At 43.0% G+C, this 72089-nt stretch overlaps 1 protein-coding gene across 1 annotated transcript; it reads left to right on the forward strand.

The window, feature by feature from the left end:
* The first annotated feature begins 992 nt into the window (after positions 1–992).
* On the forward strand, positions 993–52786 carry BARX2 (BARX homeobox 2). The gene is made up of 4 exons (XM_034754683.1): positions 993–1413; positions 44058–44355; positions 50142–50226; positions 51576–52786. The coding sequence occupies exons 1-4, from the start codon at positions 1227–1229 to the stop codon at positions 51825–51827; spliced, it is 822 nt and encodes a 273-aa protein (XP_034610574.1). The 5' UTR covers positions 993–1226; the 3' UTR covers positions 51828–52786.
* The last annotated feature ends 19303 nt before the right edge of the window (positions 52787–72089 follow it).

Raw genomic sequence — 72089 nt, forward strand, 5'->3', positions numbered from 1 at the left:
AGTTAAACAACAAAGAAAAATTAATAATCTTTAGAAGTAAACGAATTGACACATGATTGCTTAAAAGGAGACGAGAAAATGAGGAGCAGCACTTAAGAACAATTATGGAACATTAAGAAATAATAATTTCTGCAAAACACTTGCAAGCAATGAAAGTGACACTATTTGCCAAGAATCTCTTTCCATTTTTAATCTGAGTTTTATTACTCTGGAGCGAGGTGTTCAGTACTACTCGGTAGGGGGAAAAACCGCATTTCCAAACACCACCAAGTTATCTAATAAACAGCTGAGAGAAAATGGCCAGGCAGAAACTCATCTGAAAACAACCCAATAGCGACTAATGCTGCATTAGTGAAGAAAGTGGTTACAATACAGTACACCTATAGTGCTCTCTGTATAATACTCCAAGCCCTTGGCCGCAAACACAGCAAATTCCTTAATTGTTTAGCCATTATAAAAGCTCCATTAGCTTCCGAACACGTAATTACCTCCTATTTTTTCCTCCCTTTACACGAACTGTCGGTAAAGAAATACTCATTTGTGGGTTGGTGTGTGCACAAGTACATACCCACAAACGAGTGTTTCTTACAGACAGTTCGTGCAAAGGGAGGAAAATAGGTAATTAATTGTCCTGAAGCTAAGAAAGCTTCTCTCTGCAACACATTTCAGAGCGCTGGTGTGTATTTGCTCTCTCTGTACAATTGTTCCAAAGTGCTTAATAACTTCCTGATGGGCCACATTGCTACTTGAATTTTCAAGCCTTAAACTAATTACAGGGGGGTGGGGGGAGAGAGAGAGAAAAAGTCACCCTGGAAGCTTTCCAGCATTGGAAGGCAAAGCCGAATTAAAAACACACCCCGGTCGCTTAAAATAGAGCGCGCGCGCCCGTGCGCCCGGGATCCTCCCAGCAGCTAGCTGGGGGAAGCAGGGAGCGCAGGGGATGAGCACAAGAGAAGCCGGAGGCTGCCCTGATTGACAGCTGAAGTGTCCTAAAAAGGGCTCGGCGAGATGCTTATCGGGAGGTTTATATAGCAGCCGAGCGAGCGCACGCTGGAGAGCGCTCATTCACCCCGGCAAGCCGCAGAGACCACGCCTGGGGTGGGGGGCCACCCTTTGGCAGCCCCGCTCCGCTCCCTGGGACCCTCCCCACGCCCCTTAGAAAGAGAGAGTTCCTTTCTCCGGCGTCCCAAAGCCCGGGCCGCTCTTCGGGGAAGGGGGCTTCCACCATGCACTGCTATGGCGAGCTGAGGCTCGCCTCCCCCGGGCAGCTCAAGGCAGCCAGGAGGCGCTACAAGACTTTCATGATCGATGAGATCCTATCCAAGGAGACCTGCGATTACTTTGAGAAACTTTCCCTTTACTCTGTCTGCCCTTCTCTCATCGTCAGACCCAAACCTCTGCACTCCTGTACTGGTAAGAGCTTGAATTTTCTCATCTTCCCTCCCCACCCATTCCCCTTCTGCATCTACCTCCCAGGAAGGCTGGATCTGGGTGTGTGTGTGTGTGTGTGTCTGACCCTGGCACCAAGCTCCCTGAGATTTTGCAGTGCCCAGCCACCACAAGGGAAGGGATTTTTTGTCTCTGCAAAAACCCTGGGTGCTAGGGTTTTGCCTGGGATTGGAACAAGCAAGTGTGTGGTGGGGAGCAGAGAGTGCACAGAAAAGATTTGCAAGCAAAGCCCTTTTTAATGGGTGGTGGCTGTCAGAGGCAATAAAGTAGCTTGATTTCCCAGTGTGGACTCTGCAGGCGCGACAACATATTTGTAGCGGTGAACTAAGGAAAACCCTTTCCCCTAAACGCTCTCCTCTCTGGCCAAAACATTCACAAACTCCTCAGCCAGTCGATGCATCTTTCCTCTACGCTCTGCATTTTTCTGTGGTTTGCTAAATATCCAGTGACACCCTATTTACCTCCCTCTGCAACAGACCCATCTTCTGCTCTCTCTGGAACATCCACAAATAAATGGTTGGGGGGAAAATATCCAGAACATATATACCCCCTACTAGATGGATTAAAGCCTTGATCAAGACTCAGAGAAGTCACTTATAAATTTGTCAGTGACATCAGTGGGAACACGAATAAATAATAAATAATAATAATAATAGCCCTAGTAATAATAGTTCCACTGTTGTTCAGTGGCCTGATCTTGCATTATTTGGATACCCAAATCTCCCATTAGCTTTGGAAGAAGTTAGGACATACCAAATGGGAAAACGGAAAACATTCTGTTCATGTTACAAACACAGGGCTAGATCCTACGTACAGATTTGCACCAGTAGACCCCCGCACAGCTGTGGAGCCCACTCACTTCAACTGACGGATGCCTTCAGTGGAAGTGATTTGCAGAATCAGAGCCATATGTGCTTTTGCAAACAAATTAGTCTGATGCAGTTTGTTAGGCGTGCACCCAAAATAAATGTCACTCTTCTGATACATTACAGGCAGAAAAGTTTTCTCCTCGCTAAGACACTATGAACTTTGCAAGACCGCTAAGCAGTTAGAGGGCTCTGCAGACTTTTATTCTCCCCAAAACTCTGTGTCCTCCCCACACACTTTTAGTAGAAACATTTATAACTTTGGAGAACCTAATGATAAAACTGATAATTAAAAAAAAATCCAAGTTATTTCAAAAAATGTTTCTAAAGGACCAATTCCTGGTAATGCTGGTGCTAAAAATTCATGGAATGTTCTGAACCTGAAAATACAAGAAGTCTCTGCTGAAATCAGTGGGGAGTGCTGCCTACAGATTGATCCCCCACAGTTTGGCCCCCCGATTCCTCTGGGAGTAAATGAAGAGGAACCTCACTGATCTTAATGAAATTATACCGGTGTAAAACTTGATTTAAGTGACATCAATCTGACCCATAGATTTTTAATTTTTTTTTTAAAAATAGGGACTTATTTAGTTCTTGCAAGATCTACAGCTCCCCCTGCCTCAATACCCGAATTTGCGAATATTACTAATTAAATAGCAAGATGCTGGAGGCCAATACTGTAGCAATTTGCAAATATTACTAATTAAATAGCAAGATGCTGGAGGCCAATACGGTAGCAAACTTCAATTTTACCTGCTTTTGGAAAGAGGGTGGTTATAGTGCAGTTCTTATTCATAATAAATTTCCTCATATTGATTCCTGCTTGGTTTTTAACCAACCACTGACATACTTCTGGTGGAAGGGATAGTTATTAATCAAGATCCCACCGGCAAGGGATTTTTTGCAGCTAATCCTCTGCTACAGTTTAGCCAGTGAAACTCTGTCCATAGCGAAAGTGGAATGAAAGTCCCCAATGGCTCCAATGCACAGCAGAGTGCAGGTTGCAAATCCTTATGGAGGGCCAGTCCTGCTCACGTTGGAGTCAATGGCAAAACACCCGTTAACTCCAGTCATGCAGGAATCGGACCAGACTAACCTTCCGCTCCAGAGTAAAGATTTTTCTCTTTTCACTGTAGGACAATTCTATTTTACATAGAGGGGAAGTACCATAAAAGAAAACAGGCTACCAAAAATCCCCCAAGACTTTCAGAGGAGCAATAACCCAAACATCCAGTAATTTACAGGGCTGTAAAAATAGTTCAGCATTATAAAACAATTCTTAGCTGCTTATCTGGGGTAAGCGCTTCTGATTTAGTTTTGATGAGTGAATAAACTGTCATTAGCTGTTTCATTATCATCAAGCCTGTGGGAAGGTTGAGTGTATTTTTATGGGTGATTCCATGCCAGCTATGGAAAACGCTGGTTTTGCAAGGCTGAGATAATAATTCATAGTCAAATGAACTGACACAGCAGTCGTGGATGATGCTATCATGACACATATGTTCTAATTATTTAAACCCTGTTACTTTCTGCGTTTAGTAGTTCATTAAATTTCCCTTAGGGATTCTGCTAATAGCCCCAAATCCATCTGACCTATGCCATGACTGGGTTGATTGAAGATTCTGGTTTCTACTGGAATATGCTTCATAAAGTTGCATTGGTTGAGAAGCACTGGGAGGGATTTGCTGGTGGGATTAAACCCATAAGAGAAGTGGCTACAATAGTCCACACTTTCAAACTGTAAGCCACCGGTGGATTTATTGCTACAGTTAAAAATGTAGGTCATGTGAATCCTTTCATTATAAGTGAGGAAATTCTGTCATTGGCCAAGAAATGGAGTTAAACACATAAATATAAATAAAGATGAAAGATAAAAAAAACACATAAAGCAAATCAAATAATCACCTACTGTCCAGATCAAACATTTCAAAAGAAAAGGTAGCACTGTGGCATTTACCCTACTGCTTGGCTGTCTTTTTACGTTTTGATGCATTTACTCTCCAAGCTGGCTAAGGGAGATAGGCCTTTAACATTTGTTTGAGGGCCCCTCTTGGGTTGATAATAAAAAAATGTCATGTCTAAAGCAGCGCAGGTATCCAACATTGCCCCTTTCTGATCGGAAGAGAGATCTTAGAAGCACTGGAAACCAAAGAAAAAACATTTTTCTTTTGCCTACGGTCAAGAGTTAAATATTTAACATGTGCAGTGGAATCAGCACAGAATGAACTTACCCTGCAGAGTGTGCCAGAGAAACAGAATGAAAGTTCTGAATCGTTTCAACGTATCCGAAGTTCTGGTTGAGGGGGATGTTCACACCTCTGAACCTAAGCCCGTTGAAGTCAATGGAAAGACTCCTGTTGGGCTTGGATCATACCCAGAGTAAAATTGGGAGGGAGAGGGGGGAATAACTTCACTATAAAAGAGACCCATTATGGTATACTTACATTTACTGTAGAAGTGTAAACGCCTGACATTTGTTGACAAAAAGCAACAAGAAGGCCCTGCAAGTATATAACTTAGCACAAAATAGTTAGCCAGGTTCAACTATATGTGGTGGTTAAGATCCACCATAATCAAATGCCAAAAATTATATATTCTTAATAAAGAGGAATATTTTTCAGATGGTTGTTAATAGCTCTCTGATGCTAGCTTCTTGGACTCTGATATCTTGGACAGTAAGAATATCTCTGTTCGTTCATTTAATGGCCTTTGCATGTTATGTAGCAACTAACTAACTAACCTGACTTATTAATTGTTGTAGTTCTATTATTTAAAGTTTTCTATTTTGGGGGTTTTGTTATTGTATGATTTGAAGGTCAGAGAAGCCTTCAGATATTATTTCCAACTGAGTAGGAATCTATTATCAAAATGCCTAATATTTAAAAATGTAAGTAAACAAAAATATGCTTGAATGAGCCTGTATTAATTCTATCCTGTTTATTGGCTTTTTTTTTTTTTAATCTTGACTTCAATCATTAAACCTGACACCTGGTTAGCTCTTGGGGTAATGTATACTGTAAGTGTTTGGAAATCAAAGATGTTTCAGTTTCTAGGGCCAAACTGTAACTGCATCGTCTTTTCCTGGAATTGGTCCCTTCAAAATAAGTTGGATCCTTTGAAAAATAAAAGCCAGGGCACTGGATACTTAAAAACAAAATGTTATCCCTGGAGTCCCTGATGTTAAATAGTAATAAAAACAAATAGTATTTGCTCTACGCAGCCTCTAAACTATTTATATTCACAGGGTTGTTGGATAGAAAAGAACCCAAGAGCTTTGGGTCGGGGCTCTGTTTCAGTTCATCAAAGCTGACATTCTTTGGGCATTCATTGTGTTTGCCTATTCTGCGTATTCCATCTCCCACAACATCTGTACTGTTGCTCATCAGAACTTGAGTAAAATGCCCCAGTGACTTAGAAGCTTGGTTTACCCACAGTTTTTGTATCAGGATAACTATTTCAGTTAGGGGTATGCTTTTATTTTATTTTTTTAATTGAAGTAGTTACACTAATACCACCCCTGGCGTGGACGCAGTTATATTGGTAACAAAGTGCCTTTCACTGGTATAGATTATTTGCCTTCCCGTATGGGAATGCTATACTAGTATAAGCACTTTTATAACCGCATCCATGGAAGTTGTACCATTTTAGCTATATCAGAATAGTTAAAGTGCTACAACTTTTGTGTATAGACAAGGCCCTAAATCCACTTCGGCCCTTTTGAAAATGTTAATCCTCTTCTAGTTATCCTCCTTGATAGATACCAATGGGACAGCATGCCTCCAAAGGTGACTTTCCTAGCTTTATTCTGCTCCCACTGAAATGATACTTTCCATTGATTTCAGTAGAGACATGACTCAGTTCTATATATATATTTTTTTTTACCTGAGACTTGAGAAATATGATTCTCTAATGTAAAATCTATTGAAGACTGGAATAGTTGTTTGACATCTTTCCCCAAAGGAGAGAGGGAGAGGCCCAGGTTAAAGCTTTTTGGACTACTGTTTTCTTTTCTCTCTTTTTTTTGCTATGTGGATTAAACTACAGGGCATCTATAAATGTTGGATCCTATGGGAAGTTGTGGGCTTATGCAGCAAAGCGTGAACTTTGATATACCTGAACTTCTGTCAGGCTTGTCAACTTTTAGGAAAACACATGGAGAAAGTAGATTTCTTATGTCTTAAAGCAGCTCATCTTTAGACCAATGACTGCAGAGCAATATGAAATTCCATGTGGTCTGGGTTGAAAAAGCCTAGGAATGGACAAGCTAACTCCACTTTGAATTTGATCTGGGACACTATTTAAAATCCGGGTGGAAATCATTTGTGTCGGGCTAATGTTTAGCCAGACCTTTTCCTTTTAATTGAAGGGATACTGTTACGGAGTTCCTGGGGGAGAGCAGGGAACTGTGGGAAAGGAAAATGGATACAGCATGTGTATCAAAGTGTGGAGAAAAATGAGATCCCCTTCCACCCAAAGCCTATTATCTGAAACATAACAGCTGTATTAATCCTGTTAAATAAAACAAATGTAACGTTGTGGGTAATACCTCCTACCAGACTAATTTACACCTGAGTACACCAAAGCTCCTGTCAGTCATGCATCTTCAGCTGGGATTGAATTGCCATCACCGGAGTATAACACAACTCTATCTGCCCAGAACTAAAAACCAGAGAGAGAGGCCAAAATCATCCTTTTTGTTAATACAGCCCCAAAGCAACAGCAAGCGCAGACATCATCAGATTCTATCAAGTTCAACATCTATAAAAGATTCTGCGAATAGAAACTGATATTGCAGTCACCTTTGCCTACATATTTGTACAGTGACGCAAACAAGAAAACAAGTCTCTCTTTTTAAAAAACACGGCATCTGTCAGTTTCAGTTACAAAGACCAATAAAATCCTATTGATTGATGTCAAACAGTAAAGACAGAATGCAAAAGACATCAGTAACCCTGGAAAAAATATGCATAATTATTTCTCAAGTATAAATTTCCAGATCACTCTGGATCCTTTATTAAGGTGTTCCTAAATATTCCTAATAATAGTAAGGTACTTGAAGAAATACTTTACAATGTAGGGAGACTGTATGATACATGCATGTTAATATGCAGTGAAATACATGGGCATATCCAGACCTTAAACTAGACTTTGCCATAAGATTCTCCTCCAAACCATCCATGCACACATTGTTTTGCCTTTCAGTCATGAAGTTTGAGCTTTGTCAGAATCTCAAAAGACAAACTTCTTCCTGTTTAGCATAAATCAAAGCTTGGCAGGAAAAATTATCAATGCAATTATTATGCCAAAGAAAAGTCAGATCCTGTAATGTAAATTGGCATAACTCTGTTGACTTCAGTGGAGTTGTGTCAATCTGTAATGACTGAGGATTAGTCCCTACCAATAATTTGAAAGAGCTTGGCGTGCTTCAGGATGCCTAGACTTTGTCCTGGATGTTCTGTATATCTGCAGCAGAAAAAATAATTTATAAAGTGGCAAATGCTAAAATATGACGCATGAAAGAAAATTATGAGTTGGCTAATGATAACAATAATTAAATATTTAGAGAAGGGCCTGAGCCAATGTCTTGGACCTGAATACACTCAGGCCTTTGACAGTATCTGAGATTCAAAGCTGGATTGGGGGTCCGAATATTACAAATGACCCTTCTCTTTCTACTGAAACCGAACAGAAAATCCCAGATCTGAAAAACTCCAGCATTACAAAGGAGCCCTGTACTACATCACTTTTGTGCCACTGTGTGAAAAATAAGCACAGATATAAGTAAGCCAAGATTTTCACTTGGACAACACCTTTGCTTAAAAACTTGACTGAGTACTGCCTGAGCTCACCCAAGGTTATTTTTAGTGCATTACCTAAGAGTCATATACGAGTAGGGTGACCAGATGTCCTGATATTAGGGGATTTGTTTTATATATGCAACTATACCTTCCCCTTCCCACCCCCCCAAAAGTGCTCCACATGTTTCACACTTGCTATCTGGTCACCCTGTGTACCAGAGATTTTTAAATAGAACATCCCACTGGAGTCAATGGAGCACTCTGTTTGAAAACTGATGTGGCACATAGTATTTTATTAATTATTATTGGTGGTGGTGGTGTTTTGTGGGCTTCTGTAAAATGCAGGCACCACAGAATGAACATTTCGAAAGTTTTGAGTTCAGAAAGGACACGGCCTTGGGCCATGGTGGGGGTTAATTTAGGGGGCTTGGCCGGTAGAGAAGGGTTCTGGACTCTGTGATGACTTTCAAATGCCTTTGTGTCTTTTGTCTTCATTGAAAAATGTAGAAGTGAGGTATGGTTTATGCTATTGCATGCAATATACAGTAAAAATCTGAGGTGTGGAATGGGCCCTTGACAATTAGCAGCTAGACACTGCAGAGAGATTACTAGATGTATTCATGTTTATTAACCAGTGCTGATGCGTGTCGAGAGCGGGGCCACACTCTGCTCATGGTTACTACTGTGCAGCCTCCTTGATTTCTATACATTTGGATACAAGCATTGGGTTCTACTCAGAGGGGCTGCATGGGTGTGATTGACAGCAGAATCTGTCCCACAAAGGGAGTGGACCCTGATTTCCTTGCACATCCCCAATCATTCCCTGATTTCCATGAGAGTCTGGGGTGCACTCAGGGTCAGGCCACGGGTCTTCAGAGTGTATAAAAAACAACCTTCCCATCAAAGTGAAAACATGAAGAGTCCCTCCAGCTGGGTTGTGTGGAGGCTGGTAGCATATACAAGTGTAGGGAGGTACTGGTTTCACTAAGGGCTGTCGATCCTTACCTGTTCTATCCTGAATTAGCTAGAAAACAGGTCGTAGGGCCTGATTCTCCTAACATGTACACCAGAGGAAAGCAGGTGTAAACTGATGGACTACACTACAATAAAGTGGTGTAAGGGAGAGCAGGATTAGGTCCCATGGAAATGACCTCAACCAATATCTGTTCAACATCGATACAGATGACTGTTCCTCGTTTGCTTTGCTTTTAGTTTCCAGGCCTGATAGGAATGTTTTCATAGAACCACGTGCTTCATCGTTCACACATATTGTCTGAGTGTGAAGAATGTGTTTCAGAGCAGGCTTAAATATAGCACATTATCCCGAGGTCTTGTAAGTGTTTGCATCCAGGAAAACACCGGAGGTGGATTCCTGTTGTGTATTTCTCCCTCCGGACAGCTTTTATTCTGAGTGTGGTTCAGTTCCTAGCAACCGAGCAGGGTCTAGCTGAGAAGTTTCTTGTGGGTCAATGTGAAATTGACTAAAAAGTTTCATTTTAGTGGAATCTTTGAAAAATTCGAGCATTACAATCTGGGCTCACACAGTAAATATTTAATATTTAATATTTCTTCTTCCTTTAATTTTACTGTCCATTTTTATTTATTAGCTGAATCCTTTCCACTATCCCTCATGCACAGAATGTAGCTCTAAGGAACACTGGGTAATCAATAACACCCTATGGCGGGGAGGGCCATTTAAGTACTTAGACGGATATTGAGTTTAATATGGTATAGACCAGGGGGCTCACAAAGGGTTTGACTCTGCTCTCAGTTTCCCTTGTGTAAATCAGGAGCAACTCCAATGAAGTCGGTGAAGTTATACCAGTGTAAGTTGTAGCAGCAGGAGGGCCAAGCTGTTTATTTTTGAAGAAATATAGTTGCTTCCTTGTGAAGATTCCCCTCTCCCTCCAACATGAGAGGACAATTCTGAATCTTGCTAAGTTATCTACCCCAAATGATTTTCTTTTAGACCATGACAACATTTATTCTATATGTATCTCCGCATAGCTGTATGGTGTATGTACACCTCTACCCCGATATAACGTGACACAATATAACACAAATTCGGATATAAAGCAGCGTTCCGGGGGGGGGGGGGGGAGGGGGGGGGGGGGCGGGGCTGCGCACTCCAGCAGATCAAAGGAAGTTCGATATAACACGATTTCACCTATAACATGGTAAGATTTTTTGGCTCCCGAGGATAGCGTTATATCGAGGTAGAGGTGTATATATATTGCAATAAGGGAATTTTCTCTCAGTGACGTCAATGGCAGTCAATGACACCAGGATCGTGTCCATTATTAGAGATGGCTGGGAATGATTTGTTTTTTCTCCTATGGAAAAATATTGATTGAAAAAAATGTTTTTGTCAACTTTTCTTTGAAATGTTATGGGTCTAAAAACCACAATCCGCAAACAAACAAAAAGGCTTATTTTGGGGTTTCAAGGTGGTTTTTTTTTTTTATGAAAGCCCATTTTGGGGGGACAAAAATGGACATTTTCCGCAAAACTTTTGTTTAGTTGAAAAAGAAACACTTTTTCACAAAAAAAGTTTTGATGGAAAAATTTCAAATGTTTTTATCTCTGAGGCTTGTAAAACACCCTAACAATAACTTTGTGTGTGTGCGTGTGTGTGTGAATGTGGGTGTGTGGATTCTAGTTTGCAGACCCTTACCGCATTAGTATTCTTTACTCATGTAATTAGTTGACTGATTTTAATGGTACTGCTCACCCAAGTAAAAACTTGAACTATCAGCTCCTACATTTGTAGGGTATTTCATGTAGTGTTGTTACACTATTTACTGATTTATTTCAAAATAAGGGATGCTTTCAATATAAACCTAGTCCAAGTACAGTACTTCACTCCCACTGCTGTTTTGGAGGAGAAGCCCTGCATTTTAGGGATCCATATATTAATAGAACATTTATATTCCAGATTACGCATGGCAAAAACAATACGTTACTCAGGGCCATATCCTCAGATGATGCAAATCCTGTGATTTCAGTGGATTCATCCAAAAAATCCTGATCAGCTTTAATTCTCACTATTAAAGCAGATGAGGGAACAGGATTCTATTTTTTTAGGCATACAGGAGCCTATTCCCTATATACACATATATAATAAAACCTCTTGTAAGTAAACACACAAGGATGGGGTGGCTTAAGAGAGGTGTTCTGCAAAGCAAAGAAATGTACATATGTTTGTGGTTACTTAGGAGATCTTTTAAGACTAATAAGGTTGTTCCCTGGATAGGATTCACTGTACTAACGTACATATATGGAAGAGCTTAAAATGTAGACACAAAGCTATATTGAAATATATTAGGAAGATTGTATGTTGGGGTTTGCCCTTATTCACAAGCAATAAAAGATGTGAAAAATCTCATTGAAACCTATAATAATAATAATAATAATGAATAATCTAGGACATATTCTCCTGTTTTATTGCCGAGCGTTTCCATGAATATTTTACAAACACACCTGCCTTTATCCTTCCATTTGTTTTTGTTCAAAACTCCCATTTCATCTCAACACTTGCAATACTTTTTATTTTCTGAGGACTGAAGGCTGGAATAGTTGATATTTGAAATATTCTATAAAGCAGGAGGGTGATAGAAGGGACTGTAGATCATTGCAGACTGATGTCCATTTTAGTTGCTTTTCACTAGCAGATTTGTTTTAGATCACTTGATAACAGTGAAGCTTGCAGTGTTGATGTAGCTGCCTTGGTCCCAGCATATTAGAGAGAGAAGGTGGGTGAGGTAATAATATCTTTTATTGGACCAACTTCTGTTGGTGAGAGACACAAGTTTTGGAGTTTACACAGACCTGAAGAAGAGCTCTGTGCAAGCTCAACAGCTTGCCTGACGCACCAAAAAGAAGCTGGTCCAGTAAAAGATATTGTCTCGCCCACCTGCTCTCTCTAATAGCGAATCTGGCTGTTGACTAGTAGGGGACGCTGTTAGTATTGGAATAGTTGTTTTTGCTTTGTGGGAATACATTATAGAACAATAATAAATGATGGAACAGGGTTTGGGGATGAGGGTGAAGCACAATTGATGGATTGTTTTATTTAGAATGACTTAGAGCTCAATTTCACTCCTACTGAAGTCAATTAAATAGGAGTTGGATCAGTGCCTCAATGAGTCAATTTGAATCATGCTTTTATTGTAAGCACTTAAGTCACATTATAAGGTAGTTTAATACCTATATTTAAATCATGTTACAACAAAAGTTTTTATGAAGACTCAGACTGATAGATTTATTTTTTTAAATTTTCATGGACCCATTTTGTTGTTGTTTGGATTTAGACATCTCTTACAGTGCTTGAAACCCAAATGTTGCAGCATTTGGCTGTTGTTAAACAATGCTATAACAAGTAACATTATAACTATGTTTCTATCTATCAAAGCCTATATAGTTGAAAATCACATGAGAAGAAGCAAGTGAAATTGATTAGAGAGTAACTTAGAAAGGGCCCAACCCTGCACACCTACTCGCATGTGACTTTACTCATGTAAGGCCATTGAGTTAAAGGGACTACTCATGTGAGCAAAGATATGTTTAAGCATTTGCAGATCAGGTTTCAGCATGATAAGGATTATATTTTGTTTCCGTTGTCTGAGCTGAGTCAAGCACAAAGTACAAAAGGTACACAACATACATGATAAAAAATGAGGTAGGCTTGTAAATTCTTTCAGGTTTAATAATATAGGTTTAATTGGTTCTACCTTGGGATGGGGGAATAGACTAGATAACCTTTCAAGGTTCCTTCAAACCCTACATTTCTACGATTCTTGTAAGGAGTTATCAGCAACAAAGGTCAGGGCATTTGCGTTTGTAAATTATGACTTTTAACCCTGACTTTGTCTCTATTTCATGTTATGTGCCTTTAAGTAGGAGAGAGAGTTCTTGATTTTTTTTAAAAAATCCCAAATATTGATCCTTTTTATATTCAGCGCTGCCCAAAATTTCTCCTAATACAATTATTTTCTGCAGAATTCAAAGGTATGTTCCCAAATGTGTCTATTTATAGCATTTGAATGCTGACAAGTCTAGTGTCTCCATGCTTGTGTTTGTTCTGAGGGACAGGCTGTGCTCACGGGGTTGTGGTTCCTAGTGCTGTCTCCGTCGATCTGTCAAAAACTTTGGATGTTGTGGATCGTGACTGTATAAGTGGGAACGAGTAGGGCTCATTCTTATCTATCTGAGTGGACTAGCATTGGCCTGCTAAACCCAGGGTTGTGAGTTCAATCCTTGAGGGGGCCACTTAGCGATCTGGGGCAAAAACAGTACTTGGTCCTGCTAGTGAAGGCAGGGGGCTGGATTCGATGACCTTTCAAGGTCCCTTCCAGTTCTAGGAGATAGGATATCTCCATATATTTTATATTTGTCCCCATAGACAGGAGACCTTTTACTCTATGCCAAACATTGAAAGGAATTCTGCAGGGTTTGGTGTTGGGGCCTGTTTTATTGTCACGCTTTGTAAACAGCTGTGTCAAAATGAAAGATGAAAGGCCTGATTCCCATTCCCTCTAAGGTCGCTTTACATTGCTCCAGCTGTGTAAAAGGGTCTTAAAGTGGATGGAAATTCCAGACCAGTGCAAAGGAGCCTTAGTATAAACTAGACTCTGGTCCAGAACGTTTCTAATGGCTGTGTTCACTGTCAGGGCCGGCTCCAGGGTTTTGGCCGCCCCAAGCAGCCAAACAAACAAAGAAAAAGCCACGATTGCGATGGCGATCTGCGGCGGCAATCCGGCGGGAGGTCCTTTGCTCCGAGCAGGAGTGAGGGACCGTTCGCCGAATTGCCGCCGAACAGCTGGATGTGCCGCCCCTCTCCAGAGTGGCCGCCCCAAGCACCTGCTTGGTAAGCTGGTGCCTGGAGCCGGCCCTGTTCACCGTGTACTACTGCCCCTTAGGAGCAGGTGCGAATGACAAGCAGCAACTAGATTTTGATAATATTTTGCAAACATTCCCGGATATTCCCCTTTTCCTTTCATAAAAAGGAACAAACCCAATGGCTAAAGGGATTAATTACGGCCTGATTTTCAGAAACACTGAGCCACCAACAACTCCTAGCACATTTAGCGGGAGCTCAGCATCTCTGAAGATCAGACCATCTAACTCTGTAGTCATTGTGGCCTTTCACTCATTTTAAAATACAACAAAGGATATGAGTGGAAAATGCTGACGAAGTTCTTTTAGGACCATCTCAGGTCTTTTCTTTTCTTTTTAAATGAGACTTTCCACTGAAATAAATGGGAAGCTGCTTATAAATTGAGAGCCCAGTTAGCACAATAGCCTTTAAGTTCTGTAACATTGTTTAGCCAGGTAAATTGGCTGTATTATAGATTTGGCTATTTAGGAAACTGCTTCATATGCGATATCACATATCTTCTTCTTTTGCTCTAGCAAATTGTCAAGTTGTGATTTCATCTTTCCTTTTACACCTGCATTCTGTTTTCAGTGCAGTTCCATAAGGGACAAGCCCACTTAAGTGGTCTCAAGTGTTTTACAAAACACTCATTTCAGTTTTATAAAAACATGCATAACAGTGCAAAAAAGACACACCCCTGTCTCCCTTTTTCAAGAAGAATGGGAATTCCACACCACTTGGAGAGTTAATGCAGTGATAAGTGCTTTTCATGTTACACAGTCCAACTTAAAACATATTTTGCATTTTAATTATCTATACATACACTAAGTCACTACACTGGAAGCTGTCTATAGCATATGATAGCCATGTGGTAAAGTGACTATGGCTTTGTACCACATGTAAGCAGACCTGGGTTCTATTTCTGTAATAGATCTCTATGTGTTCTTTGGCTCAGTTTCCCCCTCTGTAATGTGGGCATGGTTATACTTATCCTTGGTTTGTAAAATGCTTTGAGATCTGCTGATTAAAAGTAATATATCAGGGGTTCTCAAACTGGGGGTAGGGGCCCCTCAGGGGGTTGCGAGGTTATTACATGGGGGGGTCGCGAGCTGTCAGCCTCCATCGCGGACCCCACTTTGCATCCAGCATTTATAATGGTGTTAAATATATTAAAAAGTGTTTTTAATTTATAAGGGGGGTTGCACTCAGAGGCTTGCTATGTGAAAGGGGTCACCAGTAAAAAAGTTTGAGAACCACTGTAATATATAAAACTGAATGTTATTATGTAGATATGACTGGTGTTAACTCACTGGTGATAAGCAACAGAGGGTCCTGTGGCACCTTTGAGACTAACAGAAGTACTGGGAGCATAAGCTTTCGTGGGTCAGAACCTCACTTCTTCAGATGCAAGACACTGGTGATGTTAACCTTGATGCCAGGTTAAAAAAATAGATAAATATAATGTTTTATCTGTTCACTCTCTCTCTCTTTCTCTCTCTCTCACTCACACACACACACAAGTAATGGAACCTTCTTATGGTGAATTCACATACAGAAAAAGTCCATTGACAGTGGTGAACCATGAAAGCCCCAGAATGTTTCCATGCATCGCAATGTACCAGTTGTAATTTGAATTACACAAAACCTCTGCTTAGAGGGAAGTTGTTCTATGAAAAAACTGACATTGCTGTAAGAGGCTTAACTTGTGTCGTTTTTATAGATGAAAAACCTGCGGCTGAATAGCTTCTCTTGGCACTGAATTATTCTGTTTATTTTCTTCTTTAGTTAAAACAATACCAGAAGAAGCCTAGAGTTCATTTTTGGCTTCTGGTGTGTAGGACAGTTTAAGGTGCAATGTGTTTTAAATATATTTTGTTATATATGTTGTTATATATATTTTTCTCAAAATGTTGTTTTTCCCCCCCCTATACTCAGGGAAGGATGGTCCAGAGGTTAGGGCATTTGCTTAGGATATGAGCAATCCAGGTTCCATTCTCTGCTCTGCTGTGGTCTTCCTATGTGGCATGTCACTCAGCCTCCAGGTCTCCATTTCTTATCTGTGGATGCTTCCCTACCTCAGGGGGTATTGTCAGGATAAATACATTAAAAAATGTGAAGTGCTTTGAGATCTACTGATGAAAAGTACTATAAGAAATTAGGCATGATTATTTAGTTATTCTTAACCCATCGCAGACCATTCACCTCTAACAACTGGTACCAAAATTGGAAACGCATGTCCATCTTGTGATCAGCTGAGGCCATATCTACATTACGGGGACTATACCAGCATAGCTACAGTACCTACATGGAGGGAAGGCTTTTCCCCCATCAGTGAAGTAACACCATCTCCCCGTGCGATGGTAGCTAGGCTGACAGAAGCATTCTTCCATCAACCTAGCTGCATCTGCACTGGGGGCTGGGTCAGTGTAGCTACATTGCTCAGGGTGCTCTGAGTGAGGCAGCTATGTAGACGTAAATCTTAAGTGCAGACCAGGCCTTAATTTACGTGTCTAGAGAGCTACTACTCCAGTTAGAGCTGGAGCATTTTGTGCTTTGAGACTAGATTCAAAAATGCATAATGATTGCTCTGTCTCCTCATTCGTTTACTTAATCTATTTTTGCTCTACACAAGCATTCTCCATCCAAGCTTCTTGCACCTTACAACAATAAGTCAATCAAAATAAAGACTTAGTTAGCACAGATGTTCCAAGGGCCAATTTAACTCTGTGGATGCTGCAGAGTGTGCACCCAAATTCTTCTTGACTCAACCCTCCCCCCTGCCATTACTCACTGAAGTCAATGGGAGTTTTGCGTGGGTAAGGAGAGAAGGAATTGTGCCAGATATATGTATACAGAAAGATCCTGCTAAGCTGGCAGCTTGGAACATGCCGCTCTTGTGAATGGAGATAAGCGAACTTCACGCAGTTTTGAGAACTATATAAGAGCGAGCGGAAGGTTTGGAGCTCTGAATTTTCCTCAGTTCTGCCACTAACTCAGTGTGATCTTCAGCAAATTACTTCCTTCACCATGCTTCAGTTTCCCCGTCAGTAAAACGAGACCAGCACTTACCCACCTTTATAAAGGATTGTGAAGTGAAGTGCTAGAGAAATACAAAGTGTTATTACAGTCTGGGTTTGCAACATTAGTTCAAGCTAATGTCACCATTTTCTTCACAAAGGTGATTCAACTAAACTAACTAATTTAATAGCCGGAGAGGCACCTGTGCCATGTAGAAGGGATAGACCAGCCCTCTCCAAAAGTTATGCTGAAACACGCAGGAGCCTACCGACAGTATGTACACTGTATTTATTCTTTCACTGAGTTTCTCATTCCTCATCTCCGGTCCTTTTTTCCTGTTAACCTTTCATTTGCTTTTCACTCTGTCCACTCTCTGCTACATATTACAAGATATATTTTTGCTGTATTCTCTCTCTCTCTGATCCTTTTTTTCAGTCTCTCTCCTAAGTGGAACATTAACCTGATGACATTTGAGTTCAAGTCAAACTTTCGAACCCATGAAGTCGAGTGGATTTGGAATTAGGCAAAACCAGTTTGCCCATCCCTCATTGTAAAAGGGTTAATCCTCTAAACTATTGAGAGAGAAGGGCAGGGAATTATGAAAGGATCCCCTGTTTTATAAGCGTTTATATTACCAGTGGTTGGATACTAGTAATAAGTAGGTTGCTCCTATGATTAATGATTGCTTTTCAACATGTTGACAATGGGTGATATGGTTAATTGTTGCAGAAGCCATTTAAGGGTACAGGCTTCTTATCACAACTGTGCTGGAAATTAGATGTTAATATCACACAGAATTATTTGTTTCCTGTGTAAATAATTTAATTAAAGGTAATCTTCTAAAGAGGAGGACATAATTGATCATGTGCCCTGTTTTCCTTCCTTACATTGTCTTAGGACCTGCAAGAATTTATTTTTTAATGTAGGTTTGTTTTTATATTAGAAATTCAGCTTGTATCCACCCCAGACATCTATATGGACCACTGAAGAACTAGTAAGATTATGACATCATGAATTAAATTTGATTTAGAAGAGAAATCATTTGAGGTCAGGCTCTTTAAAGTTTTTTGCTTGTTTTATTTTTTTTCTAACACCATTTTAGGGAAGAGCTGGGACCAAAATAATTTTGGATTAGGAGTGTTTTATTTTGATTTAATTTAAATTGATCTTTTGCTGACTTGAGAAATAGGACACTCTTAATCTAAAATAGGTGTATACACCCATAAATTTGCACTGAAATAATTGAGGGTGTGAATTAAAACTGATTTAGTTAGTTCAATTCCAACTTGGGTGTAGACAAGCTTTGAGAGACCTGGGAGGCAAGACTGCTTTTTAAGAGTTTTATATCCTCATACCTTCAACGAATGACTGTGAGAGCTCCCAGAACACGTTTGAATCTTTGGGTAAAATCCTGGCCTCATTGCATCAATGGCAAAGCTTCCAGGATTTCCCCCATCTATATTCAATGTTGCACCAACTTAACTAAAGATATATTTTTTAAACTAGGGCTGTCGATTAATCGCAGTTAACTCACGCGCTTAACGCAAAAAAATTAATTGCGATTAAAAAAAATTAATCGTGATTAATTGCAGTTTTCATTGCACTGTTAAGCATACCAATTTAAATTTATTAAATAATTTTGGATTTTTTCTACATTTTCAAATATATTGAGTTCAATTACAACACAGAATACAAAGTGTACAGTGCTCACTTTATATTATTACTAATTACACATAATTGCATGCTAAAAATGATAAACAAACGAAATAGTATTTTTTCAATTCACCTCCTACAAGTACTGTAGTGCAATCTCTTTATCATGAAAATGCAACTTACAAATGTAGATTTTTTTTTGTTACATAACTGCACTCAAAAATAAAACAATGTAAAAATTTAAAGCCTGCAAGTCAACTCAGTCCTACTTCTTGTTCAGCCAATCGTGAAGACAAACAAGTTTGATTACATTTACGGGACATAATGCTGCCTGCTTCTTATTTACAATGTTACCTGAAAGTGAGAACAGGCATTTGCATGGCACTTTTGTAGCCAGCACTGCAAGGTATTTATATACCAGATATGCTAAACATTCGTATGCCTCTTCATGCTTCAGCCTCCATTCCAGAAGATATGCTTCCATGCTGTTGACACTCTTTAAAAAAATAATGTGTTAATTACATTTGTGATTGAACTCCTTGGGTGAGAATTGTATGTCTCCTGCTCTGTTTTACCCACATTCTGCCATATATTTCATGTTATAGAAGTCTCGGATGATGACCCAGCACATGTTGTTTGTTTTAAGAACACTTTTACTGCAGCTTTGACAAAACGCAAGGAACCAATGTGAAATTTCTAAAGATAGTTACAGTACTCGACCCAAGGTTTAAGACTCTGAAGAGCCTTCTAAAATCTGAGAGGGAATAAGTGTGGAGTATGCTTTCAGAAGTCTTAAAAGAACAACACTCTGATGTGGAAACTACATAACGTAAACCACCAAAAAAGAAAATCAACCTTCTTCTGGTGGCATCTGTCTCAGAGGATGAAAAAGAACATGTGTCGGGCTGCACTGGTTTGGATTGTTATCGAGCAGAACCTATCATTGTTTTAAGAGGGGAGGGATAGCTCAGTGGTTTGAGCATTAGCCTGCTAAACCCAGGGTTGTGAGTTCAATCCTTGAGGGGGCCATTTAGGGATCTGGGGCAAAATCAGTACTTGGTCCTGCTAGTGAAGGCAGGGGGCTGGACTTGATGACCTTTCAAGGTCCCTTCCAGTTCTAGGAGATGGGATATCTCCATTAATTTAATTTAATCATCAGCATGGACGCATGTCCTCTGGAATAGTGGTTGAAGCATGAAGGGAAATATGAATCTTTAGTGCATCTGGCATGTAAATATCTTGCAACCCTGGTTACAACAGTGCCATGCGAACACCTGTTCTCATTTGCAGGTGACATTGTGACCAATAAGCGGGCAGCATTATCTCCAGCAAATGTAAACAAACTTGTTTGTCTGAGCGATTGGCTGAACAAGAAACAGGACTGAGTGGACTTGTAGGCTCTAAAGTTTTACATTGTTTTATTTTTGAGTGCAGGTTTTTTTAGATAATTCTACATTTGTAAATTCAAGTTTCATGGTAAAGAGATTGCACTACAGAACTTGTATTAGGTGAATTGAAAAATGTTATTTCTTTTGTTTTTTACAGTGCAAATATTTGTAATAAAAATAAATATAAATTGAGCACTGTACACTTTCTATTCTGTGTTGTGACTGAAATAAATATATTTGAAAATGTAGAAAACATCCAAAAACATTTAAATAAAAGGTATTCCGTTGTTGATTAACAGTGCGATTAATTGCGTGATTAATTGTGATTAATTTTTTAAATTGCGAGATTAATCACAATTAATTTTTTTAATCGCTTGACAGCCCTATTTTAAACTGATTTAGTTATACCAGTGGAAAAACCCTGTGTGGACACTCTTAAATCAATTTGAGCCTCCACATGAGCACTTTGCACAGTTTTAACTAAACTGATTTAAAAACTGTTTTTTAGCTAAACTGGTGCATCAAACCATTAGCTTCCCGAAATCCCCTAGGAAAGATACGGCAGGAGGACTAGACATATTATGGCTGATATTTCTAGAGGGAATTAAGATGTAAGAGCCCCCAAACCAGCAGCAACAAATCCACATTTCAGACCAACTTTGTGCATCACAAAGAACCCATAACAAGGTCACAATTTACTAACTTGGTATTTTTTCCATGTGCAGGTTGACTTCCAGGGCCTAATTCTCCTTTCATTTGTGCCAGTATATATAAGAAGCAGCCCCATTAATGGAGTTACAGTGGTGCAAAACTGGTGTAAATGAAAGGGTAATCAGCTCCTCTGTAGGCAGAACCTGCCTCTCAATGGAGCCTGATCTGAAACCCATTGAAGTCAACAGAAATAATCCCATTGACTTCAGTGGGGTCTGGATCAGGCTCTGAACGAAATGCCTGGTTATCATAAAAAAACCACGAGGCAAGTACTCCTCACTGTCAGGACCGGCTCCAGCATTTTTGCTGCCCCAAGCGGAGAAAAAAAAAAGAAAAAAAAGCCGCAATCGGCGGCACTTCGGTGGCAGCTCTACCGCCGCTGCTTCATTTTTCGGCGGCACTTCGGCTGTAGGTCCTTCCCTCCGAGAGGGACCGAGGGACCTGCCGCTGAATTGCCGCCGGAGACCTAGACGTGCTGCTCCTTTGCGTTGGCCGCCCGAAGCACCTGCTTGCTGCACTGGTGCCTGGAGCCGGCCCTGCTCACCGTTTTTGCTGATACAGACTAACATGACTACAACTCTGAAACCTGATTATCATAGACCTGCAAAGGGCAAGCCAAGAAAACCTGGAAATTCCACATCATTTGCTGTCAAACTGAGAGGATGCATCTAGTGGGGTTCCCCCACAGAGGCGGCGGAAGGTCCCGCCACCGAAATACCGCCGCGGTCGCCGCCCGCCAAATTGTAGTGCCCTATGCGACCGCCTAGGTCGCCTAATGGGTTGCGCCGGCCCTGGGTTCCACAGGGATGTGTCCTGGGTCAGGTACTATTCCATATTTTCATTAATGACTTGGATAATGGAGTGGAGGTTATGCTTCTAAAATCTGCGGATGACACTAAGGTGGGAGGGGTTGCAAGCACTTTGGAGGACAGGATTAGAATTCTAAGGGACCTTGATAAATTGGAGAATTGGTCTGAAATCAACAAGATGAAATTCAATAAAGACAAGTGCAAAGTATTTCACTTAGGAAAGACAAATCAAATGCACAACTACAAAATGGGGAATAACTGGCTAGGTGGCAGTATAGCTGGAAAGGATTTCAGTCCTGGGGGGTTATAGTAGATCACAAATTGAATGAGCCAACACTGTGGTGCAGTTGCAAAAAATGCTAATATCATTTTGGGGCATATTAGAAGGAATGCCAAATGTAAGACATGGGTGGTAATTGTCCTGCTCTATTTGGCACTGGTGAGGCCTCAGCTGGAGTACTGAGTCCAATTCTGGGTGCCACACTTTAGAAAAGATGTGGATCAAATTGGAGAGTCCAAAGGAGAGCAATAAAAACGATAAAAGGTTTAGAAAACCTAACCTATGAGGAAAGGTTAAAAAACTGGGCATGTTTAGTCTTGAGAAAAGAAGACTGAGGGGGGAACCTGATAACAGCCCTCAACATAGTTGAAGACTTATGAAGAGGATGGTGATCAGTTGTTCCCTGTGTCCACTGAAATTAGAACAAGAAATAAGGGGCTTAATCTGCAGCAAGGGAGATTTAAGTTAGAAAGTTTTTCCTAATATCTAACTAGAAGGGTAGTTAAGCTCTAGAATAAACTTCCAAGGAGGGTTGTGGAATCCCCATCACTAATGGTTTTTAAGAACAGGTTAAACAATCATCTGACAAGGATGGCCGATAGATATAATTAGTCTTGCAGCAATGCAGGGGATAGACTAGATGACCTCTCGAGGTCCCTTCTAACCCTATATTTTTATACTTCTGTGATTATTGTCTAATAACATATCAGCTGTTCTCAAGACATAACAATAAAACCCTGAGGAGTTGTCTGACCTGGCCAGTGATTGAAATTACAGGTGGGTCATATCACCTGTTAAGCTGAATCTTTGAAAGCACAGTAAAGGCTCCGGCAATGCAATGGAACTCCCAATTTTCAGAGTGCAGCAGGAAACTGACGGAACACCAGATCTTTCAGAGTTCCATCCAGCCCTGAGAAATCTGTTTGAGACGTGTCAAAATATTTGCATTGGATTTATGCCTTTAAATAATGATCATGCCATAGAATATGGGAGGGGTGGTTGATGCTTGGTTAAGTATGCTGCCTTCTTTCTCAATTTGAAAATTATAGATACGCACAAAGTGTTATTTTGGTTTGAAAATTGCGCACGGCGTAAGTGCCTATTATTGGAGGTGGGAAACCCATAAAGCACTGTCAGTTGTGCAATAGCAGCATACACAGATTGCTTGATTATTAGCATATATATTAATGGGACACTAAGGAATTTCATAATCATATGACACAAGAGAATTCTCAATGTGGTGTTCATGCAATTTACTTATGCGGAAATAGGCTTAGCAAACTGTGGGATAAGAATATCTTCCATTAGTGCCTTCCATTTGAGGATCTCACAGGATTTTTACAAGCACCCTTGTGTAGTAGGTACCATCCTTATTTTACACATGGAGAATGCAGAGGCACAGGGAAGTTAAGTGTCTTGGTTGAGGTCACACAGGAAAATCTGTGGCAGAGTCAGGAATCCCATCAGGTCTCACTCTTTCCAAACTCGTATCTGAACTACCAGACCATCCTTGTCTATCATGGGGCTTCTCAGAACCAGAGTAAACCATATAGCTACAGTAATATGCTGTTTTCTATTTCTTTCTTGCTGATATGCTTTGTCATTAATAATTAGTTCTCTACAGAGCCATAGATTTACCTACTGCTTCACAGAACAGCACAATATTAAATTCCACCGTGATTGATGCCTCAGAAAAAAACTTTAGATAAGTAGATATACAGATGAAAACTAGAAATGGGCAAAAAATGGATGCTTGAATCCAAACCCCTTCAATTGTTGAGGTGGGGAAGAGTCTCAAGTTTGGATACAAAACTGCAAGGAACCTATTTTCTAGTTCCAGTATTGATGCAGATGTGACTGAAACATCAATCCAACATGGCATGAATCTGGTGAGATCAGCCCACAGTATGAGTTTGCAGGACTTCAGCACCATAGATGCCAAATTCAAACCCTAGAGCTAATTAGGACTGAAATCTACCCCAAATCTCATCTGGATCTGGATAGAGATATGAACACTATGTTCCCTTCAATTAAAATAGGAAAAAAGTACTGCATCAAACTCTAACATGAGTGGTGGGTCATGTTCTCTGGAAGTCCTGGATTTCTAAGGCTCACTGATTGGAATTTCTGGCTTATACATGCTTGAATCCCTCTAACACAATGTTTCTCAACAACTGATCCGTGGACTGGTGCCAGACCCTGAGATTTCCCTGATACAGTTTAGGAAGGTAGCAAGCTGGTCCCTGGTATCAAAAAGATTGAGAAACACTGCCTAACAGACCTGTGGTCTATGCAGCTCTGTAACTGAAAGGCGAGATTGTCGTAGTGTTTTCTGACTCATGCAGCCTGGCATATTTCTATAGTGCGTTCCAAACATCAAAACTGACATTTTCAAAAGGGGCCACTCATTTGGGGTCTTTTAATTTCTGGGACATCTTTACAGCTGATATTTCAGAGAGGCTGAGCCACAATGGGAACTGCAGCTACTCAGCCATTTTTGAAAATATTGACCTAACAGTTATATCCAAATGAGCATAGTGCTTGTAAGAGTCTGCACCAACTTAAAAGAAAGATTCCCTAATATCACTAGTCAGGACCCCAGGGCGACTCCTCAAAGGACAGGTGATTTTCTGTTGTTTGTTGGTTTTTTTGCCGCCTTCTGCACCATATTTTATACCTTTTCCTTCTGCACCCTTGAGAATGGGGATGCTCCATCTGTCCTGACTTGCATTTGCAATGTCTTTCCCCCAAGAGAGCATTTCAGTGGAGAATTCTGGGCAGTGGGAGCTGAACATGTTCCCTTTTTGGGGAAAGGAAAGCAAAACATTTTGGGCCAAATGCTACCCTTTAGGATGTGCACATGGCCTTGATGTAGGAGGGAGTGGGTGGGACATGTGCAACTGAGGGCAGAATCTGGCCCTTTAAGTGGGAAATCTAGACTTATGGGGAGCAAAGTCCATTCTCAATTATATCCGGAGTAATCCTTTGACTTCTATATGGCACCAAGGTGGCCGTATCTCCTCTAACCTTGGATACATGGAGTGCATGGTAGCTCATGAGGACTCCTGCATCACACTTCTATTTCAACATAACCTCGCTGGGAATCCGCTAACCTCAGCCATGGATCAATCCCCTCTGCCTCTGAGCATGCCTTCAAACTGAAAACAAGCCTCATCCCTATTGCCTAAGCCTCATCCCTTAGGGAAGAAACATGCCAGTCCTGGTCTCCAATGCTTGGAATCCTGCCATCGCTTCATTTTCACAAGAGAGACCAAAGCTGTCACATGGTAACATTCTGGGAAGCATTAAGGATGTAGTACATGTTGTTCAAATGCAGATGGCAGGAGGGCTTGTTCCAGGTGAGCACTCTCAAAGTGGCCATTGCTCCTGGCATAGATCCATCTGCATAGGGAGGACCTTGTTCTAATCTCGCATCAGTTTCGACACAGAAGTAACTCCACCAGCTTCAACAGAGCTGCTACCCCTAGTTTCCAAGGTGTGCCTGAGATTAGAATTAGGCCCAGAGGATGCAAACCCATGTCTATTTTTTCTGTAGTAGACGTGCCTGGCCTTATTCTGCTCTCACACCAGAAGGCTTGAAATCAATGGGTTGAAATCAATGGATCCATCAGGTCCTCAGCTAGTATAAGTCAGCGTAGTGCTGACTTCAATGGATCAACACCAGGTTCCACCAGCCAAGGCTCTGGCCCACAACGTGTTTATACCAGAGCAAAATTTGTGTTGGTGATCAGCCTTGGTGTGTTTGTCTATTTATACAGTAGCTAATTATTTTGCCTATTGCTTAAGTGACATTTCCCTTCTGCAGATTAACTCTGTTGCAGCTTCTTCTATTATCCTCATACCGGCATCTATCTGCCTTGTTTTGGGGATAAAGGAAGTATTCAGTAGCGTGGTTTGACATACCCTCAACAGGTCTGCAGAATGAATGCAGCATGTCCTTTCCTTTGCTTCTGGGCCACGGCGCAGGCCAGCGAAATGGATGTGTTGGGACAAGCAGAATGAGAAATTCTGCCTGCAGATTGCAGGTATAACAGTCCTGGGTGTCCTGCCTCATATGGGACACTCCCATTTCAGTGTTAGAGTCAGGGCAGGAGGAAGGGTCAGTGATAGTGCAACATGCTAGCTAAGATCCCGATTCGGAAAGACTTATGCACAAGCCTAATTTTGTGCATTGTGAATAGTCCCATTGAAGTCAATGGAACTACTTACACTGTGTATAAGAATGGCCAGACTGGGTCAGACCAACAGTCCATCTAGCCCAGGATCCTGTCTTCCGACAGTGGCTGGTACCAGACACTTCAGAGGGAATGAACAGAACAGGGCGATTGTCTAGTGATCATCCCCTGTCATCCCATCCCAGCTTCTGGCAATCAGACATACGTTTTTCAGGATCAGGGCCTAAGTGTGTCATCTGCCCTTTACTGGCTGGTCTACATAGAGGATAAGAGCCTGCTAGTGCTACAAACAAAGTTACCCCCTTTCACTGAAATGGTACAGGCCTGTGTTTTGGTGCTAAAATTGGGTCATCAGTGCTAGAAGCCATGTTGCAGCAGTAGATTTTGATGAATTCGATATTAATAAATTTTAGCCATCTGAAAAATGAGAAGAACAGGAGTACTTGTGGCACCTTAGGTGCCACAAGTACTCCTGTTCTTCTTTTTGCGGATACAGACTAACACGGCTGCTACTCTGAAACCTGAAAAATGAGATTGTTTTATATGTCTTAAGTCTATTTTGTTGGTGTACGATCAAAATGAGAAGAACAGGAGTACTTGTGGCACCTTAGAGACTAACACGTACATGTGTGTACTACTGCTCTTATTGGATGAAATGAAAACGGCTCATCCATATGTCATAGGTCTTATACTGCTGATGGCCAGGGGAGAGTCTCTTTTCATTCAAATGGCAGAGGCCTGAGGGTTTGAAGCTTCCTGTGTAGTCACGGACATGTTACAGTAGGCTTGAATCTATTTGTTCTGAACACATCACATAACATTTAAAGGAAACGCAAAACTGACAACATCATCATCATCAACAACAAATGTCAGGACTGGATGAAATCCCGGAGCTAATGGAGTCTGGCCCCAGTCTACACTCCACGTGGCTATGGATTCCAACATGAATGCTCTGGACTTCTTTGAATAACACTGCTGTTGGCAGTATGAGTATCTTTATCCCTGCTGTATGTTGTTCTTTCATTACCCAGCCACAAGGGATTTGTCTCTCTTCTAATTGACAAACACAAAGGATGGGAAGGTTGGACAAAACTCGCTCATGTATCATTTGCATCCTTCTAAATTGCATTGTGTGTGCAGCTGTTCAGTCAAATCGCCCACCGAGTTTATTTTTGTCCCAGAGAGGAAACAGAGACGCGTGTTCTCTCTATTAGGGCAGATCGGAGATCAAAGAGTCATATATGCAGCTCAGGAGACACCTTTGCTAGGAGGTTTTGGGTTGGAGTGAGATTATAACAGGACGACATTTGAGATTATAACAGGCAAAGTTTTAACCAAAACTCAGCACATCTCTAGCAGATTTACACTGGCACCTGTTGAAATGCTCCTTTCATTTCATTCACAGAAAGTGGGGCGTCTTCCAAGAAAGCAAGAATTAAAAACCGGTCACTGGCCCAGGAGATAAAAGCATTTTCCACAAGGCCTGACAAGCCAATATTAAACGGATCTCTGTTTAGCGATAATTAAACTCCATTTCTTCCCTGGTGTCACTCACCAATTTGGTTTATGCCTCTGAAGCAGGAAGAGGCAGTGACATTTATGGCCAGCTTTTTGTTGGCACGAAAGACAAGGGTGGGCTTGTGAAACCTGAAGAGTGCTTTTGTGTGCGCTGCTAGTCAGCTGTCCAAAGTTAGTGTTTGCTTATGGCTGTTGTGATAACAATTAACAGAACAGGAAATAAAGGACTGATTGATTTATGCACACACAGCATGATGCATGTAATTTAGACACAAACAATGCCATACAAAGTGGGAGTTGACCTGCCTTTCAAACGCGTTTCTAGGGGCACTTCAGGGTGTTGCTTTTCAACCAGTAAAACCCCTACCAGGCTACTTTCCGCCACACTTAGGGACAATGGGCCCGTGCAAGGGAGAACTCACCACAGGATGTGCTCCCCTTGCAGCTGGGCACGGCCTAGCAGTCTCTCCTCCTCTAGCACCTTCTGTTGATGGTCGCTCCTGCCCTGCAGCAGTCTGCTTCTTCTTGTGACTCAGCCCTCCAGCCTGAATCCCACCTCTCTCAGGGTAACAAAGTCCAAGCAAATAACTGTCCCAATCCTTATGTCTGGTCTTCAGCCCTCAACTCTGGGGTCACTGTACCTCTTCTCTCAGGACTTTCAACTGCCCTTCATCCCCTTCTTAGGGCCTCCCACTACACTTGGTTCCAGTCTAGGGACCCTATAAACCAGCAGCCCAGGCCTGCTCCATCAGACTGTGTGCTGCTACCACCCTACCACAGCCTGTCAGTGGGCCTCTCCCACAACCCCTCGAAGTTTCCCCCTTCTTTCAGGGCCATGACTCACAGACTCTTCCCTGAAATCCCCCAATAAACCCCAAAACCCAAAGTATAAACGTAACCCAACGTCTGCCCTCCCCAGGTTTGACCTTTCAAGCCTCTGAAGTTCCCCTTGCTCTGTTCCCCAGTTGAACGCCTCACAGGGCTCTCTCCCTAGGAGTCCAGATCCTGCCCTTTTATCAGGGATCCTCGTCACTGGAGGTTGTTCTACTTCCCATGGCTGCTCCATGTCTCTCCTGGCCTCTTGCCAGACTCTGCTACTCAAGAGAGGGTCCCCGAGGCTTCTTCTATGACCCTGCTGCTCTCTCAAACGCCCGGAAAGGGACTGTAGCAGCCTTTCCCTCTGTCCCTGCAGCCTCTTTCTAATCTGTGCTTCCTTTCATTATAGTCACTGCCCAGCTCCATCTTTAATTAGGCCAGGCTCACCCAGCTGGGTTAATTGGCCACGCAGGCCAACCGTAACCCTTTCAGATCTAGTATGGAAAGATTACAGGGCCATCGTTATGTCAGAATAAAAGAGCCTCACCAACTCAAGCTAAATCAAAGGGGGCGCTTTATTCCAAACTAAAAACATTTGCACACAGACTTGCACTGAAGTAACAAAAGGTGCTCATTCAAACCCTTATTATGGTGCAAGTCAACCTCAGCCGATTGAAGTCACTAAAACACAGGATTGGGGACTTCAATGGCAGAGTCCAGGGAAGGGTCTTGCGGCCTGCATCATGCAGGGGGTCAGACCAGATGATCATAATGGTCCCTTCTGACCTTAAAGTCTATGAGTCTAAGTGTGCATGTCTGTAGACCAGTCTCTGTTCTGACGGCCTTACGCAGGTGCACTGGCAGATCCCTGAGTCTGAACGGAGCTCAGTGGAACCTGTCACTGTTGTATATGAATGCCTCACGATCATTCTAATGGGGAAGCATTATCCCCATTGTACAGAGGGATAGAAAGATTAAGTGACTTGCCCAACATCACCCAGGCAGTCTGTGGCAGAGCAGGATGATTGATCCTGGGTTTCCAAAATCTTCCTCAATGCCCTGAGGTTTCTTTTCATCTGACTGTCATCTGTGTAAGACAGATGGTTGCTGTGGGCTAATCTTGAGTACACTGAGAGCTGGATCTCCTCCATGCAATATTCCCTTCCTCACCCCCAATAAACAAGACTAGATGCTGTTTGCAAATCATTTCCCCGATTATAAGCATTTGGTTCTGTAATCTTTTGGCTACTTTGATTTACTAAACTCGGTCCATAAAACTCTGAAACCTAGAGCAGGATTTTATCTTGGTAATGGAGGAAATAGTTGGCCAGAATATTTAGCATGACTTAGTTCAAGAGAATGATCTTTAAATTGAAGTTAACTTGCTGGAGCCAAAAGGTACCTCGATTCAGACATATAGAGCCCTGCAAATCTGTGGATATCCACGGACCATGTTTGAAGATCGGGGATCGGATGTGGATACAAATTTTGTATCTCTGCAGGGCTTGACAGACGCAGTAAATGGACAGATGGCTTGTATCCCAGTAACTTTCCTGCGTTGTCCAAATGCTGTGGTTTACAGAGATGTGCTTCCTCTGGGACTGACATACCCTGGCCTTAAAACTCCCTCAGAGTCCAAACACGAAAGGTCTGGAATAGGAGCTCATACAAAGACCCTCTGCTCATTTGGAACTGGTTCCAAATGACATGGCTTCAGGCCCATTCTTCTTTCTAGGGAACATAAGGGGTGACCCTCTGAGGGTTGTGAGCACCCCGCCGATTCCCAGTGAAATCAATAGGATTTGAAAGTGCCATGTGCCAATTGTAAAGAATCCCAGAAAGAGTCGCTTTCTTCTAACACTGGTCAAGAGACTTTATTAGGATAAAGAAAATTGTGTCACCTTTAAAATTATTCTGCTTCTCTCTCTCTCTCTCTCTCTCTCTCTCTCTGTGTCACTGCTTCTGCCTAGAACCTTTCCCCAGCCACCTCACCTGTGCTGCCTCCTGCTACAGATTTAAAGAAACAGCAGACACCTCCTCTAAGATGGTGCTCATCAGCTTTCAGGATTGGACCCATACGCAGCTATGGAGTAGAGATTATCGTAAAGGGGCATATCCTTCCAAGACAGAGATTGTGGCTTGACTATATGAAGCAGGATAGATTAATTAGGAAAGCAGTGGGTATTTTCCTTAGAAATGGTTAGTCCCGAATCACTTGTGCTGTGACATTTGCTACACGGGATTTCTTGAGAGCCAACCTGATGGTTTTCTTAAAAGCTACTTTTGAAAAAAACATCCACCTTTATTTATAAATTTCCGTCTCCAGTGAGGGTAGAACAGACTCTGGAACGCTCTCCAACTTGACAGGGAGCTTGGGATAGAAGATGCTATACATAACAATAACAATTCACCTATAGTGCTTTTTCTATCCTTAGACCTCAAAACACTTTAAAAAGTGTGGCTAAGCACTATCATCCTCTGAGATTAGGAAACTGAGGCACAGAGTAGTTAAATGAGTTGCCCAAGGTCAATGGCAGAGGTGGGTCTTCTGACACCCTCCACCCCCCATTCAGTGCCCCACTCATACTGCTTCCTGAATAGCACAGAAGTACAAAGCATTATTATTATTATAGGCAAGAGTTAGTGGCATCCTTCAGGGCTCTGCATTCAAGACCTTTATGGATTTTGGATTGAGTATATTAAAGTAGAGTTAGACGCAGGGGGATGAGCTATCTAATGCAGGGTTTTATACCGAGTTACCTTTGCTGCAGTCACCTAGCTGAGCGCTTGCTCTGGGAGTTTCTTAGACTTGTCCCATGTTCTGGGCTAATTAGTTAATGTCTGTGCAGCTCCTTGAAGATGTAAAAAGCATGGCATAAATATTAAATGTAATTATAAGCAAGTAAGTATTAATTATCCTTCTGGTTAGATTTTGTTAAGGCCTCCAAAGACCTTGAGGCATGGGTGCCTCAATACATTCACACTTATTAATTAGTATTATTATGTAACCATTAAACAGAAACATTGAGTTGATAAGTTGCTAATGGGGATGGGCCTGAATCAAAGCCCTGGCTCTCATCAGCTCCAAACTTTGTGGAAATTTCATGTGCGGGTCAACTCCTAAATTGGGCCAAACCCTCCAGAACTTTGGGAACGTTCAGCTATGGAACTGGATCTGAATTTGTCACTAAGTCCTATGCCTGGTAGATAAATGTATATGCAGTTGATTTTTATGGGTTTATTTATTTGCATTTAATTTCTGTGAAGCACATTGAAGAAGAGCGCTGTTTAATTGCGAGGTATTATTATACTAACAACAACAATTAATATTTACACAGATTAGGATAGTTAGACTTCTGCTTGCAATTGATTCCAGGTGCAGAGTTGTTGACACAAAATTGAAATCTGCTTTTAAAAACTGTGACCTTTACCTCTTACGTAGTCAACTACTTTCAGCTCTTTAGACTCTATAGTGACATTTACTGTAGGAAGCCCTAAGATAGCTTAGGGGTTTGGGGGAGAGGGATAGCTCAGTGGTTTGAGCATTGGCCTGCTAAACCCAGCTGTGTGAGTTTACTCCTTGAGGGGGCCATTTGGGGATTTAGTTGGGGATTGGTCCTGCTTTGAGCAGGGGGTTGGACTAGATGACCTCCTGAGGTCCTTTCCAACCCTGATATTCTATGATTCTATAATAGCTGGATACCAGTATATCCACACTTTCCCTTCCCTGGCTCCTTCCTCAATAGCTTCAGAATATGTGGCAACTTGCAATTTATGAGAAATGAACAATAACAGCCATGAATATTGTCAAGGCAACACACTGCAGAGCTGGGCCCTAATTCTCTTGTGTCTTGCACCATGTGTTGTCATTTACTCCAGTGCAAAGTGGATGTAAAATACCACCAATTCCAATCTGTTAGCATTTTTAGACCCTACATTGGAGGTGTGTAAAGCACTACACAAGGTGCAGGGCAACAGCGAATAGGGCTCTTGGTCAGAAAATCGCAACAACAGCTGAAAATGGGCATTTTAAAGAGAGTTTCCACAAATGTTTGTTTTCTTCCCATTCTCCTCCAGCTCAGGACACACGGGGTGAAATCCTGGCTCCGTTGAAGCCAATGGGGACATTGCCATTGATTTCAATGGGAATCAGGATTTTTCCCAAGGGAGAGAAACCACTTGTTACTGAGAAGCCCTTTGATACTTGATTGGATTGCACTGAGCTTTGGCAACACTTGTCTTCCTTGTCACGCTAGTAAAGCTCAGTGGACTGAAACTGAAACGGTATACGGTGCAAGCTGTACCTGTGAACTCCAATGGCGAGCTGTTGGACTGTGCACCCAGCGAGGAACCTTGATGAAAATGATTCTCTGGCACCAGCAGGAATGAGCCTACGCTTTTATTTGAGCACTAACTGCTGCACGTTTCCCTCCAGCCTCCATGAGACTGATGATTCCCATGGCGCTGTGGCCTTTGGCTGAGTCTTGGGGCTATTTTTGGAAACTTTCAGAATGTTCCAGGAGTGCCCTTCGCCGCTGCACATGTGCTGAATCTTAGCTACAGCAGGCCTTTGGGTGCAACCAAAAAACAGAGAGCCAATTAAAAATCCTGGCTGTGAGACCTCTCTGCTCATCCGAGTGACTGTGCTCCCATGTACCGATCCCGAGGAGTATAGGAATTGCAACCAGGTGCAGGCCTGGAATAAAGTAAACTCATCTTCAGAACCCGTGTTTAATACATAATAACTAGAGAAGGGCCTGAGCTGCAAAGCTGAGATCTGGTTCCAAGGCCTGGGTCAGAGGATTCGGATCCAGAGTTTCAGTTCAGTCCATTATACAGATGGGGGTCAGCTGAAAAATGCAGGTCTGGATCAAAATCTGAACTGTTCCTAAATTCTGGGTTATTCAGATCTCAAAGCTTGGTCACTCATCATTAGTAGTCACTATTTCATGGCTGACTTCTAAACCAAGTAACTGTACACCCAGCAAGTGTGATTTACCCATTGTTACCCAACATGTGCCCTGTCTTCACTAGATTTTGTTTGGCCCTGTAATTCCTAACAGGTGCAGCTCCACTGGCAGAAACTGTACTGTACTGGTCATGAGACACACACAGACTCAGGTACGTTTAGTATTGTATCATCTAATCCTATTAGATGAAACAATGGTAACAACAGCTGCACCCTCTCTACACCACAGATGCAACCGCTGGAGTGAATTCATCCCTGATGTAAATCCACTCAGGCTCATGGTTTGAAACTAGGGGTAGACTTGGCTCTTTGTTTCTATGCTGCATTGTGCACTGTTTGGGCCAGATCCCCAGCTGGTTCAATTACTTCAATGGACCTACACTGACTTACCCCAGCTGAGAATCTGGCCCCGTATCTTCAGTTATTGTAACCTCCTGGTTCATACTGATGACTATGTTGAGGGATCTGGTTAGTCCCAGAAAAGCTTTAGTATCTTAATTATTCCTCACGTTAGTTGGAATCTCTGGGTGTAACATTGTTGCTGTTATTCAAAAACCCGATGGGAACCCTTTAACTCTGCCTGGTTTGGGCACAAATATCCGAAACTAGAGAGGGAAAGATATGGCATCCTGCGGAAAACTTAAAATAATTACTGAAGGTTTTTGGATGCAGCAGCAGCTGCTGCTGTCTGATCAAGCGTCTGTGAGAGTCTGTTCTTAACATGATAGAAACCTTAAGGAAATTATCTCTAGAAGATAGCCCATGTGGCACAGGGATGCTACCTACCATCAGCAGGTTTGGTCAATGGTAGTAACTGCCTGAAGGCCTGATCCTCCTCTCAGGCCATGTGTACACTATGAGTTATGACAGTGTAGATATGCTGCTGTAGTATGGCTGCTTCATATATTGACAGAAGGGAGGGATAGCTCAGTGGTTTGAGCATTGGGCTGCTAAACCCAGGGTTGTGAGTTCAATCCTTGAGGGGGCCACTTAGGGATCTGGGGCAAAATCAGTACTTGGTCCTGCTAGTGAGGGCAGGGGGCTTTAAATATGGAGATATCCTACCTCCTAGAACTGGAAGGGACCTTCAAGTTCTAGGAGATAGGATATCTCCATATTTTTTAAAAAAAGGAGTTTTTCCATTGCTGTAGGTAATCCATCTCCAGTAAAAGCTTTGCTAAAGTCAAGGTATATCACATCCACCGCTTTCCCCATATCCACAGAGCCAATTATCTCATCATAGAAAGCAATCAGGTTCATCAGGCATGACTTGGCCTTGGTGAATCCATGTTGACTGTTCCTGATTACCTTCCTCTCCTCCAAGTGCTTCAAAATGGATTCCTTGAGGACCTGCTCCATGATTTTTCCAGGGACTGAGGGGAGGCTGACCAGTCTGTAGTTCCCCGGATTCTCCTTTTTCCCTTTTTTTAAAGCTGGGCACTATATTTGCCTTTTTTCAATCGTCGGGGACCTCCCTATATCGCCACGAATTTTCAAAGATAATGGCCAATGGCTCTGCAATCACATCAGCCAACTCCCTCAGCGCCCTTGGATGTATTGCATCCGGCCCCATGGAATCCAGTATTGCTAATCTAAAGGTTCAAAAAGCATAAACCTGGACCCCCCTCAAATAATGAAATTGGTCTTAAAAAATCAAGAGATATTTTAAAAAGAAATTATACATGCTGGGTTCTTTTTATTTGCCCTTTGAATTTTGAGACTTTCGGGTGCACTTGGGTCACTTTTTGTAACTTTTCTCTGCAACCATAAGAGTTCAAATCATACTTTTTAAAAAACTGAAAGCTGAGATTCCCATGCAGTCCCACAACTCCAGGAGCCGGGGCCTACAACGCCAAATATCCTGAGACTTGTGATAAAATTGTGTGAACTGGCAAAACTGGGAATATCCATTGCAATGCATGGCTGTACAGGCAACCTAACAGAAGTCTGCGTGGCAGGTGTTTCTTTGCTTAGCGTTATGAATCAGGAAGAGGTGCCTATCTGAGCAACTCTGACAATCACCTAAAATATACTAATCCCCAAAGAAACAGACAGCATCTCCATATCCTAGAATAACAACTAAATAACCAGCAACACAGCCATAAACCAAATCCCCCTATAGATCACCCCCAACAGTACCTACTTCTTGAGCAGCACTTCCAAAATGATGAGCATTCTGCCATGCCCTGAAGATTGACAGATACATGCTATTGCAGACCACAGTGGGGAATATGTCCTAAAGAAAAGGGGCCTGACAAAGAATGCTCTCTGGGGGAAGCCCCTTCACAATTATACTGAGTGGGGGAGCCAGTTCTTGTGTCCCTGCTAATCTGTTGTGGCAGTATGGCACAGTGAGAGAGGTGCTGCTGCAGGTAGGAAGGTCTGAAGACATGTAAAGCTTTCTAGTTCAATACCAATGGCTTACCCTCTGCCCCAAAATGTGTAGGCAGCCAGTGCAGATCTTGGAGCACCAGTTGCCTATGCTCCCAGCAAGAAATTCTGCAGCCTGCTGTGTTCTGCACTAACTTTAACTTCCAAATGGATTTTTCACCTCAATGCCTCCTTCTGTGATGGGAGTGTTCTGTGTGTGTCTCTCTCTCTCTCTCTCTCTCTCTCTATATATATGGAAATAGGTCATTAATAGACAAGGTCCTAATAGATGGTGTTCAAGAATCTGTAGCATATTTTGAGGCTAGGAACTGTCAAGAGATTTTTAAAAAGTATACATAACACATTTTGGGATCTTTTTATTTGCCTTCCATTGCCAGAGCATTTAGGGTACAGGTTTTCCAGCGTTTCTCTGCCACCACAAGGGCTGGAACCTTAAGTTTTATTTTTAAATAAAAGCTGAAATTCCAAGGTAGTAACCAAACTCCGACAGTGGGAGCTCCAGCTTGAAGAAAAACAGCGCACATAGTGAGACTTGCGATAAGATTGCATGAATTGGCAACGCTGCTCTTCACATTCAGACCCCTCTTAAACACATGCTTCTCCCATGCTCCTTACCGTGAACCAAGCTTATTTGTGTGTATGTGTATTGACTTGTTTGGTGCAACAGGTGATCTTGGACAGAGAGCCAGACAACAGGCAACATATATATTATTGTCATTCCCCTTTCTCCTTGCCTTTGAATATGTGTCTGTGCGTAGATTGTGACCCCCCTCTGAACACCATCTTTCTCCAGCATTTGGAAGTCGCCTGGCAAATATTGGATGCTGCCCTGATTGCATAATAAATAATTTATTATAGAGTGTGCTGGTCCTAATATGAGAACTTAGGTTTCCTTGTACATTTGAATATGGGTCATGAAGGAGAGGGCCTATAAAAATGTAACGTAAGAGCTGATAAGACAGAATATAGGAAATGTCCTCCTGGGGAAGTGGGGCATTGTGTGCCTGCCAAAGCCTTGGGCTGCTGCGGCACACCACAAGAGGGGAGAATGCACAGAAGGGTTCTCTGCGTGGATTGAAAGAAAAGAGGCGTCTATGGATAATTCTGCAGCCAGCACCAGTGTGGCTGGAGCAGGGAGGGATACATGACTGCTCCCCATGCCAACAAGGCTGAAGGGAGGTGTTACCACTGCTGCCCTCCATCTTGATTTCTGCTGGGTGGAAAGGGGGTGCTTTAGTTTATGTCTGTGGCTCCATAGAAGGCCTGTTGGCAGAAGCTGCTAAGGGGGGTGGTGAAGCAGCATGTCCTATGCTACCTTGATCATACTACCTCCCTCCCCAGTACTGACCAGTTCTTGCACAGCACTAGCCCCCGCAGTGCAAGAGAGAAACTGCTGTGATGGCCTATCCTCCTGGGGGTTTGCTCTCCAAGGACCCTGCACTAAGGTTTGCACTAGCGTTTTGGCTGCTGGAGCAAACCGGGGTTAGTTCTCCTGTTGGGCCAGATCCTCACCTCCCACTTCAATAGAGCTTCACTAATTTACACCAGCTGAGGGTCTGGTCCGTGAATAACAAATGCTCTTGGGGTGAAATTCACCTTTGTGCAGAGAGCAGGCCCAAGGACTATGTACCACCTAGAGCTCACTTAAAGGCCAGATCCTTAGCTGGTGTAAAATGACTTGGATGCTGATGTGCATGAGCTGAGGATCTGGCCTGAGGTGGGACTTAACTAGACCATAGGCTTTGTGCTGGTCTTCTGCCCCAGGGTGAATTTCACCCACTGCCTGTTTGCTCCAGCGCTAACAGCCTCAGTGGGATTTTCAGACGCACTCAGCATTGGCGTAATCCTGCTCCTATTGAAGCCAGGGGTAAAACTCCTATTGATTTCAGTCGGAGCAGAATTAGGCAACCCCTGAGCGAATATGCAAATGATTTCTCTTTCCTTATTTCTAAGCAGGGCTGATCCAAAAAATTACCAGCAATTTTTGAACAGAAAATTGGATTTTTGATGAAACAGAAATTTTTGTGGAAAGTATTGGCTTTCTTAGAACATTTTCAATATTTTTGTCAGAAAAATGAAAAATTTCAGCCAAAATTTTTGGTTGCTGCAAACTGATTTCGTTGTTGTTCTCTTTTCAGTTTTTTGATGAAAATTCCCCATTTTCTGCTCAGCTCCATATTTAAGGTTTCTTTTCTTCTCTTCGAGGCTAGATCTTTTCTTCCTTCAGGCCGCCTGCACTTTCACCGCAGTCTGCAGCTGATCTTTCATTTGGAAAATGAACTAAACTCCTTTTTGGTTTCCTTTTGTTTTGACACTTAGGACTGGGCAGATTTATAGACTTTCCTGTGTCGTAAGTTCATTTTCTTCTTTTATTTACCTTTCGCTGCAGCGTGTTCCGAGTGAGATCTTATTCTGCCTCCGAGCTGAGCTGACCTGCCAAGGGGAGCTGATCCATAAATCTTTTCTTCCTTCTTCTTTCTTTCCAAAACAGAATTAGCTGACTTTGCCCAGGAGGAGAAACTGTTCTACCATTGCCGGCAGCCAAACAGTGCAATTAATTAGTGCTTTCCCTTTTCTCCCCTAGTTTGTATTTGTCTGTGTCAAAGGTATGCAGCATAGATCGCACAGCGCCCAGAGGTATAGGGGAGAAGAAAAAAAAAAAAAGATTTGTCTGAAGTATTTAATTTTCATGAAACTTTTGAAATGTGATCCACTGGGGGTTGTGGTGGTATATATTTATCATGTCCAGTGGTCACAAGGAGTTTAATCAAAACCTTCCAACAGATGGTTGGAGCTGACTTCAGGTCGGTCTGATGAAAAGCAAGTGTTTTCAGTTCCTGTTAGTACATTTGGGCTCAGAAACGGTTCAGGGGAACCTGATTCTCCACTGGCTTGTACCTTGTGTTCACATCTGTGGGAAGTGGATGTAACACGCTGCCATAGGGATCTGAGTTATGCCTGAGAAATGAGCCTGTTTTGACTGGTAAAAATTCTCATTCTGGATTAAATCCTTTTGGGGAAATGGAATGATTTTCCTGCTGTTTTCTTGGTGTTCATGATGAAAAAAAAATCCTTGTGAATTCTGAGTCTTTTTGTATTTTGTTATGAATATTTTACATGCCTCTAACTAGGAACCAGGACTCCTGGGTTCTATGCCCTGCCGCGGAGGTACTATGTGGCCTTGAGCAAGTCAGTTAACCTCACTCTGGCTCATTTATTCACCAGTAAAGTGGACATAGTAATAGTCATTCATCTCATAAGGGCACTGTGAGGCTTGACTGATTTCTTTTAAAAACACTTGGAGATACTCAGACTAAATGTACTATAGAAATTCAAAGTATTATTATTATATGACAGCCCGTGGACAAATCAGCCTTAACATCTGGTCACTTCAGAGACAGATACAACCAGACAGTCCAGCCGTTGCTGGTGTTGGGTACAGTGATATGGAGAAATCTATAGTCTGTATCCAACTGAAACTGTTCAGTAAGACAGAGCTACCGAATGGAAAAACAGCTGTCTCAGCTCCTTTACGTTTGAGACCGAGCAAGTCATGACAGCACTGAGCAGACGGAGACATTTGCCAATATTTAATTTGTTGTAGATTAAGAAATTGCTTCATTTCCACAATTACTGTGTCTGTCTAGAGAAGGATCCAAACACTTTTGAACTCTGCGATGTTCAGAATCTATGTTTGAAATCCAGAACTGTTTGGATTTGAATTGTGCAAATGGCATCTAGATACCATAGTGACTGAAACCTTATCAATGGTATATCTAGATAGAACAGGAAGGGCTTTGCATCCAAACACCCCCAACCTTTGAGGCACCTCGATTCAGATCAGTTTGTACCCTAGCTTTTTACTTTATGATCTAGAGCCTAGATTCTTCAGTGATCAATGCTCTATAAATTTACCTAGCTAGACAGACCCATGGGGCCTCCTCAACATCTCACTTACACCTGTATGACTGGGATTTTGGGAGTTGGGTGCCTAACTCCCTTAGGCTCCTTTGGAAGTCTCAACCATGTCACTCTGCTGGCTACAATGCCGCTACTCCTGATGTAAACCAGTGAAAGAGGAGACCGAGGCTCATAGACTTTGACCTATTTTTGTAACTGTAACCTTCCCCAGACAGTGTCAGTAGTCTCAGATCCCAAGTATCTTTCTGAGTGCTCTCCTTGCTGTATCTCTCAACCATCCTGCATGGCAAATTCTCCTTATGCCTTCAGAACTAGGGATGAGAAATCTGAGAAGCCTTGTCAGGTGCTGGCGTGAAGATGAGGCATCTTCACTGAATTATAGAAATGTAGAGCTGGAAGGGACCTCAAGAAGTCATCTAGCCCATCCCCCATGCCAAGACAGGACAGGGAAAGAAAGACGCTTAAACATGAAGCTTTCATTGGGGCAGAGACCATCTTTTTGTGCTGTGTTTGTACAGCACGTAGCATAATGGGTTCCTGGTGTATGAATAGGACCCCTAGATGCTATGGAAATACAAATAAAAATGATTATTTACTATTATTATTAATAATGGTCAATTAAAGAGATGCTGTTACAATTGTTTGGCCCAATATTTGACCTACATTTTTTTTAATAGTCCTAAATAATAAATGAATAGAAAATAGTTAGAGCCAACAGCTCTGACAAGCTGTTTACTGCCTAGCACTCGTGAGCAGTCTGACAATAGCAAATCCTTATTTGCGACCCAGCACTCCTGGATAACAGACCAGATTTTCCAAAGTAAGTAAGTAAGTGCTCCCATATAGAGACCAAAATAAATAGGCGCTGAGCTCTTTTGAAAATCTGGCGAGAGGTGTCACAACAGGATCTGCTGGGTGCTGAGCACTTTGGAAAATATGTCCCTTATTTAGGGGTTTAAATGGGAGTTAAGCGCTTTGAAATATGGTCCCACTTGAGGGGACTGAGTACTTGAAAATCTGGAACCATGCTCTTGTGAAATCTGGTCCCTTGTGCTTCCCAGCATTCATCAGCTGTCATACAATAACCAACCATTGTGTCTTACACGTATAGGCCAGTGATCATGGTACAAGGAAGGAGATTCCCTTTTCCCCTTTACATATTCCTCTTACCTAAGTAGCTTTCGGCAGTCTAAAGAACAATCCCTGACGTCTGAGTTTTTCCTAGTTCTGGGAGCTGTTCTAGCCCTCCCACTGTGCAGCCCCATGTACCACCCTTAACCCGAATTGGAAAGCAAATATCACTGATTGCTCGGCTATAAAATACCCTTTGCTAAGCTCCCTACAGTCCAGCCCCTTGTAAAAATGCTTCCCTCTCAAGGTTTCAATCAGCTGGAGCCTTTCAGAAGTTTCTGAGCTTGGGTGATTTATTGCTCTTTAACAGTCTTGCTTCCCTGCTACACTGGAAACACGCAGGGCTGTAAGGGAGAAAGAATCAATTAGATGTCTGGTTGTGGCCAAAAGCCACCTATGTGCAAGAATAGGAATGGCATTTTGGGGCTCTGAGAAAAGGTTTGGAGTGTGAGCCCTGCAGCAGCGCAGGGAGATCTTTGGCTCCATACCAGGGTTGGGAAGCTGTTAACCAAGACCTCCTGATATTGGAGTAGGAGATAGAGTGGGCCATATCCATTCCTGTGTTGGCACAAGGGATGGTGCTTGCCCTCTCCCTATCCTGGGCCTGTGGGGGCTGTTAGGGGCCCTTGAGGGCTGCCCTATTATAGCCCAGCTACTATGGCCCCCATGGATCATAGCAGCAGGACAAAGCATAGGACTGCCACTCCGCCAGCGTGTCTTTGGTCCCACCCAATGTCATCGCCTGTGCCAGGGCTTCCTGCCAGGCAGGGCAGGGGTAGAGTTGGCCCCATGGTTCCTGCAGAGGGCCTCCTGCATTGGGGGTATTCTCCTAGTGGAGGGCCTTGCACCTTGTTTGCCCTGGTGTAGCTGGCACAAAGGAGGCTGCAGGCTGGGGGCAAGAACATCGCCATTCATAATCCACAGTGGCAGAGAAAGAAATGGCAGTGGCCAACTGGCAAGATGGTTCCCATGCAGTGGGAGAGGTTCTGCCCTCAGTTATTCCCATGCAACCCAGCTGGTGTCAATGAGGCTGTGGAAGTATCCGTGAAGGGAGAATTCAAGACACCAGGCACTGTAAAGTGAAGGGTTGAGTTCTACCTAAACTTACCCTCTTTGTACAGCCATTGGTGGGCAAATCAGGGCAGAATTTGGCCCAGCAAGCTGGTAGATTTGTAAATCACCATTGTCACGAGGTGCCAAAGGATCCATAGAAACAAAACATCACTGTTTTTCCCCTCTTATTACACCAGTTAATGGTCGTTTGTAAATTCTTGCCTTGTCTTTTCTTGGATTTCAGGTCTTGTTTTTGTTTCAAATTGATTAAAGTTTTGATGTGGAGGGAAAAATAGTGGTAGAGATCACAGCAATCAGCTGGGTTTTGTAGATTGCTGCAGCTACTGGAGAGGTTTGGATAGCACTGCAATCATTTAGTCAGATCTGACTAAATTCAGCCATCATTCTTAGAACTGCCCTTTTTAAAGACTTCACCATGATTATGTAATTTTTGATTATCGAGCTGCTAAGTGCTGGCTTATTCTTTGGCTTGCTCTGCGCTACTCACCATGGGGAGCGTGACTGATTATGTCTGACACCCCTGTCCTCCAGCTCAGAGGACAATAATAGAATCTAATCCTGGTTGCATGAACAATGAGATTCTGAAAGGATAATTTATCCAGAAAGAGAGAAACTCACAGGCTTTTAACAGCATTTGTAACGTGATTGCTCATTCTCTGAGCCAGATGGTCAACCCCTTACTCTCAATGGTGAAAAGTTGCTCATAGAAGTAGTCCCAATGAGGTCCACAGAACTGCGTGTGTAAACAGGTGCTCATCAGTAGGTGTAAGAGGTTCACAGTCTGGCCCAATGATGGTACTCAGACCTGGCCTTTCTAGAGTACCATTTGTCTGAAGCTCTCAAAGCACTTTACAAACATTAATGCATTAAACCTTAACTCCCTAGGTAAATCTTAACTCTGAGATAAGGATTATTATTCCAGTGTTACAGGCGGGGAAACAAGCACAGAAAAGTGATGTGACTTGCCCAAGATCACACAGCAAGTCATCTGTAAAGCAGTGAATAGAATCCAGGAGTCCTGACCCTACATTTCTTGTTCCTATTGCACCACAATGAAACATACATCCCCACTAATTGGTCCAGTTTCACTATACAAAAGTGTCAGAGGATGCCTGATTTACAGGGTTTAGGAACTGGGATGCTGCTGAAGTAGACTCACGCCTGGGTTGGGAAGCGTGGATCGGAATCAGAACTTCCACTAGCGTTTGGGCATGTTTGGATTTGATGTTCCAGAATGGCCCCCTAGCCACAAAGATTGGTGCTTGAGCCAGAGCTGAACTTCTGCCTAGTTCTGAGGGTTAGTACAGCCCTGATGGTCCAGTCTGGGCCCATTTCTAGGGATTCATTCAGCGTCAACAGAGAAGGAGAGTTCCACTGGTTAAATGACTGACGGGCATAAAGTTTGGTTTGATTTCGTCTCTCAGTAAACTAGATGGTAAAGTGAACCATCTCTACTGCATATATCACTCAGGACTAGAACTGAGCAAACAATGGTTTTTTTGGTTTGGTAGCTGAACCTAACAATCCAAAAAAATCATCATTTTGGGTTGACCCCAAACCATATTTTGTTTGTTTTTGTTAAGTTTAGTTTTTGGATTTTTTTAAAACCTTTTTATTTAAATAGATCTAATTACATTTAGAAATGAAATCTTGTTTTGAAATGAAAAATCAAAATGTTTCATTTTTGAAAGTGTCTAAATGAAACATTTCAGACGTAAAAAAAAAACCCCTCATTGTTTTGGCCAAAACTATTTGCCCTGTTTGATCTGAATTTGCAAATAGTTTTGGGTCATCCCCAAACTGCATTTTTGGGGGCTAATAAACTCCTCATCTGGAACTACACAGCTCTACTTATGACAGAATTGATTAGTTATTAGTTGTATTACAGTAGCACCTAGAGAAGGCAACTAGGCAAACAAACAGTAGAAGACACTCTTTGCCTCAAGGATCTTACTATGTGAATAGATAAGACAGACAAAGCGGGGGTGGGAGTGGGGGGTGGAAGGGGCAAGGTGGGGGGGGAAGGAAATAGAAGCCCAAAGAGGAGAAGTGACTTGCTAAAAAAGGTCACACAGAAGGTTAGTAGCAGAGCCAGGAATGAAAACCAGGTCTCCTGACTCCCAGTCCAGGGCACTATCCACTGGACAATACTGTCACTGAACTGTACTTCTCTTCTGTGCTTCCTCCCTCCTAGGGTCCCCATCTCTGAGGGCATATCCTCTCATCTCCGTCATCACCCGGCAGCCCTCTGTGGTCCCTCACCTCGGCCCTGCAGCTCCCAGCTCCCGAGCGTTGTCACCCCACTCCTCCTTGGGAGCCACCAGCGCGGAGACACAAGCCAGCGAAACCCATGCCAGCAGCGAGTCGGAAGGGGAGCAGCCCACCCTGCGGTTGAAAAAGCCTCGCCGAAGCCGGACCATCTTCACGGAGCTCCAGCTGATGGGGCTGGAGAAGAAATTCCAAAAGCAGAAGTATCTGTCCACGCCAGACAGGTCAGAGGAACGGGATGGGGGTGTGACTGGAGGTGAGGCTGGGAAAGTGGCTCCGGGGCCACGACCCTTAGGGTAGAATCCTGCCACAGTGAGTTGCAGACTCAGTCTCATGCTACAGCACTAAAAATATCTGTGTTGGTGTTCAGACTGGAGCCTGAGCTCTAGGAATGGGAGTAGGCTTCAGAACCGGAGCCCGGATGTCTACGCAGCTATTTTTCGTGCTGTAGTGTAAGCCTGAGTCGGTAAACCTGGGCTCTGAGACATGCTACTGCAGGACCCTGCTTGCTGTGTAGGCGTACCCTATGAGACCTAGCCATCTACAGGGGATTCACATACGTGACACTCAGAAACCAGAGGTAAGATTGATAAAACTCTGAGCTCACAGAGGAGAATATAGGGCCCAGTGCAGCCTTGAGCACTATGAGTGAAATCATAGAATCAGAGAACTGGAAGGGACCCCGAGAGGTCATCTAATCCAGTCTCCTGCACTCATGGCAGGACTAAGTATTATCTAGACCATTCCTGACAGGTGTTTGTCCAACCTGCTCTTGACCCTAGTGCAAAATGCATGGGTGACTCCCTTAAAGAAACATGATCTCCATTTACTCGCTGCTTCATCAGGTACCTTTAACATTGTCTTTAAATACTAAATACTGTCCCTGAACTACAGTCGCTTTTCCAAGGCGAGGGGACAGCAGGCACCCTGGAAACTATATCTGGCTCCTCCCTAGTTTACTTCTATTCATTTCAAATGCATCAGGGCACAGTCATGCATGGCAAGGGCTGGTTGGAGGGCACTTTGGCCGTGCATAGCAAGGGCTTTCTGCCATGACATTGCCTATCACTACTACTTTAAAAGACACAGGACCAAAGTGTTTTTTAAAAGTGGAAAAAACTGAGGTAGCAGAAGGGCTGCTCAGCCGTTGCGGTGCTGAGTGCTCTCCAGTTGAATTGTGATGTCTTCGGGTCCAAGAAAAAGGACTCTGCCATTGGTGGAGGACTTGGGCAGAAGACCAGATTTGATTTCAAGGCTCTTTCCCCAGGCTCAAAGGTGACTTGAATAGAATGAATGAATGGAAACCACATACTGTATAAAGAGAGGGCTCGATACATGTGCATAGCAGCATGCATCTATGCAGAGAGATACATGCAAGGAATAGAGAGCAAAGCTTTTTCCCCTGCTACACCCTTTGAAAGGGTGCAGCATGTTTTCCCTCTCCCATGCTGGCTCAGTTCCACTGGCTAGTGCAGGTATGGGTGTGGGTGTGTAGGCAGAAACCCGCCCATCACCCAGCCCCTCTAGAGAAGCTAGTTCCACTATGAGCACTAGACTGGAGCAGTCTTTGCCCTCGGGGAACATAGAGGACTGTGACTGTGACTAGCCCATAAACAAAGAGGTGCAATGAGGAGCTGGGTTGTTGTGCAACAGCCTCACTGCAGTCACCAGTAGGGAAGGTCACAATCTCTCCCTGAGTGTCTCTCAACCAAGACTGTTGATGTTTATATTTAGAGCTGGTTGAGATTTTTATACCTTACAATTTTCCCTTTGGAAAATATGGTTTTGGTGAAACTGAAATTTTCCATGGGGAAATTTCAATTAAATGTTCTGATTTCTGACTGGAAAACGTAACCCCCAAATATTCATTTTGAAATCAGGGTATTTTGTTTTCCAAAAACTAAAACAAAAATGACATAAGAACGGCCATACTGGGTCAGACCAAAGGTTCATCTAGCCCAGTATCCTGTCTTCTGACAGTGGCCAATGCCAGGTGCCCCAGAGGGAGTGAACAGAACAGGTAATCATCAAGTGATCCATCCCCTGTTGCCCATTCCCTGCTTCTGGCAAACAGAGGCCAGGGACACCATCCCTGCCCATCCTGGCTAATAGCCATTGATGGACCTATCCTCCATTAATTTATCTAGTTATTTTTTGAACCCTGTTGTAGTTTTGGCCTTCACAACATCCTCTGGCAAAGAGCTCCACAGGTTGACTGTGTGTTATGTGAAGAAACCCTTCCTTTTGTTTGTTTTAAACCTGCTGCCTATTAATTTCATTTGGTGACACCTAAATGGTGACATTTTAAGCTGAATGAATTTTTTGGTTTCATTTTGAATCAATGTATGTCTAAATGACATTTTCGTTTTCACTTAAAATGTAATTTCACTTCAGGTTTGGGAAATAAAACATTTCAGCTGTTCATTTTCAGTTTTTGGATTGGGGGAGTTTTACCCATTTCTCTCTTTTTTTTTAAAAGGGGGCAAAGATAAAAAAAGCACGTGAAAGTGAGGAAAAACCCACTTTTCACATTTTTAACTGTTTTCCAAAATTTTCATGCACTTTCTCACTATTTTCCAATTTGTTTTCAGTTGGAAAAAAGTGTGAAATTTGTTTTCATTCCCATTTCACATACTTTTTACTCCACCCCCCAATTTTCCCAGTGGAAAAATGGTAGAAAAGGTAATAAAAAAAAGGGGAGGGGGGGGGGAGAGGGGAAACAGAGAAAGAGAGAGGAAAAGTCCTGAAAATCCAGAAACCAAAACAGAAAATTGAAAAATTTCAGCATCCAAAAAATGAAGCAAAATGACATTTGAATGAAACAAAAATGTCCATTTTCTTTTGCCATTGGGAAACGAAATGAAAATTTTCATTTCAAAACATCATTTCAAAATGAAACTAAGTGAAGATTTTTATTTTGTTTCTTTAGAAAATTCCCACAGAAACCCAAAATATTTTGATTTGAAAAATGTTGAAAGGGAGAAGTGTCTAAGTTTCCCGATCAGCTCTAGTTATACTGAATTAGGCTTGTTTGACTGCCGTTTGTCTGGAACCCACACAAAGGAGATCTGAGACTACCCTTTGAGGCAGTGTGGCTCTGTGAAGTGTTTTCCAATGGACATCATATTGGCGTGAAAGCCAGGAGACTTGAATTCTGTTTCAGGCTCTGTTTCTAACCTGTTGTATGGTAATCTTGGACAAATAGCCACACTGCTCTGTGCCTCAGTTTCCCTTTTTGTAACTACTGACCTACCTCATGTAAAGAGTTCTGAGGCTTAGTGTATTAATATTTACAAAGTGATTTGAGATTCACATATCATGTCAGCCTAGCTTTTCGGGTTTATTCTGTGCCAAATGCATCACACATGCTAAAAAAGAAAGGGAGGTTTTTTTGTTTGTTTTTAAGAACTTGAATCACCCATGTGTCAGGATGCGTGGGGAGAAAATTGTGGGTTTAAATTACAGGAGAAAAGGTTGCCAACTCAGATTAGTTTTGCAAACCTAAAAAAAGTGTTTGAGAGGTTCACAAAATCTAAAACTCCACGTGTCACCAACCCCTAGTTTAAACTACTTCTGAGGCCTAAGGTTGGAAGGATTAGATTTTGATCAGTAAATGTCAGTGAATGTTGTTTTCACTGTATACACACAAACTGGCTAAAATCCCCCCCCCCCCATAGATAATAAACAAAATTTACAGATAGGCAAAGTAAGAAAAATGCAGCTTGAGAACTTTTTATTGTTTGATTTCAGGACATTTACTTTGTATATTTTGATGTGATCTTGACATTTATAAAGCTTTAACTTTTTGAATCTCGACAGCGTCTACTATCGTTAAATTATTATTGTGTGACTTTCCCCTTTTTGCCTGACCCCCCCCCCGTAATTTCCTGCAACTCTGAAAATTTAAATTGATCAACAATACAAAAAGCTTACAAATAAATGATATTATCTGTCAAAACTATACAAAAAAATACATATGGAATTCTGCCAAGCCTGCCTCTAACCTATATGCTTATTTTTTTCATGTGATGAATCATGTCACCTAAGCACAGGTCACATTGGGCCAGATTTTCAAACACTTAGCACCCACAGTCAGAGACAGGTTTTCAAATGAGTGCAACTCCCGTCTAAGCACCGAAATGGGGTCAATTTTTAAGCAGCTCCCATAGCGACTCCTACGCTGTGGTTTTTTGAAAGAGCTCAGTACCCAGCGTGCTGGGCTCTTTTGCTATCTGGCCCATTTGGCATGATTCTGTATCCCCGAAGGCTCAGGTGTTGTGCTGACTGGCTCAGCACTGCCTCATGTGACTAGTTGAGTGACACCATCAATCAAGCAGTCTTGGCTGCTGAATTAATTAGAGGCGTGAAAGTTTTTTGGCTTTGTACATGACCGAGACTCATGAGCAATCTCCGCTCCCCTAGCTCTTCCTTTCTCTCTCTCTATTTGTTTCTTTGGTTTCCTAGGCAATGCCAGTTATGCTAATGCATACTGAGAGAGGTTGTAAAGGTTACAGGTAATCTAGGTGTGACAAGACTCAGGCTTCCTGGCAGGAGTTTGTCAAGCAGACATATTTCCCATGGGAGCTCATGAGCTGGTAACTCAGTGGCAAGGACATGGATTGAGATTTGCACTCACTCTTGTGTCCTTTGACATTGAGGAGCATGGGGAGCGATTTAGTTGCATGGCTAATTAGAAGCAAAGGATTGCAGATGGGATAATGTCTGGAACCTGTGGGCTTGATTCTGTTCTCCCAAACTTATCCATGTAGCTCCTTTGACTTCAATACTCCAGCTATTTAGTACAGTGAGTGGTATGAGATGGAAAATCAGCCCCTTTAACTGCAAAGGGGACCCAAAGTGGGGAAAGCATGTGTGAGTTTGTTTGTTAGGGTATTTGAATATAGGTGTGTGTGACTGTCCCCACTATATATCTAGTTGGATCACAACTTTTGTTATGAAAAACTCATCTTTGGAAAGCGTTTCAGGGACATACAACGTGTTGTTTCAGGGACTACAAAAAGGTCCACAGAAAGTTCACGGGACCTAAAATGCATTTAGATGCAACTCCATGTTTGCACCTGAGTTTTGCATGGCTTCACATTGTTGCAGAACATTTGCCCAGCTCTACTTAGAATTTCTGAATCACACAAGGCCAAATTCATCGCAAATGCAGCTCCACTGCACCACTAGGTCTAGATTCATTCTCACTTGAGTGACAAATAAAGGAATTTCATCAGGGATGAATTTGGCCCAGGATCTCCAGATCTCAGGCTTTGTAATAGTTATAAAGGAACCTCTATAGATTTGGAGGTTTGGCCTGGATAAGTTAGGATAAGCATCTGTGCTGCCTACTGTAGGTCCCTGGAAGGCCCAACACACACAAATGTATTTATAGGCATTTCTAGAGCTCTCATCACTGTAATATCAGCAAATTAATAAATTCAGACACACAACACCTTTGTGAGGTTAGAAAGCATCCTTATCTCCAGTCTATAGATAGGGAAAGTGAAGCACAATAAAGACACGGCCAAAATTTTCAAAAGTGGTCTCTGATTTTGGGTGTCAATTCTTGGGTGCTGTCTTGAGAGACCCAAGGCCTGATTTTCAGAGGTGCTGGATATCAGGGCCAAGTTGTCTCCAGCTGGACGACCGAACTTTTGTCCTCATTCACTTGTCCAACAAAACACATAGGAAGAGATGGAAACAGACCAGCTATCCTATCTCCCTGTTCCGCACCATAACCACAAGACCATTCTTGCTTCCTCCACAAGACCATACTTCTTTAGATGCTAAATTTGGATCATGACTGTTTACACTGATTTTTAATTCTCCTCTGAACTGGAGAGAAAAGACAAGATAGAGGAAGCCGATAGCTATCTTTTTCTGGAATTTACGTCCCTGTATGTGAGCCCCCATTGGCTTTCTGCAGGATACAATCAGGTATTGTCTACTGCAGTGCATCTGGACTCTACATTTCCTTTGTCAAGTCTCTGTATCTCTTGTCTTCTAGGCTGGACCTTGCCCAATCACTGGGGCTGACTCAGCTCCAGGTGAAGACTTGGTACCAGAACCGCAGGATGAAGTGGAAGAAAATGGTAAGAGATCAATAGGTTCCTAGCAAGGCCTCCAATCTAATGTCAGAGAGACGGATCCTGAGCTGGAGTAAATCTGGGTGTACATTTGGATGTCTTTGGCATAAATTCTGCCAATGACGCTATGCTGATTTATACCAGCTGAGGATCTGGTCCAGAATTTTAATGTTCAGATTGTTACTGATAACTGGTTGCCCGAAAGGCTCACATGGCTGAATGTACGTTGGGTGAGACTGGCCATGGACAGCAATGTGGATTCAAAGCAAAGGGATGAAAGGGGGAGGAGCAGAAATTTCTCCCTTTTCATTTTTTGGCAACCCTGGGATCTTTATTGCTAGTGGCAATTGGGGACCACAAAGAGACTTCAACTCAATGAAGCTAAGTCCAGCTCTGATAGGCGATGTCCCTGCTTCTATCTTTTAAAGCTGTCTTTATCTCTGACCCTGCCTCCATCTTTTCCTGTACACCTGCTCCTGCTTCCCATGGTGTGCCCACATTTCTCTCCTGACTTTTCCCTTCATCTCCTTCATGCACTCCCAACTTCAAGCCTTTTTACATGCAGTTTCTCAGTTAGTGTATACCAAGCCTCCTCCCTGTCCTTCAAAAAAACATCTACTTGTCCAATACATCACTCCAGCTACAATAATGACAATACTCTGTGTCTGTCCTGTATTGTATTAGAGGAAAGGAAGGGCAGGAACAGTCAGGTCCCATTAGTTCCATTCTGGTTCTATCACTGACTCACTGCATGATCTTAGCTAAGTTGCCGCCTCTTTTGCCCCAGTTCCCCTGTGTGCAAAATGGAGATAATAGAGGTGACAGAGCTATTTTGCTGACTTATCCTGGTAGGAAGACCAGATGGGTCTCATTAGTTCCAAAGCAGGAGTAAAAAGGATTGAGTCTCTAAGAGACAAGGGAGCTGACAGGAGGAGAAAAACTCACTTTGGAAACTCAGGCTAAGGTTTGATTGTTCCTCCTTAAGCTAAGAATGAAAAGAAAATCTCAGTAAGGGAGCTGAATTTTGGACAAGCCTGTGCGTGTGCTGTGTTGAGCCCTCCCCAGCCCAGTGAAAATGAGCAAATGGACCCTACATAAAGTCTGAGATATTAGTGTCTGCTGGATTTGTACTTGCCTCCATTTAAATTAATTAAGCCCCATTTAAGTCCCACAAGGCCTACGCATCACTTAAGTTCCACTTGAGTCTGGAGTACGAGGTAAGGGTGCCTAAACCGTGGGCCAGCTCTTTGAACAGGGATAGATTTTATCCTAATGTTAAAAGTACCATCAGGAACTTGGATGGCAGACAGTAGTGCAATTCAGAATGGTCCAAACACTTATTATCTTTGTTCCAGGTACTGAAAGGTGGGCAGGAAGCTCCGACAAAGCCCAAAGGCCGCCCGAAGAAAAACTCCATTCCCTCTTCAGAAGAGATCGAGGCAGAGGAAAAGATGAACAGCCAAGTTCAGAGGCAGATGCTGGAGACATCTCAGGCCCCAGAAGAGCCTGAATTGACAGAGGAGAAGCCTGAAGTCTCCTTGGAGACAGGAAAGTCTCCGGAGCACACATTGGAGCCCTCCCCGGAGGAGACGACGCCCTCGAGTTAAAAGAGGAAAAACAGAAGAAAAAAAAAACAGAAAAAGGAAAGAGAAAAAAAACAAATTAAAAAAAAAAAACCCAAAACAAAAAGACCTTGTGTATAAGTCAGGAGCTTGTGCACTTTGTGTCATTGGGAATCAACCAGCGTGGGCTACCGTGGAACAAAGAAACCCAATGCATATGGTGACAGTCTTTCCCTTCCCAACAACAAGTCCTTCCTGCAGATAACAAAGGGGCCTGAGTACTTTAGAGCTATCTTCCAGAAGAAACTGTGTGTCTAGAAACCTGAGATAGCCTGGAGAATCAGGAAAAGCCTCAGGGCTCCTTTCATGCCGCGGAAGGTGGGTGTGTAGTGATATGACCATCTTGGAGGGTTTGGTGTTTCGCTTGACCTTATCTTTGCCTTTTAAGGTAGATATGGACAGAGTATTTAGTCCGGCCTCAAGGCAATGACTGCCAGGAAAAGGGGAACTTTTACAGCACGATTTCTCATTTAACCAGCACTTATTTCTATTAGCCATGGGCCCAAGTGAAACAGTTTTTTGGAGGATGCACAGACCCAGGGTTTTGGTTCGTCCCATTATAAAGATAGGTGCAAGATTCAGACCCAGGTCAAGGTTCAGATTTCAGATCTTCCTGGGAGGTTTGAGGTGATCAGATCTGGGACGTGGAGAAATCCTTTATAAAGATAACGGCCATTGGGTAAAATCTAGATTGAGATCACGGTTTGGATTTCAAGCTCCTCCAGAACTGAGATTTTTGCTTCAGGCCCATTTCTAATTATTGTAGGGTTTGTATTTTTTCCCCCCAAGAAGCATTTAAATGTTTTCAGGGTTAGGGGAGAGCAATGGAGTTAAGAAGTGGCTGAAGAAAGTTCGCATTTGTTTTTAAGACTTGTGTGCCAAGAATAGCTATGCATCATGTTTCCTAAAGTCTTGTTGAGGGTGCATTTTGCCCGAAGGCTGCAAGAGATGTATTAAAATAACCTTTATTTTTTAATTAAAAATTAAATATATAAATAAGACTCCGTGTCATTTCTCTTTCAAATCCTAGACAGAGGATTTCTTCTGTGCATCACATTAGCACGGGCAGCGTCAGCACGGCTACGCTGTGCTGAGTATGTACACACTGGTTTGTATTCGGCCTGGCTAAGCTGTGCTGATGCTGATGCCACCTGTGCGATGGTGCCTATGCTACTATATATACTTACACTAGCTCTCAGTGAGCTAGGGTGTGTGTGTACATGAGCTGGGAATCACACCCCAGCTTGTAGTGGAGATATAGCCTTAGTGTTGGGGGCCCATCTAAGTTAGAACAGTCTCTCCGGGTGGCCCAATACGGACACATCCTTCCTCCCCTCAGCCCTGCCTCCTATGACAGGGCTCACAAGGTGGTCCTCGGGGAGTGAGGGGGAAGCTTTGCAGCTGTCTTCAAGTTCCTGTGCTGGGGGGATCCTCCCCAGACAGATATGACACTTAAGGCCCCTTTACACCTCTCCTTCCCTTTTATATGGCAGAAAAGGATGAGGATCTTACTTTTAATCTCCTAACCTGTAACCTTGTGTCTTAATCACAGATATCCTTCCTACTTTAGGGGATGTGCTCAAATTTTTGAACAGGTGCCCGTTCCACAGCGTCACCAAACACTCTGAGATGCAAAATAAAAGGAATGAGTCTGAGGGTGGAAGGCCAGAAGTCTGGTATCTGTCCCATCAGCTAGAATGTAGGCACAATATGTCATGATGGATCCCTGGAAGTTAAATCGAGACTGGGTGTTTTTCCAATCATATGCTCGAGTTCAACCACAACTAAAGACTCGTTCTGGTGTTCTTACTACATGGAAGTCCTATGACATGTGTTATGCAGGAGGTCAGACTAGATTATCACACTGGTCCCTTCTGGCCTTGAAAATCTAGTAGTCATAGCATCAACATTTTCTAAATGAAGTTTATTCAGATGTCTCAAATCCAATTGTTTTCTGTGAGGACTAGAAGTAGGAGCATAATTTGCTGTGAATAGTTTACCTGATGAATTTCACCTTACTATTTGCAAAGTGTCTGTAAATGTCTAGCAATTGGTCAAGTTTATTTGGATTTCAAAATCTTTTGCTTAATTATTTTTGATGTGCAAATCATTTCTGGAACTGATAAAAACAACTTCACAAAAATGTCAGTTATTTCCATTTTGCAAGGTTGGAAATAGAACAATTTTTCATTTTTTCAAAACTTTACAAAAATTATTTTGGAAAATGCTGAGTTTCCAAAATTTTGAAATTTCATTGTCCATCTTTTTTTTTTTTGCCATTGACTGCCATGCAATGAAAAAATGTTCAGGGCATTTTGTTTTTAAAAATTTCCTTTCCCCAGTCTAACTTCTCAAAGGTGAGGATGTTTTTAAATATTACAGTGGAGAAAGGGAAATTGAAATAAAGAAAAAATGACACCCTCAAGAAAAAAAAAAGAGAGGGACAAAAATAGGAAGTTTCAAAAAATATTCAGTTTTCAAAATCTACAACAAAACTAAAACTTCAATTTAAAACAAAACAAAAATTGAAATTTCCTACTGAAAAATTAAGAGTGTTGAAAATGACATTCCCTGCACCCTTCTAAATTGTTTTTGACAAAACCCCATTTTTCAGGAGGAAAATCTTAATCCAGCTCTAATCACTGTGAATTATTTGCTGTGAGTATTCAATATTCAATTGCATTGGTTATTTTTAAATGGATCCATAAGTCACTCAGAAAGTTTGTTCTTTTGGATGAGTATCATTCTTTGCATCTAGCTTTCCAGTGTGATTTATATTTACGAGTTCAACGTTTACTCTACAAATATTTGGATATTCACTTAAAATCAGTCGCTTCCACTATCCTTCCTGCCAGCAAACTCAACCTCTAGAAAGTTCACAGAAAACAAACTCAAATCAAAAGAGGGAGAACATTGTCAAAGCCAGTAGTTTATCAACTTTAAACTACTTTTCCCTAAATTACTTACAGTATTAGCTCAACTGGTACAAACCCCATGAAAATTGGTGGGAGTCTTTCCATTGATTTCAATGGGCTTCGATCAGACCCTAAATCCGTGGGAAGTTCTGTATTTTATGTGCACCTAGAGGAATAACATACAACAATTCTGATGTGATGAGGCAGAGAAGTCCCATTCAGAGATTGGCAGGCCAGAAATTAACCCTCTCCTTCTGGCTAGCTCACTTAGCTGCACCCAGCAGAAGTTGGCAGGGTAGCAGAGCTGGGCCAGCTGTGTGGAGATAATTGATCTTCCAGCACCTTAAAAGAACAGAGTGCTGTAGTGCGGTAAGGGCAGAATATGGTAGTGGGAGTCAAGAAGTGGTGGGATGGGGAGGTGGTTTGTTCGCCTTCTCTTCACTTAAACGTGACTGAACTGAGGCCTGGTCTACACTAACCCCCCAATTCAAACTAAGGTACGCAACTTCAGATACGTGAATAACGTAGCTTAAGTCGACGTACCTTAGTTCGAACTTACCGCGGTCCAGACGCGGCAGGCAGGCTCCCCCGTCGACTCCGCGTACTCCTCGCGCCGAGCAGGATTACCGGAGTCGACGGGGAGCACTTCTGGGTTCGATTTATCGCGTCCAGACAAGACGCGATAAATCGAACCCAGAAGTTCGATTGCCAGCCGCCGAACCAGCGCATAAGTATAGACAAGCCCTAAGCCACATGCTTCACTTTTGTTTTGAATTGGGCTGAAGAAGGCTTCAGCTTATGCCTTTACTTGGGCCGAGAGAAGCCTGTTAATGTTCAGCCCTTAAAAAGGCAGCATCGGCTTTACATTCACTGTTCTGTTCTACAAGAAAGCCCACCCCTGACTGCAGTGAGCTCTCAAGCCCTCTGGAAATCAGGCCACGCCTTTTTTTGCTGGAATGTGGAGTTAGGTGCCTAAAATCAGGCATTGATATTTGGAAGTGCTGTTCTACGGTGGGTGATATCTGCAGTCTCGGTCCGGAAAGTGTTAAACTGTGTCATGCCCGGGGGGAGTAGGGGGAAGACAAGTGTCCGCCTGCCTGGGCTGGGAGGAAGACTCTCTCTAGGAATGGAAGTCTAGGCTCGGAGAAGGAGCAGGTTTAGGAGGGTGTGGATCTGGAATTTGGATAGATCTGGGTTTAGCCTCCCTGGATGGTCCAGAACTGTTGGGGCAATGCAAAATGTAGAATTAAAAGTACATGCTGTCCGCCAACAACAGGCACCTCTACAGTCCCATCAGTCGGAGAGACCTCCGTCTTCCCCCCCATCTGCCTTAGTACCGGTTGCTTTCTACTTCTGCAACTGCATTTCACCAGTTCTTCGGGGCACCGAAATGGTGCCTCCTGCTGAGCACTTAGCAACTCTGCTTTTGGAGACAAATAGTCAGAGATCCCACCTTCATCAACACCCAGTATGAGAGGCAGTGTGGCCTACTGGATAGAGCATTGGACTGGCACTCCGGAGAGGTGGGCTCTATTCCTCATTCTGTCAGTGGCCTGCTGGGTAACAATGTTAAGTCATTTCACCTCTCTGTACCTCAGTATCCCCATGTGCAAAATGGGCATAAGATAGCTTCCTTGAAAAGCGCTTTGAGATCTACTGATGAAAAGTGCTAGATAGGTGGTATAATTATTATTACAAACTTCATGTGCTAGTTGGACATGTCTCTCTGGCCACTGTGTTTCAGTCAGCTCCTCGGGCAGCTCCTGTCTCCTGCATTAATGATTGCATCACACTTTGTTTTGCAGCAGCATTCCGAAAACACCTTGCGGTCGAGCCTATTCTGAAAGTGCAGGCTGCAGTACTTGGCCCTGGAATACCAGTTAGTTCTGGAGAAAGCCAGGAGGCTTGTCATGTGGACGCCTCCAACAAGCCTGCACACAGATTAGTTGGATGCTTCATCTTTTATCATTAGAACAGCAACAAGAGGCTTTCCAAGCTTCCACCTGCCCATCCCAGGTTCCCCCTGCAGACAGATCCATCACTAGAATTCTGAAAGGCAACTTTTCCCATCACTGGGGTCCCCTCTTCTGTCACTTACAGGGGTTCAAAGAGTCTGCTGCAGGGGTGGAGTACATTTCAAATGGGGCCTGATCAGAGACATTTGACCAGGGAGCAGAACACTGCCAATGTTCAGGGGTGTTCAGATTTTAGTTCCAATACAAAGTACGAACCATGCTGTGATGCTGGCATCAGAAATCCCCACAGGGATGTAAGGTCTTCACATCTGGGGTTCTGGCTGGGGTTCTCTTCTATATTATTGGAGCCACCTATTCAAAGCCAATCCTGCAAGGCACTGAGCTCTTCCTGCAAAACATTGAGTTCCCTCAGGCCCCAGTCTGGATGATCAGGCCCTAAAACTCCCCTTTACGGAAAACATATAAATGCATATTTAGCTGCTAATTTAACTTTGTCAAACTGAGTTTTTGTGTGTTTGGTTTTTTTTGTTACACCTTTCTCTCCTCTTTTCCCTCCTTCCCACTCTTTTCTGGGGGCAAAATGGGAAAAAAAAGGAAAACAAAGTTGGAATAGGGAAAAAAAAGAGGGCCAATATTAACTGAGCAGAATAAAATCTGAAAAAAGTCAGCTTTATTTTAAAAAAATCCAAAGCTTTGTTTTTCCATTTCCCATTCTTTTTTGTCCAAAAAAAACCAAACAAACCCCGAACAGTTTTTTTTTTTTTTCAAAATGTGAAAAGTCAAGAGAAAACCAAGCTCTTCTGTGAAATGGAGGATTTCGATGGCTTTACCTTATGTGCACCTATTTTCCCTCAGATTTATATAGTTCTGCTGGATGGCATAGAGATCTCAGCAACAGCATACATATATGCTTGTATTTTGTAAAGCTCTTTGGGCAGAAAGAATCATGGTCAAGATTTTTAGAAGTGACTAGTGATTTTGGACATCTCAATTATTTTGGATGCTCAGCTTGAGGTATCTGAAATGGGCCGGAGGCCTGCTCTATATTACAAAGTTAGGTTAGTGTAAGTCACCTTGCATCATCCTATTTGTACTTGTGTTTATGCTCAAATTTGTTTCCGGCTGATATGAGTGTCCCATTATAGTGATGCAGAAAAGATACCTCCCGATTTTTAGAAAGGGCTGAGCACCCACCCTCCAAAAATCTGGCCCCTCTAAGGTGTCTCAGATTGGGGACTGAAACACAAGAGGCACCCAAAAAAAATCACAAGTCACTTCTGAAAATGTAGGCCTATATAAAGTAAAGTGAAGATACTCTGATCTAGATCAGGTTGAGGTTAGGATTCAGGGTTTGGGTTCAAAGCTGAATCAAGACTATGGGTGGGTACAACCCTGCCAAACATCTCATAGAATCAGATGTCAGAGGTAGAAGGACCCACCCCACTTTAGAACACCCACTCCATCATCCTGCCAATGCAGGATCACTCCCTGCTGAACATGCTTGCCCAGTCTCCTGTCTCCCTCTTGTCCCAAAATATTTCCCTCCCTTTCCCCTCATGCTTTCCCCTCTCTGCCACACCATGTTCCATTGCACTCCCTCAGTGTGCCTCCTACCCCTCCACATTTCTCTGCACTCTCCTCAGCCTGCCTCATGCTGTCTACATTTCTCGGACTTCCTATACTTTTCTGTTGCATTCCCCCTCCTTGCTGATCCAACAGCTCCATTCCTGGCATCTCCACATTATCCTGCCCCTTGCCTGACTCTCTCACAGGGTGTTTAAGGGGCCACTATCTTCCTTGAAGGCAACTTGGCGTTAGCCCTATTGGAAGGGCTGGATGGAGGTGGTATCCATTTTTTTGCCCAGGACAGCCTCAAGTTCAAAGAGACATGGCAGCCATCTTACTAAGGGAAGAGTCCCATTGGCAGTAATGGGAAATAGCAGCCATTTTGGATAAGGACAAAATGTGATGAGATTAGAAGGCATAAACCAGAAATTAATTAGAACACCCCAGACTTTGAAAGAGAGTTGGCATCACTATATATTTACACCATAGTCTAGTAGAAGTGTAAGTTCAGGGGGGGTAGGTTTCAATGTGGAGATTTGAAACCTAACCCAGGGTGTTTTTTGGCATCTCCAGAAGACACTTCTTACTAAACCAACAGGAATCCCTCTTTCCTCTCAAGCAGGTGCCCGCTATGAGCAGGAATGGTATCCCAAGCCCCCTGCCACACTGCTACTGCAACATGCTTATCTGAATCATCATAACAATAATCCGGTAGCATAGCAGTCCTTGCTACAAAGGAGGCCTCCTGCAGCTGCTGTGATCTGTCCATGCCAAGATAGAAAGGTATGCTGCTAGGTTGTTGCCAATCGAACAAAGTGAGCTAATCCCCGTCCAGTCTGTTCCAGCACATCCATTATCTGCTGGAAACACTGATTATTTTTTTGTCAAACAACCTAGGGCAGGAGGAGGGTGAGTTGCTCCACAAATACTAGGGAGCGACTCCCAACCTCAGGTGGTCCGGGGCTGACTCAGCTTTGGTTTTGCTTCCTGTGGTTAGCAAGAATGTTTAAAAAAATTCATTAAACAAAGGAGTTTCCTAGAGAAGAAGGCTAGTGGGAGTGCCAGAGTGCAGGCACTGGCAGCAGGAACCTTTGGGTGAATGCTTCCCATAGGTCCATAAAGTAAAAGAAACCAACACACCAGAGACAAAATAGCACCCCCCACTTTCCAGGTCTGCTTCCTTCCTTCCCAAACAGTAGTAACACCCACATTCAGTATATATTCTATGGAGATATCCTATCTCCTAGAACTGGAAGGGACCTTGAAAGGTCATCAAGTCCACCCCCCTGCCTTCACTAGCTGGACCAAGTACTGAGTTTTGCCCCAGACCCCTAACTGGCCCCCTCAAGGATTGAACTCACAACCCTGGGTTTAGCAGGCCAATGCTCAAACCACTGAGCTATCCCTCCCTCCATAGGAAGAGTAGTGATGAGCTCATGCCCATTTATCCTCTCATAGCTGTCAACACCATGTTACATGCACTGGGAACTTCATGGCGGCACCGACAGAACTGTCATCTTCCCATTCCAAAAGTGCAGGCCCCGGACATTTGAGCAAAAGGAAAATCTTCAAGAGCAGTCTAAGGCCTGTGACACACAGATGAGCAATTCTGAGTCAGTGGATATGCACCTGTACCCCACGTGCTTTAGGCTGCAGTATTTGACTTTGTTTCTCCAGGGGAGAGGGAGAGAGACAGTGGGGAGGAAACATGGATGTTAGCTGGATATTGTGTCTCTCTGCACATGTGCAGAGAGTAGCCTGCGGGGCAACTCAGCCAGGAGGGCCCAGCAGCTTCCAGAACAGGAATTAAAGACAGGCAGCCCCGTGGACTCATCAGCTGATCAAAACAGGACCAAGAGATGTGCCTGCTGTGACGGCTGGATCCCACTCCCTGCCTGTGGTGTTTAGATGCTGCATGTGATTATTAGAACTGGGAGCACTGGCTGTTGGGAGTCTGAAAGGACAGGAAGGAGGGGGGAGGAGTTGAGGAGGCTGAGTGAGAGTTAGAGAGTGTGCAACTACAGCTTGGTAAAGAGATTTCCACTGTAAATAAAGTTCTGTTGAAGTTTGTTAATACCTTGCCTGGGTGATACAACACTGCCCCACTTTGGATACAGGTCAGCGTTCTTCTAGGTTTATTTACTAGGGGAGCTCTCCATTAGGATAATGTTTGGTCCACCATGGAGTATTTTATGGACCTATAGGAAGAGCTGGGGGAGAAGCATTGGTCTCCTCTAGAGGCATCAGAACCTGTGGAACTCATATTGAGCTATCACCTAAGGGCTCTAAAGTGGGATTCTGCCTCAGAGAGAGAGAGAGTGAATGGGGCAGCACTTAATGAAGGGAGGATTTGTGAATTCTTGTTTGACTTAGCTGGGTTTATGGGGGAAAAGATGGTGTCCTACAGCGTGAGAGCCTTATAGAGATCCAGAAGTGGACCTTTTATATGCTCATCCCAACCCGTGTACCGCTTTGGATACAGGCAGAGATTCTGTTTCACCAGCAATTGTGAGGACTAGTCAGCTATTGACCCCAGGGCTGGAATGCTGCTAGCTGTGGAGATCCCCAGCCTAATTGTTTGCTGATGGGGTTCTGGGGTGTGTGAAAGGACTGAGGAGTCCAGGTGACACATCCTAGGTACTATGGTCTGGCCATAAAGACTGAGCAGTCACCTCTGAGAGAAGATCAGAGGGGACGTGTGTGCTGAAGCATAGAAAATGTGATGCTGAAACCTTATATTTGAATGTTTGTAACAGAAACAAAAGGGGGAACATCTGCACGAGGAATACCAGAGATTTACTGGTTTTGCGGCTTTTGTTGAAAAGTTATTCATAGTATTCCAAACGCTGTTTACAATATTTTATATTATTTACAGTATATTTTGAGTGCACTACATGTTTGTTTTACTGAGGCAGTGTATGGCATCTCTCTTTGAAATTGTCTGGGGGCTCTTAACATCTATTTGTCAGGGGTTTACATACAATAGTCCTGAGGTTTAACTTTGTGTAATGTTTTCTGAACAGGTGCAGGAGGAAGGGGAGTGGATTGTTATACAAAATGTTGCCTGAGCATCCCCTGTCCCCATCACACACAGAACCAATTCATTGTAATAGTATCCTCCTGAACAAATGGAGGCCTGGAGAGGTGAAGTGACTTGCCTACCATCACACAGCAAGTTAGTAGAACTAGGGATAGAACCTAGGAGCATTGGGGCCTCATTCATCCTCCAGGATTGTCCTGGAGTCTCCAGGAATAAAAGATTAATCTTTAACTAAAGATTATGTCGTGTGATGAAACCTCCAGAAAACCTCTAGGAATATGTCCAGCTAAAATTGGCAACCCTATATCATTGTTGACCTGTGGCCCCTTTGTGCAGATAGGCTGAAACAAACGGGCTGGTCTTCAGGCCTAGGCCACTGCTTGGAATTCCCCTGGTGCAGTGGGATCTCTATGCCAAGCAAAGAGAGGACCCACTCAGCTCCACCCCCAGTCCCAAGCAAGGAGCATTCTGGGGTATTGTGAGCTGGGGGTGGGGCAGGGTTTGGCTAGGGTAGACCTGTGTCTTGGAGATTCTGCATCTCTCCAAAGTCTCAGAGGGGCCTTTGCAGCAGGTGCACAAGTGAGGGCAGCCCTAACGGAGCCCAGGCCCAGAACACAAAGACGGTCCTTACTCCAAGGAACCTACAATCTGAGTAGCCCAAGGATAAGCCTGGCTCCTTGTACCCTTCTCAATCCCCAGGACCATTCTGCCTGCTGAACCCCAGGAATGTCAAATCTGGTCTAGCAAGAGGACTCGCTGAAGAGCTCAGTGCGGACTTTCTTAACCTCTAATGGAGGGGGGAGTATTAGTCATAGAGCTTAAGGCAGGCAGGGACTACCAGGTCATCTAGTCTGACCTCCTATATCGCACAGGCCACCAATATCCTACCAATATTACTGTTCATCAGTTTGGTCTCTTTCCTTTTTGCGAGTATACTAGTGAGGTGTTCTAAGCAACCGGGGCGGGGACAGACGGGACCAAAAATGTTTGGTATTTGGATGCTTAGTCTATCTAAACTCAGCCAGGCCTCTATCTTCAAATCTCATAAGAGCAAGTTTTCTTGTGGGATTACCTGGTACATTCTGGTTCCACATTCAGTCAGAAAAAGACCAAGAACAGACTTTCTCGTGGAATTATTGTTGTTTCTGGTTCCAGATTAAGCTAAACCCAAGGAACGTAAAGCAGTGCAAGAATCACAATAGAAATCGAATGCTTTTCCAAACTTGGAAAAGAAAGTTTTGGTTCATATAACTGGTGATGGCTCAAGTCTGTTTTTACCCAGTTAGTTAGTCCAGCCCTGTTTAAATATGAAAGGGGTTGAATATTCTAATCTTAGCTCTTTCCCATGACAGCCAGAAGTGGAGTGATGGGTCAGCTGGCCCTTCCAGAAATGTGATCTACATTATTACCCAGGAGATACTGTCTAACAAAGTGTAATATAATGACAATACTGTAGTGTCTCTTGCAGTAGAAAAACATCCCATCTTGACTTAAAAAATTGTCAGTGATAGAAAATCCACCATGACCCTTGATAATTGTTCCAATGGTTAATTACTGTTGCCATTAAAAATCTATGCTTTATTTCCAATCTGAATTTGTCTAGCTTCAACTTCCAGCCATTGCATTGGGTTATATGTTTCTCTGCCTGACTGAAGAGGCCATTATTAAGTATTTGTTTCCCATGTAGACAATTATAAACTGCAATAAAGTCACCCCTTACCCTTCTTTTTGTCTAGATAAATAGATTGAGTTCCTTGATTCTATTACTAGAAGTCACGTTTTCTAATCTCTAATCATTCTCTTGGCTCTTCTCTGAACCCTCTCCAAGTTATCAATATTTTTCAAAGGCATCTAGAGCTCTGGATGGTTTGAATACTCTTTTAGACTGAAATCTAATTAAACTAATTCAAACCCTTGTTTTTCAAGGTAAAATTAAGATATTTTAAAAAAAAATCCTAACCAGAACTGGTTGAGAAATGAAAACCAATTCACACACAAAAAATTCAAAATGTCAAAGATGTTATTAAGAGTTTGAAAGGAACCCATGTTTTGCTTTTTCAAAATGTATCATGAGTTAAAAAAATCCCCCAATTTTTATTGAAAGCATTATGGAAAGAGTTTTCCAAATGAGTTATTGAACATTTTTCTTTTACCAAACCCCCAGCTTTTAGGGTTTTTATAATGTTTTCAACAGTGATTTTCTTTCTGAAAAAGCTATGGAAAAGAGTGTTTTTATTTATTTATTTAACAAAAATAAAAGGAAAACATTCCAAATGTCAACAAATTTTTACAAAAAAAAAAAAATAATAGTTTTTTAAAAGGGTCATTTTTCAACAAAGAAAACTTTTGCTTGAAAAATTGCAATTAGTTCTATTCCTAATTATGGTCCCAATCCTGCAATTGGATCTGTGCAGCTGGAGTCTGGCACTCGTGCAGAGCACCATTTATATTAAGATGGCTTTTAATAAACAAAACCACCCCAATAAACTGAAAACCTCATCTGTGCGTGTGACAGGTGCCGTCTCAATGTTTAATCCTTTGTATCAAAACAAGCTTATTAGTCTAACAGAAACAATTCTCTCCCTCCTGCAAAGGAGGTGCCCTGTCGTGAGTTCTCCAAATATTTGCTTAATTCGCCTCAACATTTTAAAACTAAAACATAATATTTGCCCCTCTGGAACATATCAGGGGCTCTCTGTATCCATTGCCCCAACATACCATGGCCCTACTTCTCCCGCTGTGGAAGGGTGGACTCACCACTTGTGTACCCTTCGTGGCTGGACATGGTGTGGCAGCTCTTTGCTGTCTGGTGTCCTCTGCCGACAGTCGCTCAGTTCTCTGGCGGCCTGCCTCTTCTTGCAACTCAGCCCCTCGGCCAGGTCACGTTTTAGTTCCACAAAACTTCCGGGTAACTGAGAGGCCAACAAACAAGAGTTCAGTGAATAATTCCAAGACCTTTTGTCAGGGCTATGGCTGCTGACTTGAGGCCCAGTGGTTCTTACATTATTCTCCCTGGACTCTGAATTATGCTTGTCCTCTCAGGTCAGGGGGCTTCATGCCACCTTCCCCAGTGGCTAGTTGGGAAACCCAGGCTTTCCCGCCCCACGGATTCCAGTTCAGAGACCCTAGGACGAGCTGCCGAGGTCTGTTCAGTCAGACACCTTACCGCTGCCTCCTTAACATTAGCCTTTCTTCAGGCCTTTTTCCGAGCCCCTTCCCAGGCTCTTTTTAATGAGCAACACCGCCGGGATTTCTCCCCACAGATCTGGTTCCTGCCTTTGTGTCAGCGTTAATCACAGCAGCTTGCTCCAGTCACATGTCTGCCAGGGATCTTCACTTTCTAGTGCCCTGATAGTGACTGCAAAGTTCTTCCCTCTATCCTGCAGCCCCTCCAATCTCAATCTGAACACCCCTTAGGCTTTGCCATCACTACCTCTGGAGTTCACTGCCTCCAGCTTCCTCCCGCCTGAGGACAACCAGCCTCTAGCCCCAAGCTGAGGGTAGCCTCCCCTGAGGTTAAAGAAAAGACAGGACATGCAGGATGGTCCTGGGCCTATAAGCTTGGACAGCTGGCTGTGTGTTCTGAGCACCTTACAGATTTCCTTGGACAGCTACCTCAGAAAAGGGATGATCCTGGGAAAGCCTGGACCAGGGTGGCAACCCTACTCCAAGCTTCATTGCCTCCGGCCTCCTCTGGTTCTAGCTCCAGACCACTCTCAGCCCTGCTACCTCTCACACGGGTCTCCTCACGGGCCTTCTCAAACAGCTTTCCCCCTGCCCTGTGCTTCTTCCTTCATGAAGACCCAGTTTCACCCCAGCTGGGTTTGATCACCAATTATGCCTGACACCCCTCCAGGTGCTACCCAGTGGCCTAATTAGTCTCAGGCCCCTGTTAACCATGGTTACCTAGAGTGGGGTTTATATACCCTACCACACACCCCCATACCAGGGCTCTATGTTCCCTCATTCCTACCTTTCTCCCCATTCTCCCATATCAGGGCCCCCCATTTGGGGTTCTGAATGCCCCTCTTTTCCCCATGGAAGGGGTCTGTGTGGCCTCCCATTTCACTCATGCCCTCCATTTCCCCCTTTCCTTGCATGGCCAGGGCTCTATGTGCCCCATTCCTCTAATTCCCTCTTTTCCTCCATGCACCCAATTCCCCCCCCCAACCAGATTCCCCCATTCTTCCTCCTGCCAAGGATTCTGTGTCACCCATTTCCTGTTTCTCCCATTCCAGGGTGTTTATGTGCCCCTCCATTCCTTCTCCCATCATACCAGCTTCCCGTATTCTCCCACGCCCCATGCCAGGTGACCTGTATGCACCCCCATTCCACTCATGGGCCCCACTCTTCACCCTACCATTCTTATTTCTTTTCTTTCTGTCAGACACATAAGTCATTCATGAAGTCAACATTTTTAATCTGTATTGGAGGAAGAGCAGAACTGAAATGTGGGGGAGGGAGGTATTGTTATGCTTGAAACTTTTAATGGCTGCCATCCTCTTGTTCTTTGATCTATAGACAGCAACCAGATGCCAGGGGATCCATGTGTCCCTCATTTCCCCCTCCCAGTTCCAATTTTAACCAAAATCAATATGGTTCTGTCCACTGATGCCTAGAACATTCCCTGAAATTTTGGAATTGATGGGGTGTGGCATTCAACCAGTATTGCATTGCAGACAGATAGACAGAGAAATGCCATTGAGTTGAGTGTAAAAACCTCACGTCACTTGGCAAATTAGCCTGTGAAACTTAACGCCACATGATATTATTGGCGTCCAGGATTTAATAGGATTCAGCAGTGGATCAGATATTCATAAGAACAACAGGAGGATCCATGGTTACATCAGACAGGATGAAAAATGCTCTCCTGAGCATTAGGAAGAGATCTTGGTTGGCTACTTGGATAGAGACATAAGGATCCATCATTATGTTATACCAACAGCAAGCCAGCACTGCACAAGCTTCAACTCTGTGAATATGGTTTTGGCAATTCAACGGGGTTGTTTGTGATTCTTCAGGACACAAGGAAGTACAAAGTGTGTTATGCCCCACTTATCTCAGTAACCTTCCAAGCAGCTGCCTCTAATCCTTAATGAACAAAATATGAACTTGCAAGCATGACTGCAATCCACAAACAGATACCCTGGGCCAATTCTGAGCTCAGTTACGTCATTGCAAATCAGACACAATGGCAATGGGTAGCCAGACAAGAACCCAGCTAGAGAGAGAACTATTGGAGCAATGGAGTTACAATGTACATAAATGTACACAGATATAACTGACAGCAAAATTCCAAGTATCACCCCAACCCTTTCCCTTTTGAGCATCCCAAGGTCAGCCAAGATGGGACAGGAAGTTGGAGTAATTCTGCAGAACACTACTGCAATCAGTTTAAATGACAATCTCCTTGCATACCTACCAATGATTTTTTTTTTTAGCTCTCTGGCTTTGTTAATTTTTTTCCTCTTCCACTCTGTTTATTTTTGTCGCAGATTTATTAGGTGCACAGATAAGTGCCATTTAGCTTTGCAGAACTGTCATCACCAGCACTTTATGAATGGGATCATTCACTGACAAACTATTTAAACACTAAAAGGGAGGGAAAATTTACTGCCACAGGTCAACGAGGAGGCCAAGATCAACCGAAACTCGGCGTATTTCTCCTTGAATAAAGGAATGTGAGGAGGATGCTGAGAGTTTGCTTTAATTTATCCTCACACATCAAATTTAATGTCACTTTGTCTGCCGTGATATTCTGTCTAGAATGCATGCTAGAGTGCTGTCTAGTTTTTAGCTGCTAGCAAGCATGGGATCTAAAAATATCAATAGATAGGGAATCATGCATCTGCTAATAAGGGCTGTGAAAAATAATAATATATGCAGCTATCTCATAGAACTGGAAGGTCATCAAGTCCAGCCCCCTACCTTCACTAGCAGGACCAAGTACTGATTTTGCCCTAGATCCCTAAGTGGCTCCCTCAAGGATTGAACTCACAAAACCCTGGATTCAGCAGGCCAATGCTCAAACCACTGAGCTATCCCTCTTCCTCGCATAAAGTATGAGGCCTGGATCCCCATTCATCCCACTGCTGCTGCCACGAACAATCAGTTCAAGGCTGTGAAGTTGTTTGAAAATGACACAAAGTCTGGTCAGTAAGGCAATAAACCTGCCTGCAGGAGTTCTGAGTTAGGGTCTTATGTCTGCCCCAGCCTTTATATTTGATCTTGCACAGATCATTTAATCTCTTTGTGCCACAGTTCCTCACCTATCAAAAAGGGATAATAATATTTCCTTTCTCCCACTTATTGTCTAGTTGGATTGTGAGCTTTTTGGGGGAAGTGACTGTCTCAACTACTTTTGTACAGTGCCAAGCACAATGGGGCCCCGTGTCGGCTGGGCCTCTGGGCATTACCATCATACTTCTACTAATAATAATTTCCATAAAATGTCCTAGAATGATGATCTGATGTGGCTGTTCTGGAGATGTGTTAACAGAAGTCCTGTATGTTCTCCATGGAGATAAAACACTTGCATTAGAGCAGAAGTTTATCCCAGTTTCTTTGGCCACCATTTCTCCTCCTTGGCTGTTGTGCAAGGTGTCAGAAACATAGGAATTAAGATACTGGATCAACGCAGTGATCCTTCTTGCCCAGTATCCGGTCTCCAATAGTGGTCAGCCCCAGCTGCTTCAGAAGAAGACACAAGAAACCCTGCAGCAGGAAGTTATGGGATAACTTTAGGGAAAGTTTCCTTCTAATCCCCAATATTTATAGGTTGGCTTATGTCCTGAGGCATGAGAGTTTGTATGCCTTCCAAAACTCTTGGGTTTTGTTTTAATACTTACTATTATAACCAGGAATGTTCTTGTCATCCACAGAAATGTCCAATCCTTCTTATGAATCCTGGTAAACTCTTGGCTTCAATAATATCTTGTGGTTGTGAGTTCCATAGGCTAATTAAGCATTGTGTGAAATAGTATTTCTTTTTATTCATTTTAAATTTTCTCCCTTTCAGCTTGTTCTTGTATTATAAGAAGAGGATGAGAAGATCCTGATATACCATCCATTATTCTGTATACTTTTATCTTGTCCTGTTTTATTCATCTCCTCTCTTAGGTAATCCCAATCTTTGCAATCTCTCTTCCTAGGAGAGCTTTTCCAGGCCTTGAATGATTTCTGCTATATACTGTTTGAGATGGTGCAGGGCCGGCTCCAGGCACCAGCTTCTCAAGCAGGTGCTTGGGGCGGCCGGTCGGGAGAGGGGCGGCAGGTCCAGGTATTCGGCGGAAGATCCCTCACTCCGGCTCAGAGTGAAGGACCTCCCGCCGAATTGCCGCCGCAGATTGCGATCGTGGCCGCGGCTTTTTTTTTTTTTTTGGTTTTGGCTGCTTGGGGCGGCCAAAACCCTGGAGCCGGCACTGGATGGTGTGACCAGGAGTGAACACAATATTCCAGAGAAGGTATATTGTTAATTTACATAATGGTGTTATAATTCAGCACCCGGATACCCCAGAGGTAGCAGCATTTTAACAGTGGGATATACATACCAGCTGAGATTTTCATGGGAATTGGGTGAGCAAATCAATTAGACAGTTTTGAAACTCTCCATTATAATTTGTAAAGTACTTTGGGACCCCATAGTATGAAAACAGCTGTAGAAATGTAACATTTTATGCCGGAAGCCCATTTCAAACAGACTTGGCAGAGCCCTCGGGAACAGTCTGTAAGAAACAACCCTGAACTGGACAAGTGGTGAGTAAAGGAGGTGGCCTAAGATTTCCCATCTCTAACTTCTATGATGCTATGACCCTATGAATTCCACTGCTTTTTTTCCCTAGTGAAAGTTTTCTCTTTACCTGATCCTGGGATATTGCCAGGCTTACAGCTCATTATACAGGGGGATCAAGTTGTATTGTAAAGTTGACAAAAATAACAATTTTATTTTTTTATTCTCCCCCAGCAGTTCCAAATCACCATGCAAAGCCTCTTGACTAATATGGTCAGATTTAGAGTTAATCCTTGCCTGCTTGGTATATTTGCATGTAGGTATTTGAGAGATTTAAATGGACACCATTAGCTCCCATGGGGTCTCATTTCATAACATACCTTAGAAACACAATCTGATGGAGGAAGATAAGAGACAACGGTTTCTCAGTAGCAATCAGCTTTAATTCTGCTCCCCTTACAGTGTGAAATCAGTGAAAACAAGGCCTCCATGCCCTTGGCTCACAAAGTGCTTTACAGACATTAAGTTGCACAGTACCCTTGTGAGGTAGGTGAAACATCCATTTTACAGCTGGAGAAACTGAGGCACAGACAGATTAAGCAACTTGCCTAAAATCACTGAGAAAGTCAATGGTAGAGCTTGGCATAGAACCCAGGAGCTCTGACTCCCAGTTTCCTGCTCTGATCACCTGATAGCATTCTGTTAGGATAGAAGCAAATTTTAAAAAAATAGTTCAGGTGCTCATATTAAACTTATATTAATTTGATTGAAAGTCTTTGGCGTGGGAACCAGGCGAGAAATCCCACCAGCTCAGCCTCCTCATAAGTTTTCCTGAATGTCTATGGTTTTGATGTGAGTGGAAGTATTATAACAACCTTTCTCGTAGTATTTTACCACCTGCAAATCCAGGCAAAATTAGCAGGTGCAGAGGAGAGTGAAATTTAGAGATTGGGAACAAGCTGCAGAATTCAGATCTGGATCTGGATTTTGAATGTGCAACAGTTTGAGGGTAGTTGGAGTTTGTGGTTTTGGCTCAACCTACTGTAAAGGTAACATTTTCAAAAGAACCTAAGTCACTTGGGCCCAGATACTCAAAAGTATTTAGGTACCTAACTCCCACTGACTTCTCTTTAATGAGAATTAGGCACCTAAAGATCTTTGAGATCTGGATCTTAGCAGACTAAGTACCATTGAAAGTCTTTGTTACTTGGGCTCCTAAGTCACTTAGGTCCTTTTGAAAATGTTACCCCAGGACCATTCATGAGATTTTGATATGGATTCTGGGTTTGATTTCAAAGTCACCCGCCCTGGATGTTTGCGGGTGCTTGGATTCAAGCACATTTCCAGGGTACCAAACTCTTTTGGGCTCAGACTTACTCACTGTTTTAACCTCAGTTATCACAGGACAGACCCTCCCACTACTGTTTTATTGGACTGGTTCACTAGCACCACAAAAGTGTGGCCCAAAGACTATTGAAGTCAATGGGTGTCTTTCTGTTGACTACAGTGGCTTTTTCCTGTGTGAACTGGCACTGGAATCTGGTGGTCCCAGCAGAGAATGACTGTATAATCGCAAGTGCTCATTACTGAGTAGTACACACCGGTGTATCTATGAGCCACGCACAACAGAGCTCACTCCTCTTGCATGGAAGCTGCATTTTGGCGCGGTCACACCAATATGAAGTTCGGGGCAAAGCCATTGTTCAAGATCATCGTGATCAACACACTGGCAATAGAATTAGCCAATGAGCAGAACTGCAAATTGTGATTGGAGGCATGCTGTATGTGTGTGAGTGTGTGTGTGAGACAGAGACTAACTTGTCCCTCACCAGAAACAGAGGCTGTGATGGTCCCTGGAACAAGATGACAATAGTTTTACCAGGAGAGCCAGAGGAAGGCTTTCTATTTCCTGAACCCCAGATTCATCCTTGGTGTAACTCCACTGAGACTACCCCAGGGATGAATTTGGCCCTGAGTCAGTAGAAGCCATGCTCTGGTTTCTTAGCTAGAAGTTGCTTCAATTTACATGCTAGCTGGCTCTATCCCCAGCATCTTCCTCTGGTTTTGGTAGCTAGATGCAGCTCTTTTTCTATCTGATTTTTTATTGTTTTTATGGTATGTAAAAAATGAGGCTTGCCAGAATTGACAGTTTTGCTTTAAGTGGCAAGTAAAGAAACCATGTGACCTTTATATTCCCTTAATGCATTAAGACAGACAGATTTTATCGTCATTTTGTTTGTAGATGTACACCCTTAGGCTGAGATCTCATCAGAGCTTATAAACTAGAGTTCTGGTGGGTAGTGCTTGGGTGGGAGACCTCCAAAGAAAAGCCCAGAAGTGCTGCACAAGGCGGTGTCTGTGAAAGTGGGTGGCATTCCTCCCTTTGAGCCAGACTGAATCAATGCCCTGGAATGTTAAGGGGTGCTGTGCTGCCTTTTGGGTGGGATCTGAAGCCAAAGTCCTGAGTGTTCACAGTAGTTAATGATCTCATGGCACTTTTAGCACACGTAGGTATGTTTCTCCGGGTCAAATTCTAACTCCCATTCATTCTGCCTATCTAAATTCCACCTGCAGCTTAGAATGGAAGTGGTATTCTTCACTTCTTGCCCCAAACAGGGCCGGCTCCAGGGTTTTTGCCGCCTCAAGCGGTGCAAAAAAACAAAACAAAAAAACCCGCGATCGCGCTCTGCGACGGCAATTCGGCGGGAGGCCCTTCGCTTCGAGCGGGAGTGAGGGACCGTCCGCCGAATTACTGCTGAATAGCTGGACGTGCCGCCCCCCTCCGGAGTGGCCGCCCCAAGCACCTGCTTGGTAAGCTGGTGCCTGGAGCCGGCCCTGGCCCCAAAATACTGTGCAATTTAGGAACAGAGAAATTGCCAGATGTAAGAAACTTCACAGTAGGAAGATGTGGAATAAATTCCCTCCTTGAAGGCTTCAGCCTAACATCTAGTAGTTGGCTTAATTCAAAAGCATAAGGTTTTGTATATCTTACATACACACACACAAAAATCTTAGCATTAA

Source organism: Trachemys scripta, chromosome 21 (assembly GCF_013100865.1).
Source record: "Trachemys scripta elegans isolate TJP31775 chromosome 21, CAS_Tse_1.0, whole genome shotgun sequence".
In the NCBI taxonomy this organism is placed as follows: Eukaryota; Metazoa; Chordata; order Testudines; family Emydidae; genus Trachemys; species Trachemys scripta.

Bases quoted from the DNA above. Each gene is read 5' to 3' on its own strand.
- BARX2 (XM_034754683.1), top strand. From the start codon at position 1,227: ATGCACTGCTATGGCGAGCTGAGGCTCGCCTCCCCCGGGCAGCTCAAG. The intron at 1,414-44,057 runs GTAAGAGCTTGA...CCTCCCTCCTAG, and splicing joins ACCTCTGCACTCCTGTACTG to GGTCCCCATCTCTGAGGGCA. The intron at 44,356-50,141 runs GTCAGAGGAACG...CTTGTCTTCTAG, and splicing joins TATCTGTCCACGCCAGACAG to GCTGGACCTTGCCCAATCAC.